We start from the raw sequence: 72,089 nt of genomic DNA, 5'->3' as shown, positions 1-72,089 counted from the left end.
GCAGTACCTGTCCTGTCTGCGGTCATAGCAAAATCACTCCACAATCTGGTCAGAAAACCCCTCTGTCCAACGCCACTTCTGATGTGTGCACCCCTAACACTCCTGGTCTGCTGCCCCCTGGAGCTCGTGTGAGAACGATCACGGGCGCTGTGTGCTGGGAATTCCTGAAGCAAACGGTCAACAAGAGTTGATTGTTTTGTTGCTAATATTAGTTCCAAGTTCTCATGTGGCATAATATTTTGCAATTTGCCTTTATAGCGAGGATCAAGGAGGCAGGCCAACCAGTAATCGTCATCGTTCATCATTTTAGTAATGCGTGTGTCCCTTTTGAGGATACGCAAGGCATAATCCGCCATGTGGGCCAAAGTTCCAGTTGTCAAATCTGCGGTTGTGCTTGGTTGAGGTGCAGTTGCAGGCAAATCTACATCACTTGTGTCCCTCAAAAAACCAGAACCCGGCCTTGCCACGCCACCAATTTCCAGTGCCCCCGGGAAAGCTTCCTCATTAAAAATATACTCATCCCCATCATCCTCCTCGTCCTCCACCTCCTCTTCGCCCGCTACCTCGTCCTGTACACTGCCCTGACCAGACAATGGCTGACTGTCATCAAGGCTTTCCTCTTCCTCTGGTGCAGACGCCTGATCCTTTATGTGCATCAAACTTTGCATCAGCAGACGCATTAGGGGGATGCTCATGCTTATTATGGCGTTGTCTGCACTAACCAGCCGTGTGCATTCCTCAAAACACTGAAGGACTTGTCTTGTATCTTCGACCACTGCACACCCGACAACTCCATGTCTGCCATCCTACTGCCTGCCCGTGTATGTGTATCCTCCCACAAAAACATAACAGGCCGCGTCTGTTCGCACAGTCTCTGAAGCATGTGCAGTGTTGAGTTCCACCTTGTTGCAACGTCTATGATTAGGCGATGCTGGGGAAGGTTCAAAGACCGCTGATAGGTCTGGATACGGCTGGAGTGTACAGGCGAACGGCGGATATGTGAGCAAAGTCCACGCACTTTGAGGAGCAGGTCGGAGAAACCAGGATAAGTTTTCAATAAGCACTGCACCACCAGCTTTAAGGTGTGAGCCAGGCAAGGAATGTGTTTCAGTTGGGAAAGGGAGATGGCAGCCATGAAATTCCTTCCATTATCACTCACTACCTTGCCTGCCTCAAGATTTACTGTGCCCAGCCACGACTGCGTTTCTTCCTGCAAGAACTCGGACAGAACTTCCGCGGTGTGTCTGTTGTCGCCCAAACACTTCATAGCCAATACAGCCTGCTGACGCTTGCCAGTAGCTGCCCCATAATGGGACAACTGGTGTGCAACAGTGACAGCTGACGATGGAGTGGTTTGGCGACTGCGGTCTGTGGAAGAGCTCTCGCTTCTGCAGGAGGACGAGGAGGAGGAGGGGGTGCGAACGCCTACAGCCAACTGTTTCCTAGACCGTGGGCTAGGCACAACTATCCCGAAATTGCTGTCCCCTGTGGACCCTGCATCCATCACATTCACCCAGTGTGCCGTGATGGACACGTAACGTCCCTGGCCATGCCTACTGGTCCATGCATCTGTAGTCAGGTGCACCTTTGTACTCACAGATTGCCTGAGTGCATGGACGATGCGCTGTTTAACATGCTGGTGCAGGGCTGGGATGGCTTTTCTGGAAAAAAAGTGTCGACTGGGTAGCTCGTAGCGTGGTTCAGCGTACTCCATCAGGGCTTTGAAAGCTTCGCTTTCAACTAACCGGTAGGGCATCATCTCTAACGAGATTAGTCTAGCTATGTGGGCGTTCAAACCCTGTGTACACGGATGCGAGGATAAGTTCTTCCTTTTTCTAACCAGAGTCTCATGTAGGGTGAGCTGGACTGGAGAGCTGGAGATCGTGGAAGTAGCGGGAGTGCCGGTGGCCATGGCAGACTGAGAGACTGTTGGAGACGGTATTGTTTCCGCCGGTGCCCTAGATGCAGTATTTCCTCCTACAAAACTGGTGATTCCCTGACTGCTTTGGGCTGGCAAAGAAACCTGCACAGATACTGCCGGTGGTGCGGAAAATGGTGGCCTTACAGTGACGGAAGGGATGTTGCGTTGCTGACTAGCTTCATTGGCCGAGGGTGCTACAACCTTAAGGGATGTTTGGTAGTTAGTCCAGGCTTGCAAATGCATGGTGGTTAAATGTCTATGCATGCAACTTGTATTGAGACTTTTCAGATTCTGACCTCTGCTTAAGCTAGTTGAACATTTTTGACAGATGACTTTGCGCTGATCAATTGGATGTTGTTTAAAAAAATGCCAGACTGCACTCTTCCTAGCATCGGATCCCTTTTCAGGAATTGCAGACTGAGCTTTAACCGGATGGACACGCTGTCCTCCAACAGTTTTTTGCTTTGCCACGCGTTTTGGGCCAGATACGGGCCCGGCAGATGGAACCTGTTGCGATGTTGATGCCTGCTGCGGCCCCTCCTCCTCCGCTTCAGAACTACTGCCACCTGCACCCTGTTCCCCCAATGGCTGCTAATCGGGGTCAACAACAGGGTCATCTATTACCTCCTCTTCTACCTCGTGTGCAACTTCGTCTGTGTCACCGTGTCGGTCGGTGGTATAGCGTTCGTGATGGGGCAACATAGTCTCATCAGGGTCTGATTGTGGATCAGTACCCTGAGAGGGCAATGTTGTGGTCTGAGTCAAAGGACCAGCATAGTATTCTGGCTGTGGCTGTGCATCAGTGCACTCCATGTCAGAATCTACTTGTAATGGGCATGGCCTGTTAACTGTTTCACTTTCTAAGCCAGGGACGGTATGTGTAAAGAGCTCCATGGAGTAACCCGTTGTGTTGCCTGCTGCATCCTTCTCTCTTGTTGTTGTTTTTGCTGAAGAGGACAAGGAAGCGACTTGTCCCTGACCGTGAACATCCACAAACGACGCGCTGCTTTTACATTTACCAGTTTCAGAAGAGGAGGCAAAAGAGCTAGAGGCTGAGTCTGCAAGGTAAGCCAAAACTTGCTGTTGCTGCTCCGGCTTTAAAAGCGGTTTTCCTATTCCCAGAAAAGAGAGCGTTCGAGGCCTTGTGTAGCCAGACGACGAACCTGGCTCCACAGCTCCAGACTTAGGTGGAATATTTTTTTTCCCACGACCACCTGATGCTCCACTACCACTACCATCATTACCAGCTGACAATGAACGCCCACGGCCACGACTTCTTGCACCAGACTTCCTCATTGTTTTATAAACTTAACCAAAGTAACTTTATTTGTTGCTGTCAAACAACTTACACGGTGAGCTATAACTTCTGTTTGATTTCAATATCCCTTTACAGGTTGGTGATACCACAAGGAAAATCAGGCACAATGTTACACACTCTGTTTTCTGTGGCACCAAATCACAGAGATGCCACACACGCAGGACTGTCACTCAAGCACAAATGTCAATATAAATCTCCCAATTTTTTTTTTTTTTTTTCAGGGAGACTTTATAAACAAAATAAAATAAAATGATTTTTTCAGGAATAATTTAGAAACCAAATAAAATAAAATGATTTTTTCAATGACAATTTAGATCAATGACAATTTAGAAACCAAAAAAAAAAAAAAAAAAGGCTTTCTATGCCCCACTGAGTGACAGATGGCACACACAGGAGTCAGGAGTGGCCCACAAGCCCAGAGGGCAATATTTTTCTCCCACTGATTGATGTAGTGATTTTTTCAGGTAGATTTTAGAACCAAAATCAAGCAAAAAAATTAATAGGCTTTCTATGGCCCACAATTTGAGAGAGAGAGAGAGAGATGGCACACCCAGGAGTCAAGACTGGCACACAAGCAGAAAGGGCAATATTAATCTCCCACCTATTTTTTTTTTCAGGGAGACTTTATAAATAAAATAAAATAAAATGATTTTTTCAGGAATAATTTAGAAACCAAATAAAATAAAATGATTTTTTCAATGACAATTTAGAAACCAAATGAAAAAAAAAAAAAAAGGCTTTCTATGCCCCACTGAGTGACAGATGGCACACACAGGAGTCAGGAGTGGCACACAAGCCCTGAGGCCAATATTTTTCTCCCACTGATTGATGTAGTGATTTTTTCAGGTAGATTTTAGAACCCAAATCAAGCAAAAAAATTAATAGGCTTTCTATGGCCCACAATTTGAGAGAGAGAGAGAGAGAGAGATGGCAGACCCAGGAGTCAAGACTGGCACACAAGCAGAAAGGGCAATATTAATCTCCCACCTATTTTTTTTTTTTTTTCAGGGAGACTTTATAAACAAAATAAAATAAAATGATTTTTTCAGGAATAATTTAGAAACCAAATAAAATAAAATGATTTTTTCAATGACAATTTAGAAACCAAATAAAAAAAAAAAAACAAGGCTTTCTATGCCCCACTGAGTGACAGATGGCACACACAGGAGTCAGGAGTGGCACACAAGCCCTGAGGCCAATATTTTTCTCCTACTGATTGATGTAGTGATTTTTTCAGGTACATTTTATAACCCAAATCAAGCAAAAAAATAAATAGGCTTTCTATGGCCCACTGACTGAGAGATGGCACACACAGGAGTCAGGAGTGGCACACAAGCCCTGAGGCCAATATTTTTCTCCCACTGATTGATGTAGTGATTTTTTCAGGTAGATTTTAGAACCCAAATCAAGCAAAAAAATTAATAGGCTTTCTATGGCCCACTGACTGAGAGATGGCACACACAGGAGTCAGGAGTGGCACACAAGCCCTGAGGCCAATATTTTTCTCCCACTGATTGATGTAGTGATTTTTTCAGGTAGATTTTAGAACCCAAATCAAGCAAAAAAAATTAATAGGCTTTCTATGGCCCACTGACTGAGAGATGGCACACACAGGGATGGCACTCTAGCATAAATGCCAATCTTAATCTCCCACAAAAACAAAAAAAAAACAGGGACTGTCCTACAATTACTATCTCCCTGCAGTAATCTCAGCCAGGTATGGCAGGCAGCAATAAGGAGTGGACTGATGCACAAATTAAATAAAAAGTGTGGACAAACAAAAAAGATAGCTGTGCAGAAAGGAAGGAACAAGAGGATTTGTGCTTTGAAAAAAGCAGTTGGTTTGCACAGCGGCGTACACACAGCAATTCAACTATCAGGGAGCCTTCTAGGGCAGCCCAATGAGCTACAGCGCTGAGGAAAAAAAAAATGTAGCTTCCACTGTCCCTGCACACCGAAGGTGGTGTTGGGCAGTGGAAATCGCTACAGCACAAGCGGTTTGGTGGTTAATGGACCCTGCCTAACGCTATCCCTGCTTCTGACGAAGCGGCAGCAACCTCTCCCTAAGCTCAGATCAGCAGCAGTAAGATGGCGGTCGGCGGGAACGCCTCTTTATAGCCCCTGTGACGCCGCAGACAGCAAGCCAATCACTGCAATGCCCTTCTCTAAGATGGTGGGGACCAGGACCTATGTCATTACACTGCCCACACTCTGCATTCACCTTCATTGGCTGAGAAATGGCGCTTTTCGCATCATTGAAACGCGACTTTGGCGCGAAAGTCGCGTACCGCATGGCTGACAACGCACAGGGGTCGGATCGGGTTTCATGAAACTCGACTTCGCCAAAAGTCGGCGACTTTTGAAAATGTTCGACCCGTTTCGCTCAACCCTACTATAGACCATGCCCTCATCATCTTCCGCCTTGACTACAGCAACAGCCTCCCCTCTAACACTCTTGCACCTCTTCAATCTAGTCTAAACTCTGCTGCCTGACTAATCCACTTATACCCCCACTGTTCCTTGGCCTCTCCCCTCTGTTAATCCCTTCACTGGCTCCCCATTACCCAGAGACTCACGTACAAAACCCTAACCATGGCATACAAAATCATCCGCAACCTGTCTCCTCCATACATCTGTGACCTCGTCTCCTGATACTTACCAGCACGCAACCTCTGATCCTCACAAGATCTCCTTCTTTACTCACCTCTTTTCTTCTCTTCTCACAATCGCATACAAGATTTCTCTGACTCATTCCCGGTACTCATTCCCCCAACATACTGTATCAGACTCTCACCTACCATGGAAACCTTCAAAAGGAACCTGAAGACCAACCTCTTTCGACAAGCCTACAACCTGCAGTAACCATCAAACTGCTACATGACCAGCTCTACCCTCACCTACTGTATCCTCACCCACCCTTTGTAGATTGTGAGCCCTCAAAGGCAGGGATCTCTCTCCTTCTGTACCAATCATGACTTGTAATGTTTAAGATTATTGAACTTGTTTTTTATTATGTATACCCGTTTTCACATGTAAAGCACCATGGATAAATGGTGTTGTAATAATAAATAGTAATTAGCTGTCTTGTTGAAAAAGTATATAGTGCAAAGCCACCAGTCAAACTGTAAATGGATATATTGATTACACTCGTACACATGTTAAAAATCACCTTCAATAAAACCATCCTAGGTAACCACCTTGTGACAACACAGATCAGTATTTCAGTTTAAATCTCAGTTTATATGTGATTCTTTCTCAAAAAGGCAGGTGGTTTGGTGTCAATTGTGTTGAATTTGAACTTATGGAATCCAATTTCCACACAAAGAAATTACTGGATGCATGTTTCTTGAAAACACAAAAGTCTAAAAGACCACGGAGGACAGCTTGAGCCTTGCCCATCTTGCTGGTCAGTTTGCTTTCCAAAATTAAAACCAATGCCACAGAAAAAAGAATTAAAATTGCCAAAAAAAATTCAAGAACTAATGACGCAGAAAAAGGCAACAGAATTTATCAGCCCAGTTCTCAGAAATTAATGCTTTATAAGGATGCAGCAAAGTCATTCAAAAAAGATGGAGGCAACAAGGGTAAAAAAAATACTGATGAGGAAACCACTCATAAACTACCAATTCATGGAGGGGATGATTGCTTAATATAAAAATTACACACAAAAGTGGCTTGTATATGGCGCTGGTTGCCCACAGGTAGTGCACAGTGTCTGGCTCACTGGCCTTTTGGCTCTTCTGGCCTTTTTTCAGAGAATATTAATGATAATAGCAAAACCTTTTCTCCACTCATGGTTAGTGGTTGGGTGAAGCCATTTATTATCAAATTACTGTGTTTTCTCTTTTTTAAATCATAATGATGACTCACAACACCCAACTGAACCTGGTCAAAAGTTCACATACCCCATTTCTTAATACCGTGTATTGCTCCCTCTAACATCCATGACAGCTTGAAGTCTTTTGTGATGGTTGTGGAAGAGGTTCTTTATTTTCACAGATGGTAAAGCTGCCCACTCTTCTTGGCAAAAAGCCTCCAGTTCCTGTAAATTCCTGGGCTGTATAGCATGAACTGCGTGCTTGAGATCTCCCTGAGTGGCTCATTGATATTGAGGTCAGGAGACTGAGGTGGCGACTCCAGAACCTTCACTTTGTTCTGCTGTAACCAATGACAGGTCGACTTGGCCTTGTGTTTTGGATTGTTGTCATGTTGGAATGTCCAAGTACGTCCCATGTGCAGCTTCTGGGCTGATGAGTGCAAATTTGCCTCCAGCATTTGCTGATAACATGCTGCATTCATCTTTCCTTCAACTTTGACCAAGTTTCCTGTGCCTTTGTAGCTCACACATTCCCAAAACATCAGCGATCCACCTCTGTGCTTTATAGTAGCAATGGTGTTCCTTTCATCATAGACCTTGTTGACCGCTCTCCAAATGTAATGCTTATGGTTGTGGCCAAAACATTCAATTTTGGTCTCATCACTCCAAATTACCTTGTTCCAGAAGTTTTGAGGTATGTCTCAGTGCTGTTTTGTGTATTGTAGGCGATATACTTTGTGGCATTTGCACAGTAATGGCTTTCTTCACTTTCAAATGCCTTCTTATTGTGCATCTTTGAAACAGCGACACCACTAGAATTCAGAGAGTCCTGTATTTCAGCTGATGTTATTTGTGGGTTTTTCCTTGCATCCCGAAAAATTTTCCTGGCAGTTGTGGACAACATTTTTGTTGGTATACCTGATCGTGGTTTTATTTTTACAGAGCCCCTGATTTTCCTTTTTTTAATCACAGTTTGAATGCTGCTGACTGGTATTAGCAATTCCTTCGATATTTTTTTGTATCCCTTTCCTGTTTTATACAGTTCAACTACCTTTTCCCTTAGATCTATTGACAATTCTTTTGCTTTTCCCATGACTCACAATCCAGAAACGTCAGTGGCTGGATGAAGGATGCAAGAGTCTGTGTGGATCCCCGAACCTCACTCAGCTTTTTTGCACACACACACTGATTACAAGCAAACAGGTCACAGGTGAGGATGTTACCTTTAGTAGCCATTCAAACCCATTATTAACTTCTGTGCATGTTATCAGGCCTAAATCACCAGGGTATGTGAACTTTTGTTCAGAGTCATTTGGATGTTTTGAGTTGTCATGATGATTTTAAAATAGAAAACACAGTAGTTTGACAATAAATGGCTTCACCCAACCACTAACCATGAGAGGAGAAAAAGTTTTGATGTTATCATTCAAATTCGCTGACAAAAGGCAAAGAAAGCAAAAATTCGGCTGGGGTACGTAAACTTTTGAGCACAACTGTACACTGTAATCACCCCCTCCATAAATTTCTAGGTTGGGAGTGGTTGTCTCATCAGTATTTTGCACCTGTGTTGCCTCCATCTTTACTAAGTGGTTTTGCTGCATCCTGAATGTGCATTAGTTTCTGAGACCTGGATAGATAATACGGTTGCCCTGTTTTGCTGTGTTAATTCAATTTTCTTTCCCCACTTGAGCAGGTGATGTCAGTTCGTGTAATGACAGAGTGACACCTCTACTAGTCAATGTGAGAGCATCATCACAACTTTCAGGCACTGTTGAGCCTCCTCCATCAATAGCACATATAGCCTCACCATATCTAGAGCTGACCGCAGATCAAACAGATTTGGCACCAAAGGAAAGTTTTGTGGTGCGTCATCTGCTCTGTGTATTGCCGAGGTCAATATCCTTAGCACCACTGTCTGCTTCCCTGGTCTTGGCCATTAGAAAGTCATCATCATCATCCTTGATTAGACTGATAAATGCCTCTATGTGGAAAATTGCAGCAATGCATTACAACCCTATTCCATTCTCCGACACGATTCTCAATTCAAGATTTGCCCTGGCACAAAATGCTACTTCCACTGACAATGTCGCCTGCAGCACAAGCAGTGCAGTTTGGCATTACAATTGTGTCCTCCATCTCCTCCGGCAGCTTGTTTTTCCAAATGCAAAAACTCAAAGCTTATCTCCTTCAAAAAAAATTAACTGTAATTTGGTGCAGAATCTTCCTTAGTACCCAGGATCCAGAAGGTTAGCAGATTATGGGGCAGAACAGAAATATGTATCAATGATGAAATGGAAATAATGCTATTTACAACATTAAGTGCTATGGCAGCAGAGGAAGTGTAACTGAGTAGAAAACTGATTCAAGCTGATGGTGTCACTGTCAGAGCCTACATCATACTGCAGTGACTGACATGAGTTATATCATATATATTCCATTAACCCATTACTTGCCAAATTAAAATTTTTACAAGTATGGATATTTCAGAAAAGGGCGTCCCAATATTCAATTAAAAATGACAATGACATGATTTCCTATTTTGAAAACATTCATTTTACAAACAACACAAAAAATTGGACCTAATTATAAAAAATATAAAATCTTAGTTGCTATAAGCAGAAGATTAGGAGTCCCAAAAAAAGGACATTGGTAGATAATGGGTTAAAACTTCTAATTCCCCTCCCACTGATACATTGCCAGAGGCAAAGTAGACAGATGTAACCTGTGTTTGGTTCTACTACTGCCAGAACTATTGCTGCCAGCAGTGCTAAAGGTGCTTTTGCTCCTAGCAGCTCACAAAACATTGCCATTGTATGAATATTTTTTCCTTTTATGCTAGCACATTCGATGACACCCTATTAAGTTTAAAACATACTTTAGACACAAATATAATGTCATGTGCAAAACTTTTTAGCACACTTAACCAACCGAGTAAAAATATCAAAACAACCAGAAATGCTATATAGGTTTCACATGACAGTATATTTGACTATTGGCCTGTCTGTGATATTGGTGCAATATGTATGTGTCTCCTATTTGACAATTTACCCAGGTCTGCCAAATTAGACCTGCAAGCCTAAATGTCTCAGCTTGATATAATACTTTGCAGATTTTGGGAAAAGACAGATTAATTCCCTGTACTAAAAAACACATAGCAACAAGTTCCAGGAGGTAGGAACACAGCCTAAATATGCTGCAACAGCCCAACAGCTCTCTGTCAATCCCTGCACTGGCTCCCCATTACCAAAAGACTTCAGTTCAAAACCCTAACCATGGCATACAAAACCATCCACAACCTGTGTCTTCCATACATCTGTGACCTCGTCTCTCGGTACTTACCTACACACAACCTCCGATCCTCACAAGATCTCCTTCACTAATCTCCTATCTCCTATTTCCATAATCGCATTCAAGATTTATCCCTCACATCACCCCTACTCTGGAACTCTCTACCACAACATATCAGACTGTTGCCTACCATGTAAACCTTCAAAAAGAACCTGAAGACCTACCTCTTCCGACAAGCCTATAACCTGCAGTAACCACTGACACATCAAGCCGCTGCATGACCAGCTCTGCCCTCGCCTACTGTATCCTGACCCATCCTTTGTACATTGTGAGCCCTCGCGGACAGGTTCCTGTCTCCTCCTGTACCAGTTGTAACTTGCATTGTTTAAGATTACTGTACTTGTTTTTATTACAGTATGTACTAGCTGAAGTGTCCAGAATTGCCCGGGCATAGTAACTAATTGTGGGTAGTTATAACAAATTATGGTTATATGATTATATATTGCACATAAAAACATTTCACATCAAATATTCAACACTACAGATTTGCAACACACATTAACTAAATGATTACCCAAGTATTGACAGTATTTTATTTTTAACTCATTCAAGAGCCTTTTGATAAACAACATTTTTGTTTTCCCTTCCTGTGCAAAGATGAACAGATTTTTGGCAGTTTCAACTCTTGAAAAGGCCACGCAAAGTTGACCATGAGAAAAGCATGGAGATTGCAAATCGATCCCTACTACTTTCTAGGAGTCCCTAAGCCTTGTTAACGGACATTGCAAATGCCAGTTAAACTGGAAACTGGAGGCGTTTAAAATCAAAAGGCAAATCAGATGGAATGAGTGGAATTCTTGGAATGAAAATGTCCTCTCCTTTGGCACATCCTGTCAAAATGGTTGCTTCAATTGCAAGTGTATGTAGGAAGCCGCCTCCCAGCACAAGATCAAGTTTTCTTCTCTGAGTACCTCGGTGCTGCTTCTCTGTGTCATCTGGGATCTCCCGTCAGTCACGAGAGTGTATTCCCTACAGACGGCTCCACAATTAAAGAGTCACAGTCCAGCTTCAGTTTAACTTCAACTTCTTTACTTAACACAGCATTATCCAGTGCACAGTCAATCATAACAATTGGCAACGCTTTCCTTTTGCCTCTCCTCTCTGCCGCTTAGCCTTTCCCTGGGACGTTTTGTTTCCTCCGGTCCCACAGTGTCCTCAATGCCCAGAATTCCTGTTTATCATGGGGTATTCTCTACCGTTTCATCCTGGTCCTTAGAATAGCAGCCCACGCAAAAATCTGCCACATCTTGGATACCTTAATCCCATTCTGCTTAGCCTTCCTCCCGTTGCACTGCAGTCCCACTTATACTGCACCGCTATATCTGGTGTCGCTGTGCTTCGTTCTGTACTCTTGCCCCCTGGATACTGACTGCTGGGCCCAATCTTCTGGCAAACATTGCGGGGCACGGTGTTGCCCTGGGCTAGCCAGCCCTGTGTTCCACTTGGGCGCCCAGGCCCCAACTAACTAAAATCTGGAAGCCTACACTTAATTATCCTACCATGCTCCTCCAACAGTTAACTATGTGTTTGCACTATCTACACTATCTCTATAATGCCCCCATCTAGTGGCCAACTTGGGGTACTACTCCCCTAACATTAAACCTAATGACCGGCCCGTGGTACTTACTTTCCCTATCAAAACAGTAAATGTGCAAATAATCAGACATGTACATATACAGAGTAATACACTCTAGGTGTAGCAGAACTCATATACAGGGGTGATGATACACTGACTAGTGTAGCAGTATCACATATTGCCACATTCCCCTCATGTAAACAGATTGTTAATCAAGAGTCTTCTTCCATATCACAGCTTTGGTGGATCTAAATTTCTCAATAGCAGAATAGGTGCTCCAGGTTTTAGAAAGAGGTTATGTGGAGGAAGTCCTTGTGGTTCCAAGGAGTTGAGGAACTCTATTGGATAGAATAATTCTTGATCAGGGTCTGTTACTGTATCCACTGTCTTGTAGGTCATGCACATACCTGGAAGGAGACTTAAAATTTGAAGTTTGATCTTGTTGACACTATTTTTTTTTGTAGCTAGTATAACCCTTTCACACAGCCAGCCAGACTTGTGAATGTGGCCTCATACTGCAGGAGCACCTTACTTCTCTCATTTGCCCCTCGTGCACACACTCCACTATTTGCCCCTGACACACACACTCCACTATTTGCCCCTCGAGCACACACTCCACTATTTGCTCCTTGCAAATACACTCCACTATTTGCCCCTTGCACACACACTGCACTATTTGCCCCTCGCACGCACTCCACTATTTGCCCCTCACTCCTCTCATTTTCCCCTCACTCCTCTCTTCCCCTCACAAGTGCACATCAACTTCCTGTTATGAGCACAGCGGTCTAATCCATGAGGCTCCTCACTTTCCCTTGAAGTCATGCCTCAAAGGATCAACCAAGGGTGCTCAGCCAATGAGCGGTGCCGCGCGTCTTTGGCGGGGGATTTGAATCCCTAGCCTCAGCCAATGAGCGGCGCAGGATTCATATTCCCTGCCAAAGCTGCGCGGCTCCACTCATTGGCTGAGCAGCCAGCTGGCTGAGGTTTGGCGGTGGATTCAAATCCCATGGGTGTGTAGGTGTCTGCGGGGGCTGTCTGTGTGTGTGCCTGTGTGTGTGCAGGCATCATCTGATGGGACTACAAGTCCAATCCGGCTATGCCTGGTATAGTGATTGACACATTAGCCAATGATGGGACAGTAGTAGTCCCATCATCCGGCTAATGTGTTGAATCTAAAAAAAAGACATACACATACAGTATACAGTGCATACACATAGACATACAGTACATACAGCATACAGTACATACAACATACATTACATACAGTACATACAGTGCATTCAACATACAGTACATACAGTATATACAGTACATACAACACATACAGCATACAGTACATACAACATACAGTACATACAGTACACACAATGTACAGTACATACAACATACAACATACAGTACATACAACATACAGTACATACAGTACATACAACATGCAGTACATGCAGTACATACAACATACAGTTCATACAGTACATACAACATACAGTACATACAGCATACAGTACACACAACATACAGTACATACAACATACAGTACATACAAAATACAGTACATATAGAACATGCAGTACATATAGTACATACAGTACATACAACATACAGTACGTACAGCATACAGTACATACAGTTCATACAGTACATTCAACATGCATCACACAGTACATACAGTACATGGAGTACATACAACATACAACATACAGTACATAAAACATACAGTACATACAACATACAGTACATACAGTACATACAACATACAGTACAGAAAGTACATACAGTACATACAACATACAGTGCATACAACATACAGTACATACAACATACAGCACATACAGTACATACAATATACAGTACAGACAGAACATACAGTACAGATACACAACACATACATTACATACAACATAGAGTACATACTCACCAATCACCTTGATCCCAAAGCCATTGATCACCTGTAAAAAATATTAAAATAATAATCAATATACTCCCTGATCCACAGAAATTAATACGAGTGTCCCACGACGATCTCCCGTGGAGATGATGTGACCGCTTTCCATGAGCTCTGGCAATACAATGACGGAAGGTATCCTTCCTGACTGTATCCCTCTGCCGCTGTGAGTATAGTTCATACTCTCACTTACGGCACTGCTGTGTGGGAAAAAGTGAGAGCCTGAACTCAGGTAACCTCTTCAGTGATGCACTGCAGGAGCCATTGTTTCCTGTCAGTTCATCACTGGGAGGCCCTATAGAGCAGTGACATCACCCGATGTCACTGTTCTATAAGGGAGATCATCATGGGACATTCGTTATTAATTGGATTACAGCAGAAAGGGAGTATACGGTTGGTTTATTTTTAATTTTTTTTCAGGCGATCGAGAGCGTCGCAGGAGTTAGGCATGTTTGTAAGTATGGTAAAATTAAGAATATTAAAATACTTTTTTCTGGCTGTATCTTTTTTTTAACTCTTTCACTACTATAGGATTAGTAATGGATAGGCGTCTTATTGATGTCTCTCCATTATTAAATGGCTTAAAGTCACCTTACAATACAAAGGCAACATTAACCCCTTATTACCCCATATCCCACCTTTACATGGGAGTGGGAAGAGAGGGGCTAAGTGCCGGAATTGGCGCACCTTACAAATGCGCCATTTCTAGGGCAGCTGCAGGCTGGTATTTGTAGCCGGGGGGCAAATATCCATGGACAATCTCTAGGCTATGAATATCAGCCCGCAGCTGTCTGCATGACCTTTCTGGTTATAAAATATAAGGGACCCCACATCAGTTTTTTGGGGATCCCCCTATTTTTATAGCTAGTAAAGGCTATGCAGACAGCTGCGGGGTGATATTAATAGCCTGGGAAGGGGCCATAGGTATTACCACCTTCCCAGGCTACAAATATTGGCCCCCAGCCATTGGCTTTCCCCCTCTTGCAAAGAAAATTGCACGGGAGCCCATGACAATTTTTCCCTTTTTTTTCAATACTCTAATATATAATTGCCAATCTGCTCTACCTGGCAATTGCTTCGCTATTGCACAATCCACCATGGCTGGAAGCTGTGACAAAAATGGCACCGCTATTCTGTCAGGAGATCAGAGGTGCTAGCCAGCAGCCCTGCCCGCAGGGAGGTCAGCGGCGAAGCAGCCGGGAGATGAGCGGCGCCCGCATCGGAACTACGCTGACAGCCATATTGGAACAACCAAGTTATGGGTATTCCGATATGGAGGCTGGGATTTATATCCTCTGCCAAGCCACGGGGCACCGCTCATTGGCTGAGCACCCCTGGTGCTCAGCAAATGAGCAGAATGGGATTCAAATCCCCCGCCTCACTGGCTGAGCCAATAAGCGTTGCCACAAGGAATTTGAATCCTCCACAAAGCTGCGGGGCACCGCTCATTGGCTGAGCTGCCCCTGTCTGCACGGCTTTGGCAGGGGATTCAAATCTCACATGGCACCGCTCATTGGCTCAGCCGGTGGGGGATTTGAATTCTGCACCGTTCAATGAGCGGTGCGCACAGCTTTGGCAGGGGATTTTAATCCCGCGCCACTCAAAGCCGCGCAGCACCACTCATTGGCTCAGCTGCCGCCGGCTGAGTGGCGTGGGATTCAAATCCTCCACCAAAGCCGCGTTTTACCGCTCATTGGCTCAGCCGGTGGGGTGGAGAATTTGAATCCCATGCCAATCATTGGCTGAGTGCCAGGGGGATGTTGATTTCACCACACTCCCAATGCAATAGCATCGGGCCTATTTCTAGTAAATAATAATAATAGTATAGTTGTTGGGCATGTACTGTCACCAGATATTAAATACTTGTAGATATATCTGATTCCGCGCTATGGGGATGCAGGATAAGGAAAATTGAGAAATGAAAATTTATGCCAGTGGAGGCACAATGCACATGGGGCCCCTGGAGGAATACTACAGTGAGAAATGTGCCCGGTGTGATCAGGGAAGTAAGTTAAGCACAAACCGAAAGCAGCAAATATCGCCCCCAAAAAACTCTTATGCTATTGCAGACGTAGTCCCCATCTAGCTTATGCGCAGGCAATATAGCCAGTGGGTTTGATGGGACTGCAAAATATGACGCTGTGTACATTGTGGGCTACCCTGCAGGATACAAGCTATCGTGTTCCCTGATTGCTCAGGGAAATGGGGCGAGCATATACCAGTAAAAACAGTAATAACAGTTAGTGTCCCAACGAGCCGAGACTCACCAAGCTAGGTGAACCACTGAGATGAGAAGTGGGGCGAACATATCACAGTAAAAACAGTAATAACAGTTAGTGCCCCAACGGGCCAAGACTCACCAAACTAGGTGAACCGCTGAGATGAACAGGGTGCAGATCGTTCTGATTAAGGTGGGAGAACAGCATGGTGTGCCGAAAGGAAGGCCGTTCTGATGATGCGGTGAGAGGTTAGGCGTGCAGGAGTGAGCAGGCAAAGGCAATCAACCGCAGCACAGCAGCACAGAAGGGAAGCTGCGCAGAGCCAGGGAAAGCCCCAGCCAGTGGCGTCCCTGGATACGAGCAAAAAAAACAAGTTGCTGGCACAAGGCACAACCCTGATTTAGAAGGACGCACCTCCTTCGAAACGAGCCGGTTTCCTTTCAGGTCTCTGTGCCGCCCTGTACAAGGTGTGACGTCACACGCTATGCCTTGCGCCAGCAACTTGTTTTTTTTGCTCGTATCCAGGGACGCCACCGGCCGGGGCTTACCCTGGCTCTGCACAGCTTCCCTTCTGTGCCGCTGTGCTGCCGTTGATTGCCTTTGCCTGCTCACTCCAGCACGCCGAACCTCTCACCGCATCATCAGAACGGCCTTCCTTTCGGCACACCACGCTGTTCTCCCACCTTAATCAGGACGGTCTGCACCCTGTTGATCTCAGCGGTTCACCTAGCTTGGTGAGTCTTGGCCCGTTGGGGCACTAACTGTTATTACTGTTTTTACTGTTATATGTTCGCCCCATTTCCCTGAGCAATCAGGGAACACGATAGCTTGTATCCTGCAGGGTAGCCCACAACGTACACAGCGTTATATTTTGCAGTCCCATCAAACCCACTGGCTATATTGCCTGTGCATAAGCTAGATGGGGACTACGTCTGCAATAGCATAAGAGTTTTTGGGGGCGATATTTGCTGCTTTCAGTTTGTGCTTACCTTACTTCCCTGATCATACTGGGCACATTTCTCACTGTAGTATTCCTCCAGGGGCCCCATGTGCATTGTGCCTGCACTGGCATAAATTTTCATTTCTCAATTTTCCTTATCCTGCATCCCCATAGCGCGCAATCAGATGTATCTACATTTATTGGTTTTTACTATTGACAGTGGGGGCACCTACCTGTCTTGTTTCCTGCTGCTTAGGGTCTTTTTTGTCCTCTGTGAGGTAGCGCGAGTGTCCCTATATACATTTTAGATATTAAATACTGTCGCCAAAGTACTGTCTCCAAATACTAAAAGAGGTTTGCAAAAAGGAAAAGGTGTTTATAACATCAAATTTAAAGTTTAAATAAAAATGTTACTATCCCCCTGGAAAAACACAGAAACCAGAATTCTACAATGGTTGGTAGGTACAGTCATGGCCAGTAGTTTAGTCTGATGTTGCAAATGAAGTACAGTTATAAGAATTTCTAATCTTTTATTGACAAATACATCACATCTGTGTAAAGACTCAATATATACCATGTTGACTTTTATTTTTCAAGACTTCTGTAATTCACCCTTTCATGCTGAATATCAGCTCTGTAATTTTGTTTGTCTACCTGTTTTGAGGAATGACCACAGGTTCTAAATGGGATTGAGAACTCGAAAGTCTGCTGATCATAGAACCAATATGACAATGTTTTGTTAACCAAGCCATTTCATTATCACCTTTTGCCTTGTAACAGTGCCCATCATGCTGGAAAAAGCATTGTTCATCAACAAACTTGTTACTTGATCCTTGCAAAAAGTTGCTCTCAGAAGTTTACATACAATCCTTTATTCATGGCAGTGTTCGTATGCAAAATTGTAAGTGAGCCCACTGCCTTAGATGAAAAGCAACCTTAAACAAAAATGGTCTCCAGATACTTTACTGCTAGCTAGTGTTGAGCGATACCTTCCGATATCGGAAAGTATCGGTATCGGATTGGATCGGCCGATATTCAAAAAATATCGGATATCGCCGATACCGATATCCGATCCCAATGCAAGTCAATGGGACCAAAATATCGGAATTAAAATAAACCCTTTCTTTCCTTGTAGGTTCATTCTACATGAAGGAAAACAACTAAGAATAATGCAGGATGTATTTGGGGAGGTGGTGGAGACATTAAAGTCATAGAGGTTTAGCCCAATCAAATAGAATAGCATGTTTTTTTTTTTTTTTAAAGACGTTCGGAGTGACAAAGATATTGACTATGTAAATTTTTTTTTTATTTTGTCAGATATTGATGTTTCACTATTCCACGCCCTTCCCCTTTTTTTTTTTTTTTTTAAATTTTCCCACACTTTCATCTTCGTCATCATCAGCATCTTTGACATCAACTTCTTCACCTTATTCATCTTCTTCTAAATTTTTTTTTTTTTTTATTACATTCTTCATATTCATTTTATCCAACTATTATTATTCTTCCTATTCTACTTTTACATCATATTCACATTTGTGACAGGCATTCCCGTAGTAGTTGTTATCTATAAAAGTTTGAAGATTACACCTTCCGTTCTGCCAGTCACAAAAGTTACATTTGTCCGCGTTCAGTTTGGCCTGCAGCATCAGGCTTTATCCAGGGGCACCACGAGGAGGAACGGACTCACCCCCATACACTGCTTAGTCTTCTTCTGCATAGAATTTACATATCTTTTGCGCTGATATTAAGTGTTATGCTTAATGTTCTTCTGCTCTTTGTTCTGCAGCCTCTTGTTCTTCTGCTTCTCGGTCTTCCATGTCGTCGTCTCCAGGGTCGTCGTCTCCGCCGTCGTCGTCTCCGCCGTCGTCATCTCCGCCGTCGTTGTCTCCGCCGTCGTCGTCATCGGGGTGGTCTTCAGGGTCGTCATCTCCAGGGTCGTCGTCGTCATCTTAGGGGTGGTCTTCCGTGATGTCGTCTTTAGGGTCTTCAACTTGAAAACGTAGCAGAAGGTACAAGAAGGCTGAGAAAATGCCGAGAACCAGCTGATGGAACTGGAACTCGGCTGGCTACCCGAAGGTCCAAGAGCCAATGGAACTACTGAGGACCAGCTGACGTTACTGGAACCCAGTTACTAAGCAGGAGGTACCCGTGCTAAAAAGCACTACCAAGGACCGCCTGACGTTGGCGGAACTTGGATACCCAGAAGGAGGCACCTAAGCCAAAGGCTCTGCCCGGAACCAGCTGACGTAACTGGAACCAGGATGGGGAGCAGAAGGTACAAGAGCAAAAGACACTGCCGAGAACCAGCTGACGGTACTGGAACCCGGATGGGTAGCCGAAGGTCCAAGAGCCAATGGAACTACCGAGGTCCAGCTGACGATACTGGAACCCAGTTACTAAGCAGGAGGTACCCGTGCCTGAAAGCACTACCAAGGACCACCTGACGTTGGTGGAACTCGGATACCCAGAAGGAGGCACCTAAGCCAAAGGCTCTGCCCGGAACCAGCTGACGGTACTGGAACCAGGATGGGGAGCAGAAGGTACAAGAGCAAAAGACACTGCCAAGAACCAGCTGACGGTGCTGGAACCAGGTGGTGGACCCGAAGGTCCACAGGAGAGAACAGCTAGGCCGCGAGGCAGCCGCAGTTACCGAACCCCAACAGTCCTACAGGGAGAGCTTGGCCTACTGGCACTGCAGAACCAGCCTTGACTGCCAATTCACGCAGCCCACATAGGAAGCTCCTAAACTGGAGGCACCCTGGAGTTGGCTAACCCGACCGCAACACGACGGGGCAATGCATACGTGTCTCAGTGAGTTTGACAGTACCCGGAAACAGCTGACGGTGCTGGAACCAGGCTGGGCACGAGGGAGTACCCGTGACAAAAACACTGCCGGGAACCAGCTGGCGGTGCTGGAACCCAGATGCGTTGCCCCAGTGTGCAAGAGCCAATGGCACGACCGAGGACCAGCTGACGGTGCTGGAACCCGGTTACTAAGCTGTAGGTGCCTGCGCTTAAAAGCACTACCAAGGACCGCCTGACGTTGGCGGAACTCGGATACCCAGGAGGAGGCACCTAAGCCAAAGGCTCGGCCCGGAACCAGCTGACGGTGCTGGAACCAGGTGGTGGACCCCAAGGCCCAAAGGAGAGGAGAGAACAGCTAGGCCGCGAGGCAGCCGCAGTTACCGAACCCCAACAGTCCTACAGGGGGAGCTGGGCCTACTGGCACTACAGAACCAGCCTTTACTGCCAATTCACGCAGCCCACATAGGAAGCTCCTAAACTGGAGGCACCCTGGAGTTGGCTAACCCGACTGCAACACAACGGGGCAATGCATAGGTGTCTCGGTGAGTTTGACAGTACCCGGAAACAGCTGATGGTGCTGGAACCAGGCTGGGCACGAGGGAGTACCCGTGACAAAAACACTGCCGGGAACCAGCTGGCGGTGCTGGAACCCAGATGCGTTGCCCCAGTGTGCAAGAGCCAATGGCACGACCGAGGACCAGCTGACGGTGCTGGAACCCGGTTACTAAGCTGTAGGTGCCCGCGCTTAAAAGCACTACCAAGGACTGCCTGACATTGGCGGAACTCGGATACCCAGGAGGAGGCACCTAAGCCAAAGGCTCGGCCCGGAACCAGCTGACGGTGCTGGAACCAGGTGGTGGACCCAAGACCCACAGGAGAGGAGAGAACAGCTAGGCCGCGAGGCAGCCGCAGTTACCGAACCCCAACAGTCCTACAGGGGGAGCTGGGCCTACTGGCACTACAGAACCAGCCTTGACTACCAGTTCACGCAGCCCACATAGGAAGCTCCTAAACTGGAGGCACCCTGGAGTTGGCTAACCCGACCGCACCACGACGGGGCAAGCATAGGCGTCTCAGTGAGCTTGACACTACCCAGAAACAGCTGACGGTGCTGGAACCAGGTTTGGCACGAGGGAGTACCTGTGACAAAAACACTGCCGAGAACCAGCTGGCGGTGCTGGAACCCAGATGCGTTGCCCCAGTGTGCAAGAGCCAATGGCACGACCGAGGACCAGCTGACGGTGCTGGAACCCGGTTACTAAGCTGTAGGTGCCCGCGCTTAAAAGCACTACCAAGGACCGCCTGGCGATGGCGGAACTCGGATACCCAGGAGGAGGCACCTAAGCCAAAGGCTCGGCCCGGAACCAGCTGACGGTGCTGGAACCAGGTGGTGGACCCGAAGGCCCACAGGAGAGGAGAGAACAGCTAGGCCGCGAGGCAGCCGCAGTTACCGAACCCCAACAGTCCTACAGGGGGAGCTGGGCCTACTGGCACTACAGAACCAGCCTTGACTACCAGTTCACGCAGCCCACATAGGAAGCTCCTAAACTGGAGGCACCCTGGAGTTGGCTAACCCGACCGCACCACGACGGGGCAAGCATAGGCGTCTCAGTGAGCTTGACACTACCCGGAAACAGCTGACGGTGCTGGAACCAGGTTTGGCACGAGGGAGTACCTGTGACAAAAACACTGCCGAGAACCAGCTGGCGGTGCTGGAACCCGGATGCGTTGCCCCAGTGTGCAAGAGCCAATGGCACGACCGAGGACCAGCTGACGGTGCTGGAACCCGGTTACTAAGCTGTAGGTGCCCGCGCTTAAAAGCACTACCAAGGACCGCCTGGCGATGGCAGAGCTCGGATACCCAGGAGGAGGCACCTAAGCCAAAGGCTCGGCCCGGAACCAGCTGACGGTGCTGGAACCAGGTGGTGGACCCGAAGGCCCACAGGAGAGGAGAGAACAGCTAGGCCGCGAGGCAGCCGCAGTTACCGAACCCCAACAGTCCTACAGGGGGAGCTGGGCCTACTGGCACTACAGAACCAGCCTTGACTACCAGTTCACGCAGCCCACATAGGAAGCTCCTAAACTGGAGGCACCCTGGAGTTGGCTAACCCGACCGCAACACGACGGGGCAACGCATAGGTGTGTGAGTGAGTGTGTAGGTGTGTGAGGTCAGTGAGTTTGACAGTACCCGGAAACAGCTGACGGTGCTGGAACCAGGCTGGGCACGAGGGAGTACCCGTGACAAAAACACTGGCGAGAACCAGCTGACGGTGCTGGAACCCGGATGCGTTGCCTATTCAAGATTGTCTTCCTAAAGCCACAACTAGCGGTGTTGGCGCAAAGGGTAAGCAGGGGGAGCAGAGTGTAGGCCGAAGCCTGCACTGGAGGCAGCTTTGTGTCTGCGTTGCGTTTGCAGGACACGATGCTGGCTACACAGCGGGGGAACAGCTGGCGTAGCTGAACCCCACTGACACATTGGCTGGTGTTTTTCTCTGTGCAGCTAGCACGTCCGGGCCCCAACTGGCGGTGTTAGAGCCCAGGGTCAGCAGGAGGAGGAGAGGAGCAGAGTGTAGGCCGCAGCCTAATTGAACCAATTTCAAATGTCACCTTTAACCCACCCTCAGGTGTTTAAATTTAGAAGAGCCACATCTTGTGCAACAGTAATGCTACACAAGTGAAAGGTTGCTCTTTACATTTTGCTCATTGCACACGCAGAATGAAAGACGTACACTATTTTGCCCATTGTACAGTAGAACTGTATTGTAGGCGTGACTTGTCTTTTTAATGACACGCAGCACAGGTGTCGAAAAATAATGCCTTTGTGCTGGGCGCTGCTTCCTGAGTGTTGTTATTTGCTGTACAGGAGTCTGCGCTCTTGTGTTATCCCTTGGCAACGCCCTGTGACTGTGAGCGCTGTCAATCTTCTGACCTCATTTCATGTTGGCCGGTGCGGTTAGCGATGGCCATGAATCCCACACCCACAGTGTGATTTCTAAAATTCACACTGCGGGTCTGGAATTCCTGGCCTTGTGCAGTAAATATGTTCGCCGCTCACTCATATCCTTACACCTGCCTCAGACTGTGCGGCCTCAGCTGATCCCTTATCGCATGCCGCGGCCATGAGGCCGCACAGTCTGAAGAAGGCGGAAGGAGATGAGTTAAGACAGGCGAACATATGCAGTGCACATGCCCATCAATCACACCCTCGCTGTCAAAATAAATGAGACAATGAGGGGCGTTATGTTGGGCAGGGCGGACGTACAGGCACAGGCAGCCAACCAATGATGTCAGAAGATGGGCAGCGCTACCAAGGGGGGTGCTGCGTGTCATTAAAAAGGAAAGTCACACCTCAGGGACAATGTAATGGACTCTACTGAGACACATTTTGTACGTGTTGAGTTCCACGTGGGCAAGGAGAAAAAGTCAGCCACCTTGTACAAATGCAGCATTACTGCTGTACAAGGTGGCTGTTATACATAAAAACACCTGGGGGTGGGGGCCAGGGTCCCTTAAATTTCAGTTCAGGTGCCTGCGTGGCGTTTGCAGGTCACGTTGCCGGCTACACAGCAGGGGAACAGCTGGCGTTGCTGAACCCCACTAACACATTGGCTGGTGTTTTTCTCTGTGCAGCTAGCATGTCCGGGCAAAAACTGGCGGTGTTAGAGCCCAGGGTCAGCAGGAGGAGGAGAGGAGATGAGTGTAGGCCGAAGCCTGCACTGGTGGCAGCTTTTGGTCTGTTGTGCCAGCGTGACTTGTGCTGGACACGATGCCGGCTACACAGCAGGGGAACAGCTGACGCTGCTGAACCCCACTAACACATTGGCTGGTGTTTTTCTCTGTGCAGCTAGCATGTCCGGGCTCAAACTGGCGGTGTTAGAGCCCAGGGTCAGCAGGAGGAGCAGAGTGAAGGCCGAAGCCTAGTAGAACCAATTTCAAAGGTCACCTTTACCCCCCCCTCAGTTGTTACAAAGTACAAGAGCCACACCTTGTACAGCATTAATGCTGCACAAGTCAATGGTTGCTCTATTAATTTTTCTCATTGCACACGCTGAATAAAACACGTACACAATTTAGCCCAGTATACAGTGGAACTGTAGTGGAGGCGTGACTTGTCTTTTTAATGACACGCAGCACAGGTGTCGAAAAATACCGCCTTTGTGCTGGGCGCTGCTTCCTGAGCATTGTTATTTGCTGTACAGGAGTCTGCGCTCTTGTGTTATCCCTTGGCAATGCCCTGTGAGCGCTGCCCGTCTTCTGACCTCATTTCATGTTGGGCGGTGCGGTTAGCGATGGCCATGAATCCCACACCCACAGTGTGATTTCTAAAATTCACACTGCGGGTCTGGAATTCCTGGCCTTGTGCAGTAAATATGTTCGCCGCTCACTCATGTCCTTACACCTGCTTCAGACTGTGCGGCCTCAGCTGATCCCTTATCGCATGCCGCGGCCATGAGGCCGCACAGTCTGAAGAAGGCGGAAGGAGGGGAGTGAAGACAGGCGAATATATGCACTGCTTGTGCCCATCAAGCACACCCTCGCTGTCAAAATAAATGAGACAACGAGGGGCGTTGTGTTGGGCAGGGCGGATGCACAGGCACAGCCAGCCAACCAATGATGTCAGAAGACGGGCAGCGCTACCAAGGGGGGTGCTGCGTGTCATTGAAAAGGAAAGTCACACCTCAGGGACAATGTAATGGTCTCTACTGAGACACATTTTGTACGTGTTGAGTTCCACGTGGGCAAGGAGAAAAAGTCAGCCACCTTGTACAAATGCAGCATTACTGCTGTACAAGGTGGCTGTTATACATAGAAACACCTGGGGGTGGGGGGCAGGCTTCCTTCAATTTCAGTTCATGTGCCTGCTTGGCGTTTGCAGGTCATGTTGCCGGCTACACAGCAGGGGAACAGCTGGCGTTGCTGAACCCCACTAACACATTGGCTGGTGTTTTTCTCTGTGCAGCTAGCATGTCCGGGCAAAAACTGGCGGTGTTAGAGCCCAGGGTCAGCAGGAGGAGGAGAGGAGCAGAGTGTAGGCCGAAGCCTGCACTGGTGGCAGCTTTTGGTCTGTTGTGCCAGCGTGGCTTGTGCTGGACACGATGCCGGCTACACAACAGGGGAACAGCTGACGCTGCTGAACCCCACTAACACATTGGCTGGTGTTTTTCTCTGTGCAGCTAGCATGTCCGGGCAAAAACTGGCGGTGTTAGAGCCCAGGGTCAGCAGCAGGAGGAGAGGAGCAGAGTGTAGGCCGAAGCCTTCACTGATGGCAGCTTTTGGTCTGTTGTGCCAGCGTGACTTGTGCTGGACACGATGCCGGCTACACAGCAGGGGAACAGCTGACGCTGCTGAACCCCACTAACACATTGGCTGGTGTTTTTCTCTGTGCAGCTAGCATGTCCGGGCTCAAACTGGCGGTGTTAGAGCCCAGGGTCAGCAGGAGGAGCAGAGTGAAGGCCGAAGCCTAGTAGAACCAATTTCAAAGGTCACCTTTACCCCCCCCTCAGGTGTTACAAAGTACAAGAGCCACACCTTGTACAGCATTAATGCTGCACAAGTCAATGGTTGCTCTATGAATTTTTCTCATTGTACACGCTGAATAAAACATGTACACAATTTAGCCCTGTGTACAGTAGAACTGTAGTGGAGGCGTGACTTGTCTTTTTAATGACACGCAGCACAGGTGTCGAAAAATAACGCCTTTGTGCTGGGCGCTGCTTCCTGAGCGTTGTTATTTGCTGTACAGGAGTCTGCGCTCTTGTGTTATCCCTTGGCAATGCCCTGTGAGCGCTGCCCGTCTTCTGACCTCATTTCATGTTGGGCGGTGCGGTTAGCGATGGCCATGAATCCCACACCCACAGTGTGATTTCTAAAATTCACACTGCGGGTCTGGAATTCCTGGCCTTGTGCAGTAAATATGTTCGCCGCTCACTCATGTCCTTACACCTGCTTCAGACTGTGCGGCCTCAGCTGATCCCTTATCGCATGCCACGGCCATGAGGCCGCATAGTCTGAAGAAGGCGGAAGGAGGGGAGTGAAGACAGGCGAATATATGCACTGCTTGTGCCCATCAAGCACACCCTCGCTGTCAAAGTAAATGAGACAACGAGGGGCGTTGTGTTGGCCAGGGCGGATGCACAGGCACAGCCAGCCAACCAATGATGTCAGAAGACGGGCAGTGCTACCAAGGGGGGTGCTGCGTGTCATTGAAAAGGAAAGTCACACCTCAGGGTCAATGTAATGGTCTCTACTGAGACACATTTTGTACGTGTTGAGTTCCACGTGGGCAAGGAGAAAAAGTCAGCCACCTTGTACAAATGCAGCATTACTGCTGTACAAGGTGGCTGTTATACATAGAAACACCTGGGGGTGGGGGGCAGGCTTCCTTCAATTTCAGTTCATGTGCCTGCGTGGCGTTTGCAGGTCACGTTGCCGGCTACACAGCAGGGGAACAGCTGGCGGTGCTGAACCCCACTGACACATTGGCGGGTGTTTTTCTCTGTGCAGCTAGCACTTCCAGGCTACAACTGGCGGTGTTATAGCCCAGGGTCAGCAGCAGGAGGAGAGGAGCAGAGTGTAGGCCGAAGCCTGCACTGGTGGCAGCTTTTGGTCTGTTGTTCCAGCGTGGCTTGTGCTGGACACGTTGCCGACTACACAGCAGGGGAACAGCTGGCGGTGCTGAACCCCACTGACACATCAGCTAGTGTTTTTTTCTGTGTAAACAACACTTCCAGGTGGCAACTGACAGTGTTGAAACCCAGGGAATCAAAGAGGAGCAGAGTGTAGGCCGAAGCCTGCAGTGGAGCAAGTTGAAAGGGAACCTTTAACCCCCCCCCCCAGGCATTTGTTGCTGAAAGAGCCATCTTGTACAGCAGTAATACTGCACATGGAAAATGGTGGCTCCTAAAATTATGCTCCTTGCAAACGCTGAAGTACACACTCATATAATGTGTCCCCTCATACTGTCAAACCGTCCCGGAAGTGGGACTTTCCTTTGTAATGTGACACAGCACAGCCGTCATTCCAACCCCCTTGGTGCCGTGCGCCACCTCCTCAACGTTGTTTGGTTCTGTCACGGAGCCCGCGCTGTAATGTTATCCCTTGGCCATGCACAGTTAGCGGTGCCCGTCTTCTGACATCATTTAGGTGTCAGGCTGGCAGTGCCTGTGCGTCCAAGCTGCCCGAGATCCAACCTTGCAGTGTCATCCAATGCACCTCCTTCCTGCTTCTTCAGACTGTGCGGCGTCACGGCCGTGGCATGCTATAAGGGATCAGCTGACGCCACCTAGTCTGAAGAAGCGTGAAGAAGGGGAGTGAGAGGCTAGTATATGCACTGCGCATGGCCATGGATACCAGGCCCACTGTGGGATCACATTAGACAACACTGCGAGGTGGGATTTCGGGCAGCGTGGACGCACAGGCGCAGCCAGGACGACAACAAATGATGTCAGAGGACGGGCAGCGCAAACTGTGCATGGCCAAGGGATAACATAACAGCGCAGGGTCCATGACGGAATCAAACAACGCTAAGGAGCCAGCGCACGGTGCCAAGGGGGTAGCAATGATGGCTGTGCTGCGTCACATTACAAAGGAAAGTCCCACCTCCAGGACGGTTGGACGGTGTGAGGGGACACATTACATGAGTGTGTACTTCAGCGTTTGCAAGGAGCATACTTTCAAGAGCAACCTTTTCCTTGTGCAGTATTAGTGCTGCACAAGGTGGCTCTTTCAGTAACAAACGCCTGGGGGGGGGGGGACAGGTCCCCTTACATTTTAGTTGTGCCAGCGTGGCGGTCGCATGACACGTTGCCGGATACACAGCTGGGGATCAGCTGACGTTACTGAACCCCAATAACAGAGGAGCGACTGTTGACTGTGCAGACAGCACTTCCAGGCACCAACTGGCAGTGTTAGAGCCCAGGGAGAGCAGGAGGAGCAGATTGGAGGTATTGCCGCACACACAGCTGGGGATCAGCTGACGTTACTGAACCCCAATAACAGAGGAGGGACTGTTGACTGTGCAGACAGCACTTCCAGGCACCAACTGGCGGTGTTAGAGCCCAGGGAGAGCAGGAGGAGCAGATTGGAGGAATTGCCGCACACACAGCTGGGGATCAGCTGACGTTACTGAACCCCAATAACAGAGGAGGGACTGTTGACTGTGCAGACAGCACTTCCAGGCACCAACTGGCGGTGTTAGAGCCCAGGGACAGCAGGAGGAGCAGATTGGAGGTATTGCCGCACACACAGCTGGGGATCAGCTGACGTTACTGAACCCCAATAACAGAGGAGCGACTGTTGACTGTGCAGACAGCACTTCCAGGCACCAACTGGCGGTGTTAGAGCCCAGGGACAGCAGGAGGAGCAGAGGAACAGAGTGTAGGCCGAAGCCTGATTGGAGCAAGTTGAAAGGGAACCTTTAACCCCCCCCCCAAGACGTTTGTAGCTGAAAGAGCCATCTTGTGCAGCAAGATGCAAAAGGAAAAGGTTGCTCTTTTAATTATGCTCCTTGCAAACACAGAAGTAAACACTAAAAATGTGTCCCCTTATACCGTTAAACCGTCCCGGAGGTGGGAATTTCCTTCGTAATGGGACGCAGCACAGCTGTCATTCCTATCCCCTTGGTGCCGTGCGCTGCCTCCTCAGCGTTGTTTTAAGCTGTCACGGAGCCTGCGCTGTTCTGTTATCCCTTGGACATGCCCAATTAGCGCTGCCTGTCTTCTGACATAATTTGGTGTCACTAGTATTGAAAGATAGGAGACAAAAAAAAAAGCGCAAATAGGGTCTTATCCCCAGGATTGTTCTTAATCAATTGTGAGAGAACTGCTCACCTGGTAGTACACAGTACAAGCGTGTAGTTGTCAGCTGCTGCAGATCCACAGGTCGGCGTTGCGAAAGATATCTTTGTGTGGAAACTTCCTGAAGAAGAAGCCTTTGAGCTTCGAAACGCGTTGAATAAACCACCCGAACACCCTAACAGTATATCTGGATTTATTATTTGTCGCAGCAGCGCAGATGTAATCCACATTTCATTTATTATAACGATAATATGGTGTCAGGCTGTCAGTGCCTGTGCGTCCACGCTGCTCCAGATCCCACCTCGCAGTGTCATCTAACGTAATCCCACTGCGGGCCTTGGATCCATGGGCATGCACAGTGCATATCCTCGACTCTCACTCCCCTCTTTCCCTCTTCTTCAGACTGTGCGGTGTCACGGCCGTGGCATGCTATTAGGGAGCAGCTGACGGCGCACAGTCTAAAGAAGGCGGAGGGAGATGAGCGAGAGCCCGAGGGGAAGATATGCACTGCGCATGCCCATGGATCCCAGGCCCGCAGTGTGATTCAATCAGAAGACACTGCGAGGCGGGATCTCGGGCAGCGCGGCCGCACAGGTGCAGCCAGCCTGACACCAAATTATGTCAGAAGACAGGCAGCGCAAATAGGGCATGGCCAAGGGATAACAGAACAGCGCAGGCTCCGTGACAGCTTAAAACAACGCTGAGGAGGCAGCGCATGGCAGCAAGGGGGTAGGAATGACGGCTGTGCTGCGTCACATTACGAAGGAAAGTCCCAGCTCCGGGACAGTATAACGGTATCAGTGAACACATTTTATAAGTGTTAAGTTCTGCGTGTGCAAGGAGCTAAACTAAAAGAGCTACCTTTTCCTTGTGCAGCATTACTGCTGCACAAGGTGGCTCTTTCAGTAACAAGCGACGGGGGGGGGGGACAGGTTCCCTTCCATTTAGGATGTTGTGCCAGCGTGGCGGTCGCAGGACACATTGCCGGCTACACAGCTGGGGATCAGCTGACGTTACTGAAACCCAATAACACTGGGTCGTATGTTTTTACTGTGCAGCCTGCACTTCTGAGCCGCAACTGGCGGTGTTGGAGCCCAGGAATAGCAGTTCAGGTGGTAGAAAGATGAACACAGCAGGAGACCTGGATGACACCCAATTACTTAATCAGGCAGAGGAGTGGCAAATTCCTGCGAGATCCAGGCCTGGTTCATTTTCAGGAAAGTAAGCCGGTCAACGTTATCGGAGGATAGTCGCATGCGACGGTCTGTTAGTACACCACCTGCGGCACTAAAGACACGTTCCGATAAGACACTAGCCGCAGGGCAAGCCAGCACCTCCAATGCATACTGGCTTAGCTCTGGCCATGTATCCAGCTTAGAGACCCAAAACTTGAACGGGGAAGAGCCGTCTGGGAGTACAGTAAGAGGGCAAGCCATGTAGTCTGTCACCATCTGACGGAACCGTTGCCCCGTTGCCTCCTGCTGACTGGAGCCGCCGGTGATGGTGTAGACATTTGGGGCGGGCACACAAAAGTTTGCCACAGTTGTGCCATACTGGGCTTGCCTTGGGCAGAGGCACTGCTTCTGCTCCCTCTTTGGGCAGAGCCTCCCCCACTGCCTCGACGCACTGAGCTGCTTTGTAAAGCACTAGCAGCACTCCTCTCAGTTGGACTGGAGAAGATGATGGAATTCACCAGTGTGTCGTGGTACTCTCGCATTTTACGCTCCCGGGTCAACGCTGGGATGAGGTTTTGGACGTTGTCCCGGTAGCGAGGATCGAGGAGGGTGAACACCCAATAATCAGGCATGTTGAGAATGTGGTCGATGCGGCGGTCGTTTCTCAGGCACTGCAGCATGAAATCCACCATGTGCTGCAGACTGCCAACTGGCCCAAAAATGCTGTCCCCTGCTTGAGACATGATCTCTGCCCGCTCGTCATCACCCCACCCTCGCTGTACACACTGACCACTGGACAATTGTGTCGCTCCCTCCTCTGGACGGAGCTCTTCCTCCTCCATTGACTCCTCCTCATCCTCCTCACAAAGTGGCCCCTGCGTACCCCTTTGTGAGGAACCACGTGGCGCTGACTCTCCAGAAGCTGATGGAAAAGGTGACTCCTCATCCTCCACCTCTTCCACAACATCATCCCTTAACCCTTGCAAAGTTTGCTGAAGCAGGCAGATAAGGGGGACAGTCATGCTGACTAGTGCATCATCTGCACTTGCCATCCGCGTGGAATAATCAAAAGGACGCAAAACCAGGCAGACGTCCTTCATAGTGGCCCACTCTGTGGTTGTGAAGTCTGATCGGCGCTGACTGCGACTTCTTTGCGCCTGATGCAGCTGGTACTCCATAACTGCTTGCTGCTGCTCACACAACCGCTCCAACATATGTAACGTGGAATTCCACCTGGTAGGTAGGTCACATATGATGCGGTGTTCCGGAAGGTGGAATCGGCGCTGCAGAGCAGCAATGCGGGATCTTGCCAAGCTGGAACGCCGCAAGTGAGCACACTCTAGGCGGACCTTGTGCAGCAGTGCATCAAGATCCGGATAGTCCCTCAGAAAACTCTGCACAACCAAATTGAGCACATGTGCCAGACATGGGATGTGAGTGAGGTTGCCAAGGGCCAAAGCTGCCACCAGATTTCGGCCATTGTCACACACTACCATGCCTGGCTGGAGATTCGCTGGCAGTAACCACACATCGCTCTCCTGCTTGATGGCATTCCAGAGCTCCTGCGCTGTGTGGCTTCGATTCCCCAATGAAACTAGTTTCAAGACGGCCTGCTGACGTTTGGCCACGGCTGTGCTCATGTCGGTCATAGGTAAACGTTCACGGGAGGTGGACTGTGACGGCTCCTGCAGAGATGATTCTGAGGAACTTGTGTATGAGGAGGAGTCAATGCGTACAGACTGGATTCCTGCAATCCTTGGAGTGGGCAGGACACGTCCTGCGCCACTCGCACGATCTGTACCTGGCTCAACAACATTAACCCAATGGGCAGTGAGGGAAACGTATCACCCCTGTCCATGCTGACTGGTCCACGCATCGGTGGTGAGGTGGACCTTGCTACTGACGGCGTTCAGTAGCGCATGTTTTATGTTTCCCTCAACATGCCTGTGCAGGGCAGGGACAGCTTGCCTGCTGAAGTAAAAGCGGCTGGGCACCTTGTACTGTGGGACTGCCAATGCCATCAAGTCACGGAAGCTGTCAGTCTCCACCAGCCTGAATGAGAGCATTTCCAGGGACAACAGTTTGGCAATGCCTGCATTCAGAGCCTGTGCTCGGGGGTGGTTGGCCGAGAATGCCTGCCTTTTCTCCCATGCCTGTACTACCGATGGCTGTAGAGTAGATTGGGAGTGTGAGGATGACTGGGAAGGTGGTGCTGTGGGTGGAATTACACTAGGTCTCTGGACAACAGTGGAGGAAGAGGCAACACGAGATGAAGAGGTGGTAGCTGCCGCTGTTGGTTGGCCTACGTCTTCACTGTGTTTCTGTAACTCCACCGCGTGCCTGGTCCGCACATGTTTCCACATATTTGTGGTATTGAGGTTGCTGACATTTTTCCCTCTTTTTACTTTCTGATGACACAGCTTGCATTTGACAAAACAAATGTCATCTGCAACTGTGTCAAAAAAGGACCAGGCACTGCAAGTCTTGGGAGCGCCCTTTTTGGCTTTGGAAAGAGACAGGCTCCTAACGGGTGCCAAAGTGGAGGCTACAGGCTCCGCAGTCTTCCCCCTCCCTCTCCCTCTTTGGCCCGTAAGGGGAATCTCTTCCTCTGAGCTGCTCCCACCACCTTCCTGTTCCTCACGCCACGATGGGTCAAGGACCTCATCATCTCCACTACCCTCTGCCACCAACTGCTCCTCCTGGGTAGTCTCGGCAGCACAGTACGCACCAGAAAGCGGCACCTGAGTTTCATCATCAGATGCGTACTGCGCTGTGGTCACCGCAGGCACTGGCCCACCAGCCTCTTCAGAGTCAGAGAGACAAAGCTGTTGGGCATCACTGCACACTGCCTCTTCTTCCATTTCTCCAATGCTGCTTGGCTGGCCCCCTGTTTCCAAGCCAAGAGATTCAGAGAACAGAAGTTGAGACGGCTCCTGTCCTGGGCTCTCTGACTGACTGGCCAATTTGGCAGGTGGTGAAGAGACAGATGGCTGCTCTCCAGTGCTCTGTGCCTGAGAGGATGTGGCAGTAACTGAAGTCGATGCCGAGGCGTTAGCTGCCATCCACCCGACAACGGCTTCAATTTGATCTTCACGCAGCAGCGGTGCACGGCGCTCTCCGACAAAGCTGCGCATGAAGGACTGTTCCCTGCTGAAACTGAGTGACGACGAGTCACCGGTGGCCGCAGCAGGCACAGAATCACCACGTCCTCTCCCTGCTCCGCGCCCACGCCCACGCCCACGTGCCTTACTCCCTGCCCTCTTCATCTTGGTTGACAGATAAAGATAAGCAGAAAAGTACTAAGGCCTTAGTGTGCTTATTCCTGAAATGCTCCTCCTAACAGGTGTAAGAAACACTAATGTTGTAAAGTGTGGACTAAACTTTTTTATTATTCAAATGTGGCCTACACAAGTGTTAAGTGGTGTTTGGTGAACTTTACTTTTTTTTTTTTCTGCAAATCGGACTACAGAGCAAGTTTAACTCACACGGGGACCGTGCAGACAGCCGTAAACGGCGCTGCAAGGCCTAAAAACCCTCCTCTAGGTTATCCTATGTAGTGGTTTTCCACTATTTAGCTGGAGACGGGTGGAAAAACACTAATAGGAAAATTTTTTTAAAATTTTAAACAGGCTGCTCTATTTGAAAAAAAGGAAAAATTTTTTCAAGATATGAGGCAGTAACGAACCCTGAGCTGAATCCAACCGGCTATGGCTGCACACAGACTACAAGGCGAGCTGCGCTCACACCGAGACCGTGCAGACAGCCGTAAACGGCGCTGCAAGGCCCAAAAACCCTCCTCTAGGTTATCCTATGTAGTGTTTTTCCACTATTTAGCTGGAGATGGGTGGAAAAACACTAATAGGAATTTTTTTTTTAAATTTTAAACAGGCTGCTCTATTTGAAAAAAAGGAAAATTTTTTTCAAGATATGAGGCAGTAACGAACCCTGAGCGGAATCCAACCGGCTATGGCTGCACACAGACTACAGGGCGAGCTGCGCTCACACCGAGACCGTGCAGACAGCCGTAAACGGCGCTGCAAGGCCCAAAAACCCTCCTCTAGGTTATCCTATGTAGTGTTTTTCCACTATTTAGCTGGAGACGGGTGGTAAAACACTAATAGGAATTTTTTTTTTAAATTTTAAACAGGCTGCTCTATTTGAAAAAAAGGAAAATTTTTTTCAAGGTATGAGGCAGTAACGAACCCTGAGCTGAATCCAACCGGCTATGGCTGCACACAGACTACAGGGCGAGCTGCGCTCACACCGAGACCGTGCAGACAGCCGTAAACGGCGCTGCAAGGCCCAAAAACCCTCCTCTAGGTTATCCTATGTAGTGTTTTTCCACTATTTAGCTGGAGACGGGTGGAAAAACACTAATAGGAAATTTTTTATTAAATTTTAAACAGGCTGCTCTATTTGAAAAAAAGGAAAATTTTTTTCAAGGTATGAGGCAGTAGCGAACCCTGAGCTGAATCCAAACGGCTATGGCTGCACACAGACTACAGGGCGAGCTGCGCTCACACCGAGACCGTGCAGACAGCCGTAAACGGCGCTGCAAGGCCCAAAAACCCTCCTCTAGGTTATCCTATGTAGTGTTTTTCCACTATTTAGCTGGAGACGGGTGGAAAAACACTAATAGGAAATTTTTTATTAAATTTTAAACAGGCTGCTCTATTTGAAAAAAAGGAAAATTTTTTTCAAGGTATGAGGCAGTAACGAACCCTGAGCTGAATCCAACCGGCTATGGCTGCACACAGACTAGAGGGCGAGCTGCGCTCACACCGAGACCGTGCAGACAGCCGTAAACGGCGCTGCAAGGCCCAAAAACCCCCCTCTAGGTTATCCTATGTAGTGTTTTTCCACTATTTAGCTGGAGACTGGTGGAAAAACACTAATAGGAAATTTTTTTTTAAATTTTAAACAGGCTGCTCTATTTGAAAAAAAGGAAAATTTTTTTCAAAGTATGAGGCAGTAACGAACCCTGAGCTGAATCCAACCGGCTATGGCTGCACACAGACTACAGGGCGAGCTGCGCTCACACCGAGACCGTGCAGACAGCCGTAAACGGCGCTGCAAGGCCCAAAAACCCTCCTCTAGGTTATCCTATGTAGTGTTTTTCCACTATTTAGCTGGAGACGGGTGGAAAAACACTAATAGGAAATTTTTTATTAAATTTTAAACAGGCTGCTCTATTTGAAAAAAAGGAAAATTTTTTTCAAGGTATGAGGCAGTAACGAACCCTGAGCTGAATCCAACCGGCTATGGCTGCACACAGACTAGAGGGCGAGCTGCGCTCACACCGAGACCGTGCAGACAGCCGTAAACGGCGCTGCAAGGCCCAAAAACCCTCCTCTAGGTTATCCTATGTAGTGTTTTTCCACTATTTAGCTGGAGACGGGTGGAAAAACACTAATAGGAAATTTTTTATTAAATTTTAAACAGGCTGCTCTATTTGAAAAAAAGGAAAATTTTTTTCAAGGTATGAGGCAGTAACGAACCCTGAGCTGAATCCAACCGGCTATGGCTGCACACAGACTAGAGGGCGAGCTGCGCTCACACCGAGACCGTGCAGACAGCCGTAAACGGCGCTGCAAGGCCCAAAAACCCCCCTCTAGGTTATCCTATGTAGTGTTTTTCCACAATTTAGCTGGAGACGGGTGGAAAAACACTAATAGGAAATTTGAGAAAAAATGTGCAGCAGGCTGCACTATGAGCAAAAAAGGACATCTGTGTGAGGCAGTGTGAACCCCCTGAGCTGAATACAACCGGGTATATGGCTGCACACAGACTACAGAGTAAGCTGCACACACACACACACACAGAGACCTTGCAGAATGCTGTTAAAACAGCGCTGCAAGGCAAGAGCAAGGTGAACAGTGAAGAACACACAGCGTTTTGCTAAATTAGCCTTTGGAAAGGAAAATAAAGCAATCAGCTATCTCAACTGGCCCTCAGTTAGAACACAGCGTCCTGTCCCTAACTGAAATCACAGCAGAGTGAGCGCAAAATGGCGGCAGCATTTTTTTATAGTGCTGAGTGACATCATTTCAGCATCCAATCACAGCCTTGCCAGTAGTTACATGCCCACCATGCTAAACAGGATATGCCCACACTTCAATTCATTCCTCATTGGCTGCTGCGTGCTGTTTGAATTTCGGGAACTTCCGATTCCGGTATCCGATACGCGGGAAGTATCGGAATTCGGTATCGGAATTCTGATACCGCAAGTATCGGCCGATACCCGATACTTGCGGTATCGGAATGCTCAACACTACTGCTAGCATCACACAAGGTTCATGGTGCCATTTGTTTTATGCAAAATCATTCTTTCAGAAGTCCCAAACAGTCTGAAAGTGACTTCATAAAACTTCCTGCACAATGTCAGTCTGTACTTTATGTTTTAATTGGAGAGAAAGAGCTTATTTACATCCATTCTGTGAAAGTCAAAATTTGTGTCAAATTGATAACTTTTGCCCATGACTGTACATGCATCAAAAGTAACTTGTGGCTATGACAGCAGAAGTTTTGTGGCATGTACCATATATACTCGAGTATAAGCCGACCCGAGTATAAGTCGACCCCCCTAATTTTGCCACAAAAAACTGGGAAAACTTATTGACTCGAGTATAAGCCTAGGGTGGAAAATGCAGCAGCTACTCGTAAATTTCAAAAATAAAAATAGATGCTCCATACCGTTCATTATTGCCCCATAGATGCTCCATATACAACTGTGCTATATAGAATGCTCTATACCGTTCATTATGGCCCCATAGATGCTCCATATAAAGCTGTGCCACATATAATGCTCTGCACCATTCATTATGGCCTCATAGATGCTCCTTATAAAGCTGTGCCATATATATATTGCTCTGCACCATTGATTATGGCCCCATAGATGCTCCTTATAAAGCTGTGCCCCATATACTGTATATTGCTCTGCACTGTTCATTATTTCCCCATAGATGCTCCTTATAAAGCTGTGCCATATATAATGCTCTGCACCGTTCTTTATGGCCCCATAGATGCTCCATATAAAGCTGTGCCATATATAATGCTCTGCACCGTACTTTTTGGCCCCATAGATGCTCCTTATATAATGCTGTGCCATATATAATGCTCTGCACCGTTCTTTATGGCCCCATAGATGTGCCATATAATGCTGTGCCATACAGGTCCTTCTCAAAAAATTAGCATATAGTGTTAAATTTCATTATTTACCATAATGTAATGATTACAATTAAACTTTCATATATTATAGATTCATTATCCACCAACTGAAATTTGTCAGGTCTTTTATTGTTTTAATACTGATGATTTTGGCATACAACTCCTGATAACCCAAAAAACCTGTCTCAATAAATTAGCATATTTCACCCATCCAATCAAATAAAAGTGTTTTTTAATAACAAACAAAAAAACCAACAAATAATAATGTTCAGTTATGCACTCAATACTTGGTCGGGAATCCTTTGGCAGAAATGACTGCTTCAATGCGGCGTGGCATGGAGGCAATCAACCTGTGACACTGCTGAGATGTTATGGAGGCCCAGGATGCTTCAATAGCGGCCTTAAGCTCATCCAGAGTGTTGGGTCTTGCGTCTCTCAACTTTCTCTTCACAATATCCCACAGATTCTCTATGGGGTTCAGGTCAGGAGAGTTGGCAGGCCAATTGAGCACAGTAATACCATGGTCAGTAAACCATTTACCAGTGGTTTTGGCACTGTGAGCAGGTGCCAGGTCGTGCTGAAAAATGAAATCTTCATCTCCATAAAGCATTTCAGCCGATGGAAGCATGAAGTGCTCCAAAATCTCCTGATAGCTAGCTGCATTGACCCTGCCCTTGATGAAACACAGTGGACCAACACCAGCAGCTGACATGGCACCCCACACCATCACTGACTGTGGGTAATTGACACTGCACTTCAGGCATTTTGGCATTTCCTTCTCCCCAGTCTTCCTCCAGACTCTGGCACCTTGATTTCCGAATGACATGCAAAATTTGCTTTCATCAGAAAAAAGTACTTGGGACCACTTAGCAACAGTCCAGTGCTGCTTCTCTGTAGCTCAAAAGTGGCTTTACCTGGGGAATGCGGCACCTGTAGCCCATTTCCTGCACACGCCTGTGCACGGTGGCTCTGGATGTTTCCACACCAGACTCAGTCCACTGCTTCCTCAGGTTCCCCAAGGTCTGGAATCGGTCCTTCTCCACAATCTTCCTCAGGGTCCGGTCTCCTCTTCTCGTTGTACAGCGTTTTCTGCCACATTGTTTCCTTCCAACAGACTTACCATTGAGGTGCCTTGATACAGCACTCTGGGAACAGCCTATTTGTTGAGAAATTTCTTTCTGGGTCTTACCCTCTTGCTTGAGGGTGTCAATGATGGCCTTCTTGACATCTGTCAGGTCGCTAGTCTTACCCATGATGGGGGTTTTGAGTAATGAACCAGGCAGGGAGTTTATAAAAGCCTCAGGTATCTTTTGCATGTGTTTAGAGTTAATTAGTTGATTCAGAAGATTAGGGTAATAGGTCGTTTAGAGAACCTTTTCTTGATATGCTAATTTATTGAGACAGGTTTTTTGGGTTATCAGGAGTTGTATGCCAAAATCATCAGTATTAAAACAATAAAAGACCTGACAAATTTCAGTTGGTGGATAATGAATCTATAATATATGAAAGTTTAATTGTAATCATTACATTATGGTAAATAATGAAATTTAACACTATATGCTAATTTTTTGAGAAGGACCTGTATATAATGCTCTGCACCGTTCATTATGACCCCATAGATGCTCCTTATAAAGCTGTGCCATATATGCTCTGCACCGTTCATTATGGCCCCATAGATGCTCCTTATAAAGCTGTGCCCCATATATATATATGCTCTGCACCTTTGATTATGGCCCCATAGATGCTCCTTATAAAGCTGTGCCCCATATATATATATTGCTCTGCACCTTTGATTATGGCCCCATAGAAGCTCCTTATAAAGCTGTGCCCCATGTATATATATTGCTCTGCACCTTTGATTATGGCCCCATAGAAGCTCCTTATAAAGCTGTGCCCCATATATAGATATTGCTCTGCACCTTTGATTATGGCCCCATAGATGCTCCTTATAAAGCTGTGCCCCATATATATTGCTCTGCACCTTTGATTATGGCCCCATAGATGCTCCTTATAAAGCTGTGCCCCATATATATATATGCTCTGCACCGTTGATTATGGCCCCATAGATGCTCCTTGTAAAGCTGTGCCATATAGAATGCTGCTGGTGCTGCCATAAAAAAAAAATCACATACTCACCTCTCTTGCTCAGGACGCCGGCGCTTTCAATATTTACCTGCTCCTCGTGCGGCTCCGTCTCCAGCACTGACGCTCAGCAGAGGGCGCGCACTGACTACGTCACAGCGCCCTCTAACCTGAGAGTCACTGCTAAAGGACGCTGCAGACGGAGCAGCACCGGAGCGAGGAGCAGGTAAATATAATGCAGCGCTGCGCTCCCCTTACCTGCTCCTGGCGCGGTCCCTGCAGTCCCTGGCTTCCCCAGCACTGCAGCTTCTTCCTGTAATTGAGCGGTCACAGTTACCGATCATTTACAGCAATGAATATGCGGCTTCTCCCCTATGGGAGGTGGAGCCGCCTATTCATTTCTGTAATGAGCGGTGCCATGTGACCGCTCAGTACAGGGAGAATCTGCAGCGCCGGGGAAGCCAGGGACTGCAGGGACCGCGCCGCAGCAGGTAAGTATAACTACACAGCCCCCGCTCCCCCTCACCTGCCGACCCCCGGGTATATGACTCGAGTATAAGCCGAGAGGGGGACTTTCAGCCCAAAAAAGTGGGCTGAAAATCTCGGCTTATACTCGAGTATATACGGTATGTTTAAAGGGAACCTGTCACCCCGAAAATCGCGGGTGAGGTAAGCCCACCGGCATCAGGGGCTTATCTACAGCATTCTGTAATGCTGTAGATAAGCCCCCGATGTTACCTGAAAAAGGAGAAAAAGACGTTAGATTATACTCACGTCTCCGGTCCGCTGCGGCGCCTCCTATCTTCTTTCCATGACGTCCTCTTCTGATCTTCAGCCACGGCTCCGGCGCAGGCGTACTTTGCTCTGCCCTGTTGAGAGCAGACAAAGTACTGCAGTGCGCAGGCGCCGGGCCTCTGACCTTTCCGGCGCTTGCGCACTGCAGTACTATCCTCTGCCTTCAACAGGGCAGAGCAAAGTACGCCTGCGCCGGAGCCGTGGCTGAAGATCAGAAGAGGACGAAAGAAGATAGGAGGCGCCGCGCGTCTTTTTCTCCTTTTTCAGGTAACATCAGGGGCTTATCTACAGCATTACAGAATGCTGTAGATAAGCCCCTGATGCCGGTGGGCTTACCTCATCCGCAATTTTCGGGGTGACAGGTTCCCTTTAATTGTTAAATTGTACTAGTAAAACAGTAATGAATTTTGTTTCACTTTTTACATCCTGTATACATTTATTTTATATTCTACCCTTTTTAATAAAAATTCTAAACCATTATAAAAATGTTAATTTGCAGGCATATTTATTGGAAAAGTAAGTTGTAGCTAGAGATGGACATACCCAAACCCCAATAAATTAAATAGGAGGCAAAACCAATTGCATAGAAAACACCTTCAGGGGGGCTAAAAAGTTGCCAAAACAACTCAAATTAGGGGCAGACACCAGTAAAAGTGGCTTCAATTGACCCAAAGTAGAAATAGTGTAATTGCACAGCTTGGATGCATGGGACCGAGCTTGGAGCAGCTGAAACATTGATCAGTAATAGGTGGATGAGTGACAGGTGTAGGCCTGGTGCTCAGGGAGGCCTGCCAAATTCAGGCAACACACATGAAGGGGACTCAACTTTGAACCCAAACATTTTTAAAAATTAGGGGCAGACACCAGGAAAAGTGGCATCAATTGACCCACAGTATAAATATTATAATGTTACAGCAGCTGTCAGAGTTTGGGCCAGCATTTAGAGCTTTGAATTTAAGCTAGGAGCCCTTAAACCTGATGCAACAGCTCAAACTATTTTTTTGCTCAGCCACACTCAGATGGCACATATATCAGCTTTGTAGAGTAGACTATTAATGTTAGAAATACCTAAGGATAGTAACGCAGGTTGTTGACTAAATGTAAATGCAGACATTCTGGTCTGGTAGTGTAGTGGCTGGCGCTGTGTATGTAGAGCCAGTTGACACCGCCCCCTTTCTGTTTTGTCTCCGTGACGACGTGACTGATAGTTTGGACGTCTTGGCCCACAGTGCGCATGTCCACTTGCATCTGGATTGTGGGACATTGTGGGCGGTGCCGGGTAATGACGCGTGCGGTTCAGTGACGCCATTTCCGGCGGAACTGACCGCGGCGCCATTTTGGAGGCCGCCCGGATGTAATTCCCTGCCGGACGGGCGGTGACATGCGCCGCAACATGTGGGCTTAATGCTGATAATTAGAGCGACCTTTATAAGACACACTCTTGACATGTAGCAGCACTGCCCCCTGACGAAGCTGACGCGAAACGCGCATTGGGGCCACTGCGTGGAGCATCCTAACTGCCAGCATCTGGGTAAGGTTTATCTGGGCGCATTTGTATGTATGAATATATTCTTACTAGAGGCCCCCTGAGCCTTTGCGCATGGCTCAGCGTATTTGAAAAAACAATCGTTTTTCGGACACCTTATAGTGCCTTGATCCTAGCCCAGGTTTGATTTGCACTAAGCACTTTAGGAAAGGATTTTTTGGCATTGGGTATATCCACGCAGTGTCTTTCCATCTTTTTGCTACCACCATCCCTCTTACTGTTGTTTTATGTTTATATGTAGTGTTTAAACTTGATGTACCAATATTAGTATTTTGTGGTTGATAACTAATAAAAATTTGATAAATATTTATGGACATTAACTCCGATTCTTCATGGTTAGTTCTGGTCTGGTAGACCTACTGCTACAGGCAACACACATGAAGGAGACCCAACTTGGAGTCTCCACATTTCCAAAAATTCTCAAACACAACTAAAGTAGCATCAATTTCCACAGATTATAAATAGCATAATCGGGCTCTGACACTCCTTCCACTAAAGGTAGCCACCATATGGAGACCCATCTTGGAATCTTCACATTTCAAAAAATTATTTGTAACTAGAGATGAGCAAATATGTTGGGAAAATGATCGCCAAACATAAATTCAGCATCAATATAGCACATTTGGATTTCTGATTGGAAACACAACTAAATTTTCTTCATATCTGGAAAAATCGGCAACATTCGGTAAAAGAGCAGGAAAACATTTGCGTTGCCACTGAATTATTTTTAGCACTTAGCTAGGATAGAGAGATGGTGTATAATGAGAGGGGGGACATGTTGGATGAGGGGAGGAAGTGAGGAGAGCTCCAAGAAACTTATACATTTTTGTGTATGCACATTTCAGCTAGCCAATCAGGGTGTAGGAAACATCCACAATGTTCAGACACAAAGTCTTGTGCCATTGGTTGCTGAAATCACATGTCCCTCTCCATATGAAGAGCGAAAGTCTTGTTTTAGTGCCATTTTGTCAGTAAAACAGCGCAGAGAGGCTGCTCCTGACACTGCTCCTAGGTGCTGATAAATTTTAGCTAGTTAGCTAGGTGGTTGTTTATAAGTCAGAAAGTTTAGATAGCTAGTGTTCTGTGCGGCTGTGAAATTGACCTTCCAGGAGATTTTTTTTTCTTCTAGTAAGGTCCACAGACAGACAGCAGGGCACATGTCATAGAAGTATGTTGTGTACTGCTTCTATTGTGCTCCATGCACGAGTAGATCTTTTCAAAATTTATTTTTTTCAGTTACTAATGTGAATCAGCACGCCATATCCCACCTTGTCATTTATTGCTGACGTGATACAGTATGTCAGATCTGAGTTTGAAATTGCTTGAAGTATATATTTTATTGTATACAGGCCTCATCCACAGAAAAAAATACTTTTTTTCTGTTACTAACGTGATACAGAAGGGGAGATCTCACTTTGAAATTGTTTGGAGCATATATTCCATTATACAGGCCTCATCCACACTAAAAAATTACTTTCTTCTGTTACTAACATAATACAGCAGGCCAGATGTCAGTTTGAAATTTTTGGGTGCGAATATGGTTTTCCATACAGGGGTACACATGATAAAAAAAATATTTTTTTCTGTTACTACTGTCCTCCAAAAAGTTGGAGACTGTTTGTCTTTTAATAATAATAATCTTTATTTAATAATCTTTATTTTTATATTTTAATTACTTTGGCCTGTTATTGTGCTCCAGACAGGAGTCCAAATCTCACAATATAAATTCTTTATGCTAATAGCATGGTCCTGAAACCATGCCATAATTAAGCATTGGACAGGGCTTGGAGTAGTATGTCTAGCTTAACCCCTTAACCCCAGGAGCTTTTTTCGGTTTTGCGTTTTCGTTTTTTGCTTCCCTTCTTCCAAGAGCCATAACTTTTTTATTTTTCTATCAATATGGCCATGTGAGGGCTTGTTTTTTTGCGGGACGAGTTGTACTTTTGAACGTCACCATTGGTTTTACCATGCCATGTACTATAAAAACAGGAAAAAAAATTCAAGTGCAGTGAAATTGCAAAAAAATTGCAATCCCACACTTGGTTTTTGTTTGGCTTTTTTACTAGGTTAATTAAATGCTAAAACTGACCTGCCATTATGATTCTCCAGGTCATTGTGAGTTCATAGACACCAAACATGTTTAAGTTCTGTTTTATCTAAGTGGTGAAAAAAATTCCAAACTTTGTTAAAAAAAAACACTCCATTTTCTGATACCCGTAGTGTATCCATTTATCGTGGTCTCGGGTTAGGTGATGGCTTATTTTTTGCGGGCAGAGCTGATGTTGTAATAATACCATTTTGGTGCAGATACGATCGTTTGATCGCCCATTATTGCATTTGTTTCGGTGACCAAAAAAAGGAATTTTGGAGTTTTTACTTTTTCTCGCTATGCCATTTAGCGATCAGGTAAATCCCACTTTTTATTAATGGACCTCCTGATTCTGAATGCAGCGATATGAAATATGTATAGGTTTGATTTTATTTTTATTGTTTTGTATGAGGCAAAAGGGGGTGATTTGAACTTTTATATTTTTTTATATTTTTAAAAACATCTTTGTTAGGGTTAGCGGAACACACCAAATAATTAGAGAAAAGGAATAAGGTGCGTTCGCAGCCCAGGGTCCACCGTGCAGAGATGGAACCTGCTGCTAAGCAATGACGGACTATATGGCGGTACAATGAGAATACACACACGGGTTAGCTTCACCCTGTGTGAAAGAAGCGAACCCTGTTGCGTCACAGGGCCGCAGTACCGAACGTAACGGAAATAATAATAAAGTAATACGAGAGTGCATGCGGTGCCGCACTGACGGATGCCACTAACCATCCAGACTTGGGTTTGGAAAGCGCGGTGATAGTGCACGGCGCCGCACTGGCGGTCACAGCAATAGACGCTGTTTGTGAACTAATGTTGGTAAAGTTGGGCGCTCGATTACAATCATCCTCCTTACGTGAACATTCAAACACAAGGGAGGGGATGATTAAAGAGCGACTTTCACTCACAATCCACACACATACACTATGTTCAAATTATTATACAGATGACATTTTTCTCGGATTTTCCTAAATGGTCGGTGCAAATGACAGTCAGTCTAATAAAAGTCATCACCCATTTGATTATACATCGAATTTTATTGAAGAAACCTCCCAATGATAACAGTATAATCTCCAAAATGAATAAAAACTCAAAATGCACTGTTCCAAATTATTAGGCACAGTAGAATTTCTAAACATTTGATATGTTTTAAAGAACTAAAAATGCTCATTTGTGGAATTTGCAGCATTAGGAGGTCACATTCACTGAACAAAAAAGCTATTTAACTCCAAAACACCCTAACAGGCCAAGTTACATTACATAGGACCCCTTCTTTGATATCACCTTCACAGTTCTTGCATTCTTGAGTTTTTGGAGAGTTTCTGCTTGTACGTCTTTGCATGAAGTCAGAATAGCTTCCCAGAGCTGCTGTTTTGATGTGAACTGCCTCCCACCCTCATAGATCTTGTACTGGATGATACTCCAAAGGTTTTCTAGGGTTGAGGTCAGGGGAAGATGGTGGCCACTAGGGTTGAGCGAAACGGGTCGAACATTTTCAAAAGTCGCCGACTTTTGGCTAAGTCGGGGTTTCATGAAACCCGATCCGACCCCTGTGCGGGGTCGGCCATGCGGTACGCGACTTTCGCGCCAAAGTCGCGTTTCAATGACGCGAAAAGCGCCATTTCTCAGCCAATGAAGGTAAACGCAGAGTGTGGGCAGCGTGATGACATAGGTCCTGGTCCCCACCATCTTAGAGAAGGGCATTGCAGTGATTGGCTTGCTGTCTCCAACGTCACAGGGGCTATAAAGAGGCGTTCCCGCCGACCGCCATCTTACTGCTGCTGATCTGAGCTTAGGGAGAGGTTGCTGCCGCTTTGTCAGAAGCAGGGATAGCGTTAGGCAGGGTCCATTAACCACAAAACCGCTTGTGCTGCAGCGATTTGCACTGTCCAACACCACCCTCGGTGTGCAGGGACAGTGGAAGTTTTTTTTTTTTTTTTTCCCCTCAGCGCTGTAGCTCATTGGGCTGCCCTAGAAGGCTCCCTGATAGCTGCATTGCTGTGTGTACGCCGCTGTGCAAACCAACTGCTTTTTTCAAAGCACAAATCCTCTTGTTCCTTCCTTTCTGCACAGCTATCTTTTTTGTTTGTCCACACTTTTTATTTCATTTGTGCATCAGTCCACTCCTTATTGCTGCCTGCCATACCTGGCTGAGATTACTGCAGGCAGGGAGATAGTAGCTGCCTGCCATACCTGGCTGAGATTACTGCAGGCAGGGAGATAGTAATTGTAGGACATTCCCTGTTTTTTTTTTTTTTTTTTTTTTGGTGGGAGATTAAGATTGGCAATTTGGCATTTCTGCTAGAGTGCCATCCCTGTGTGTGCCATCTCTCTCACATAGTGGGCCATAGAAAGCCTTTTCATTTTTCTGTATTTTTTTTTGTGGGGTGTATAAATTCTCCCTGATAAAAATACAGTGGGAGATTAATATTGGCCTTTGGGCTTGTGTGCCAGTCCTGAGTGTGCCATCTCTCTCACAAATAGTGGGCCATAGAAAGCCTATTTTATTTTTTTTGGGGTTTTATAAATTCTCCCTGAAAAAAAGGGAGATTAATATTGGCCTCTGGGCTTGTGTGCCAGTCCTGAGCGTGCCATCTGTGCCAGCCCTGAGCGTGCCATCTCTCTCACAAATAGTGGGCCATAGAAAGCCTATTTAATTTTTTTTTTGGTTTTATAAATTCTCCCTGAAAAAAAGGGAGATTAATATTGGCCTCTGGGCTTGTGTGCCAGTTGTGAGCGTGCCATCTGTGCCAGTCCTGAGCGTGCCATCTCTCTCACAAATAGTGGGCCATAGAAAGCCTATTTAATTTTTTTTTTGGTTTTATAAATTTTCCCTGAAAAAAGGGAGATTAATATTGGCCTCTGGGCTTGTGTGCCAGTTGTGAGCGTGCCATCTGTGCCAGCCCTGAGCGTGCCATCTCTCTCACAAATAGTGGGCCATAGAAAGCCTATTTAATTTTTTTTTTTGGTTTTATAAATTCTCCCTGAAAAAAAGGGAGATTAATATTGGCCTCTGGGGTTGTGTGCCAGTTGTGAGCGTGCCATCTGTGCCAGTCCTGAGCGTGCCATCTCTCTCACAAATAGTGGGCCATAGAAAGCCTATTTAATTTTTTTTTTGGTTTTATAAATTTTCCCTGAAAAAAGGGAGATTAATATTGGCCTCTGGGCTTGTGTGCCAGTTGTGAGCGTGCCATCTGTGCCAGTCCTGAGCGTGCCATCTCTCTCACAAATAGTGGGCCATAGAAAGCCTATTTAATTTTTTTTTTGGTTTTATAAATTTTCCCTGAAAAAAGGGAGATTAATATTGGCCTCTGGGCTTGTGTGCCAGTTGTGAGCGTGCCATCTGTGCCAGTCCTGAGCGTGCCATCTCTCTCACAAATAGTGGGCCATAGAAAGCCTATTTAAATAATTTTTTGGTTTTATAAATTCTCCCAGAAAAAAAGGGAGATTAATATTGGCCTCTGGGCTTCTGTGCCAGTCCTGAGCGTGCCATCTGTGCCAGTCCTGAGCGTCCCATCTCTCTCACAAATAGTGGGCCATAGAAAGCCTATTTTTTTTTTTTTTGGGTTTTAGAAATTCTCCCTGAAAAAAAAGGGAGATTAATATTGCCCTTTGGGCTTGTGTGCCAGTACTAAGCGTGCCATCTCTCTCTCTCTCTCAGTCAGTGGGCCATAGAACGCCTATTTTTGGTTTTATTTGTTTTCTAAATTCTCCCTGAAAAAATCATTTTATTTTATTTGGTTTCTAAATTCTTCCTGATAAAATCATATTTTTTTTATTATTTTTTTTTTCTAAAGTCTCCCTGAAAAAAAAAAAAAAAAAAAAAAAACAGTGGGAGATTAATATTGGCCTTTCTGCTTGTGTGCCAGTCTTGACTCCTGGGTGCGTCATCTCTCAGTCAGTGGGCCATAGAACGCCTATTTTTGGTTTTATTTGTTTTATAAATTCTCCCTGAAAAAAATCATTTTATTTTATTTGGTTTCTAAATTCTTCCTGATAAAATCATATTTTTTTTATTATTTTTTTTTCTAAAGTCTCCCTGAAAAAAAAAAAAAAAAAACAACCAAAAAAAACAGTGGGAGATTAATATTGGCCTTTCTGCTTGTGTGCCAGTCTTGACTCCTGGGTGTGCCATCTCTCTCTCTCTCTCTCTCCAATTGTGGTCCATAGAAAGCCTATATTTTTTTTCCTTGATTTGGGTTCCAAAATCTACCAGAGAAAATAACTACATCAATCATTGGAAGAAAAATATTGGCCTCTGGGCTTGTGTGCCACTCCTGACTCCTGTGTGCGTCATCTCTCAGTCAGTGGGCCATAGAACGCCTATTTTTGTTTTTATTTGTTTTATAAATTCTCCCTGAAAAAATCATTTTATTTTATTTGGTTTCTAAATTCTTCCTGATAAAATCATATTTTTTTTATTATTTTTTTTTCTAAAGTCTCCCTGAAAAAAAAAAAAAAAAAACAACCAAAAAAAACAGTGGGAGATTAATATTGGCCTTTCTGCTTGTGTGCCAGTCTTGACTCCTGGGTGTGCCATCTCTCTCTCTCTCTCTCTCTCTCCAATTGTGGTCCATAGAAAGCCTATATTTTTTTTCCTTGATTTGGGTTCCAAAATCTACCAGAGAAAATAACTCCATCAATCATTGGTAGAAAAATATTGGCCTCTGGGCTTGTGTGCCACTCCTGATTCCTGTGTGCGTCATCTCTCACTCAGTGGCCCATAGAAAGCATATAGTTTGTTACATTTGTTTTCTAAATTCTCCCTGCAAAAATCTATTTTTTTTTTTGGGGGGGGTTTCTAAAGTGTTCCTGAAAAAAATAAAAATAAAAAAAAAATAATAGTGTGACATTAATATTAACATTTGTGCTTCAGTGACAGTCCTGCGTGTGGGGCATCTCTCTAATTTGCAGCCACCAAAAAAAGAGTGTGTAACATTGGGCCTGATTTTCGCTGTGGTCTCACCAACCTGTAAAGGGGTAGCTAAATCATACTGAAGTTATAGCTCACCGTGTAAGTTGTGTGACTGCAACAAATAACGTTAGTTTGGTTACGTTTTTAAAACAATGAGGAAGTCTAGTGGAAGAGGTCGTGGCCGGGGGCGTTCATTGTCAGCTGGTAATGAGGGTAGTGGTAGTGGTGGAGCATCAGGTGGAGCCAGGTTCGTCGTCCGGCTACACAAGGCCTCGAACGCTCCCTTTTCTGGGATTAGGAAAACCGCTTTTAAAGCCGGAGCAGCAAGAGCAAGTTTTGGCTTATCTTGCTGACTCAGCCTCTAGCTCTTTTGCCTCCTCTCGTGAAACTGGTAAAAGTAAAAGCAGCGCGTCGTTAGTGGATGTTCACGGTCAGGGACAAGTCACTTCCTTGTCCTCTTCAGCAAAAACAACAACAGAGAAGAATGCAGCAGGCGACACAACGGGTTACTCCATGGAGCTCTTTACACATACCGTCCCTGGCTTAGAAAGTGAAGCAGTTAACAGTCCATGCCCATTACAAGTTGAATCTGACATGGAGTGCACTGACGCACAGCCACAGCCAGACTACTATGCTGGTCCTTTGACTCAGACCACAACATTGCCCTCGCAGGGTGCTGATCAAGAATCAGACCCTGATGAGACTATGTTGCCCCATCACGAACGCTATACCACCGAACGACACGGTGACACAGACGAAGTTGCGCAGGAGGTACAAGAAGAGTTATTAGATGACCCAGTTCTTGACCCCGATTGGCAGCCATTGGGGGAACAGGGTGCAGGCGGCAGCAGTTCTGAAGCAGAGGAGGAGGAGGGGCCGCAGCAGGCATCAACATCGCCACAGGTTCCATCTGCCGGGCCCGTATCTTGCCCAAAACGCGTGGCAAAGCCAAAACCTGGTGGAGGACAGCGTGGCCATCCGGTTAAAGCTCAGTCTGCAATGCCTGAAAAGGTATCCGATGCTAGAAAGAGTGCAGTCTGGCATTTTTTTAAACAACATCCAATTGATCAGCGCAAAGTCATCTGTCAAAAATGTTCTACTTCCTTAAGCAGAGGTCAGAATCTGAAAAGTCTCAATACTAGTTGCATGCATAGACATTTAACCACCATGCATTTGAAAGCTTGGACTAACTACCAAACGTCCCTTAAGGTTGTTGCACCCTCGGCCAATGAAGCTAGTCATCAACGCAACATCCCTTCCGGCAGTGTAGGACCACCATTTAGCGCACCACCTGCTGTATCTGTGCAGGTATCTTTGCCAGGCCAAAGCAGTCAGGGTCAGGGAATCACCAGTTTCGTAGTAGGAAACACTGCATCTAGGGCACCGGCGGCAACAATACCATCTCCCACCGTCTCTCAGTCTGCCATGTCCACCGGCACCCCCGCTAGTTCCACGATCTCCAGCTCTCCAGTCCAGCTCACCCTACATGAGACTATGGTTAGAAAAAGGAAATACTTAGCCTCGCATCCGCGTACACAGGGTTTGAACGCCCACATAGCTAGACTAATCTCGTTAGAGATGATGCCCTACCGGTTAGTTGAAAGCGAAGCTTTCAAAGACCTGATGGACTACGCTGTACCACGCTACGAGCTACCCAGTCGACACTTTTTTTCCAGAAAAGCCATCCCAGCCCTCCACCAGCATGTTAAAGAGCGCATCGTCCATGCACTCAGGCAATCCGTGAGCACAAAGGTGCACCTGACAACAGATGCATGGACCAGTAGGCATGGCCAGGGACGTTACGTGTCCATCACGGCACACTGGGTAAATGTGGTGGATTCAGGGTCCACAGGGGACAGCAAGTTTGGGATAGTTCTGCCTAGCCCACGGTCTAGTAAACAGTTGTCTGTAGCCGTTCGCACCCCCTCCTCCTCCTCCTCCTCCTCGTCCTCCTCCTCGTCCTCCTCGTCCTCCTCGGCCTCCCGGGGGCACGGGAAATTGGTGGCGTGGCAAGGCCGGGTTCTGGTTTTTTGAGGGACACAAGTGACGTAGATTTGCCTGCAACTGCCCCTCAACCAAGCACAACCGCAGATTTGACAACGGGAACTTTGGCCCACATGGCGGATTATGCCTTGCGTATCCTCAAAAGGGACACACGCATTACAAAAATGATGAACGATGACGATTACTGGTTGGCCTGCCTCCTTGATCCTCGCTATAAAGGCAAATTGCAAAATATTATGCCACATGAGAACTTGGAACTAATATTAGCAACAAAACAATCAACTCTTGTTGACCGTTTGCTTCTGGCATTCCCTGCACACAGCGCCCGTGATCGTTCTCACACGAGCTCCAGGGGCCAGCAGACCAGAGGTGTTAGAGGGGCAGAAATCAGAAGTGGCGTTGGCCAGAGGGGTTTTCTGACCAGGTTGTGGAGTGATTTTTCTATGACCGCAGACAGGACAGGTACTGCAGCATCAATTCAAAGTGACAGGAGACAACATTTGTCCAGTATGGTTACAAACTATTTTTCATCCCTTATCGACGTTCTCCCTCAACCGTCATTCCCATTTGATTACTGGGCATCCAAATTAGACACCTGGCCAGAATTGGCAGAATATGCATTGCAGGAGCTTGCTTGCCCGGCAGCTAGTGTCCTATCAGAAAGAGTATTCAGTGCTGCAGGTTCAATACTAACAGAAAAAAGGACTCGTCTGGCTACCCAAAATGTAGATGATCTAACCTTCATTAAAATGAACCACAACTGGATTTCAAAATCTTTTGCCCCACCCTGCCCGGCTGACACCTAGCTTTCCTATGAAAAGGTCTTGCCTGTGGACTATTCTGAATGACTTTTCCAATCTCGTAATTTTCTTCACCTGATTGTCCAGCATACGACATGTTTCCACCTCACGAAATGGCCAAACTCCCCACACGGGGCCGTGCTATCGCCACTTTGCGCTTGGACCCTTGAGAGTGCTGTTTGTCTGAAGAGGTGGGTGTGGCCGCTTTTGGTCGACGGCACTGCCACTGGGTCCCTCATAGTACAATAAAGTGTCTCTGGCGGTGGTGGTGCGCACCCAACGTCAGACACACCGTTGTAATATGAGGGGCCCTGTGCCTGTACCGCCGGCCACAAGACAGTTCCCCCCCCCAGCTCAAACAGTGCTCTACCACTAGCAAAATTATCTCTCACAGCTTCACCAATGTGTAGTCTAGGCGCTGACATCCTTCAATGCCTGGCACTGACAATACCATTGTTTTGACATTTTTGTTATGTTAGGCCTTCGAAGCCTGTCTGCGGTCCCTTCTTTCTACAACTACTACACTGACCAGGCCACTGCTGGCCGTGTTACCCTGGAACCAATTTAAAAGTGCCTACAGTCAGCCCAATTTTGTTATGTTAGGCCTTCGAAGACTGTCTGCCGTCACTCCTTCCACTAGACTTCCACTGACCATACACTGCTGCCCATGTACCCCTGGAACCAATTTAAAAGTGCCTACAGCCAGCCCAATTTTGTTATGTTAGGCCTTCGAAGCCTGTCTGCGGTCACTCCTTCCACTAGACTTCCACTGACCAGACCACTGCTGCCCGTGTACCCCTGCAACCAATTTAAAAGTGCCTACAGCCAGCCCAAGTTTGTTATGTTAGGCCTTTGAAGCCTGTCTGCGGTCACTCCTTCCACTAGACTTCCACTGACCAGACCACTGCTGCCCGTGTACCCCTGGAACCAATTTAAATGTGCCTACAGCCAGCCCAAGTTTATTATGTTAGGCCTTCGAAGCCTGTCTGCGGTCACTCCTTCCACTAGACTTCCACAGACCAGACCACTGCTGCCCGTGTACCCCTGGAACCAATTTAAAAGTGCCTACAGCCAGCCCAAGTTTGTTATGTTAGGCCTTGGAAGCCTGTCTGCGGTCACTCCTTCCACTAGACTTCCACTGACCAGACCACTGCTGCCCGTGTACCCCTGGAACCAATTTAAAAGTGCCTACAGCCAGCCCAAGTTTGTTATGTTAGGCCTTCGAAGCCTGTCTGCGGTCACTCCTTCCACTAGACTTCCACAGACCAGACCACTGCTGCCCGTGTACCCCTGGAACCAATTTAAAAGTGCCTACAGCCAGCCCAAGTTTGTAATGTTAGGCCTTGGAAGCCTGTCTGCGGTCACTCCTTCCACTAGACTTCCACTGACCAGACCACTGCTGCCCGTGTACCCCTGGAACCAATTTAAAAGTGCCTACAGCCAGCCCAAGTTTGTTATGTTAGGCCTTCGAAGCCTGTCTGCGGTCACTCCTTCCACTAGACTTCCACAGACCAGACCACTGCTGCCCGTGTACCCCTGGAACCAATTTAAAAGTGCCTACTGCCAGCCCAAGTTTGTAATGTTAGGCATTGGAAGCCTGTCTGCGGTCACTCCTTCCACTAGACTTCCACTGACCAGACCACTGCTGCCCGTGTACCCCTGGAACCAATTTAAAAGTGCCTACAGCCAGCCCAAGTTTGTTATGTTAGGCCTTCGAAGCCTGTCTGCGGTCACTCCTTCCACTAGACTTCCACAGACCAGACCACTGCTGCCCGTGTACCCCTGGAACCAATTTAAAAGTGCCTACAGCCAGCCCAAGTTTGTTATGTTAGGCCTTCGAAGCCTGTCTGCGGTCACTCCTTCCACTAGACTTCCACAGACCAGACCACTGCTGCCCGTGTACCCCTGGAACCAATTTAAAAGTGCCTACAGCCAGCCCAAGTTTGTTATGTTAGGCCTTCGAAGCCTGTCTGCGGTCACTCCTTCCACTAGACTTCCACAGACCAGACCACTGCTGCCCGTGTACCCCTGGAACCAATTTAAAAGTGCCTACAGCCAGCCCAAGTTTGTTATGTTAGGCCTTCGAAGCCTGTCTGCGGTCACTCCTTCCACTAGACTTCCACAGACCAGACCACTGCTGCCCGTGTACCCCTGGAACCAATTTAAAAGTGCCTACAGCCAGCCCAAGTTTGTTATGTTAGGCCTTGGAAGCCTGTCTGCGGTCACTCCTTCCACTAGACTTCCACTGACCAGACCACTGCTGCCCGTGTACCCCTGGAACCAATTTAAAAGTGCCTACAGCCAGCCCAAGTTTGTTATGTTAGGCCTTGGAAGCCTGTCTGCGGTCACTCCTTCCACTAAACTTCCACTGACCAGACCACTGCTGCCCGTGTACCCCTGGAACCAATTTAAAAGTGCCTACAGCCAGCCCAAGTTTGTTATGTTAGGCCTTCGAAGCCTGTCTGCGGTCACTCCTTCCACTAGACTTCCACAGACCAGACCACTGCTGCCCGTGTACCCCTGGAACCAATTTAAAAGTGCCTACAGCCAGCCCAAGTTTGTTATGTTAGGCCTTGGAAGCCTGTCTGCGGTCACTCCTTCCACTAGACTTCCACTGACCAGACCACTGCTGCCCGTGTACCCATGGAACCAATTTAAAAGTGCCTACAGCCAGCCCAAGTTTGTTATGTTAGGCCTTGGAAGCCTGTCTGCGGTCACTCCTTCCACTAGACTTCCACTGACCAGACCACTGCTGCCCATGTACCCCTGGAACAAATTTAAAAGTGCCTACAGCCAGCCCAAGTTTGTTATGTTAGGCCTTCGAAGCCTGTCTGCGTCCCGTTCTTTCAACTACAACTACACTGACCAGGCCACTGATGGCCGTGTTCCCCTGGAACCAATTTTAACTTGCCTACAGCCAGCCCTATGTTATTATGTTAGGCCTTCGAAGCCTGTCTGCGTCCCGTTCTTTCAACTACAACTACACTGACCAGGCCACTGATGGCCGTGTTCCCCTGGAACCAATTTTAACTTGCCTACAGCCAGCCCAATGTTAGGCCTTTGATGCCTGTCTGCCGTCACTCCTTCCACTAGGCCTCCACTGACCTGTCTATTGCTGCCCGTGTACCCCTTGAACCAACATCATTAAATATAAAAAAAATTAATTTGATTATAAAAAATAAGATCGTGTTGAGATCTCAAATGCAGACATTTTAACAATCAAAACAAACACACAACAAATATCTGGAACTGTACTACAAAGGTCCAACAGCTACAATTTCTTTCTCCTGCAAGAAGTTAACTGAAAGTTTTTTGGAGTTGTTAACACAGATATGGCATCCACCGAGTGTTGTCCTGTCGCGTCTCCTTTAAATTATTTCCAATAAGATGTTAAACTATTAATTTAATAAAATCAATAATGAAAAAAATAATTGAGTAAGTCAAAAGCACATTGCAAATAAACATTAATTACAAATCAAGAAGCATGGCGCGTCCGAGGGTGAGTAGATACCGAATAAGAATATAATCACCCTCGGACGCGCAATGCTTATTTAAAACAGCCTTCCTTCCTAAGAATCAGCCCTTCCGTGGTGTAGAGAGAGGTTGTGTTACACTCCAAGGTGTTCCCCAGGTTGCCTTTCCTGAGCTTCGATCTTCCGGCTCTCATTTAGTAGCTGTTGGAAACTACGCTGCATTAGGCCTACTAATTGTGTATGGGTGAAACAGTGGCGCATCTGCGGTCCCTCCTTCCACTAGGCCTCCACTGACCTGTCTACTGCGGCCCGTGTACCCCTTGAACCAACCTAATAAAATATTTAAAAAATTAATTTGATTATAAAAAATAAGATCGTGTTGAGATCTCAAATGCAGACATTTTAACAATCAAAACAAACACACAACAAATATCTGGAACTGTACTACAAAGGTCCAACAGCTACAATTTCTTTCTCCTGCAAGAAGTTAACTGAAAGTTTTTTGGAGTTGTTAACACAGATATGGCATCCACCGAGTGTTGTCCTGTCGCGTCTCCTTTAAATTATTTCCAATAAGATGTTAAACTATTAATTTAATAAAATCAATAATTAAAAAAATAATTGAGTAAGTCAAAAGCACATTGCAAATAAACATTAATTACAAATCAAGAAGCATGGCGCGTCCGAGGGTGAGTAGATACCGAATAAGAATATAATCACCCTCGGACGCGCAATGCTTATTTACAACAGCCTTCCTTCCTAAGAATCAGCCCTTTCGTGGTGTAGAGAGAGGTTGTGTTACACTCCAAGGTGTTCCCCGGGTTGCCTTTCATGAGCTTCGATCTTCCGGCTCTCGTTTAGTAGTTGGTGGAAACTACGCTGCATTAGGCCTACAAATTTGGTATGGGGTGTAGAGACAGGTTGTGTTACACTCCAAGGTTTTCACCAGGTTGCCTTTCCTGAGCTTCGATCTTCATGCTCTCGTTTAGTAGTTGTAGAAAAGTACGCTGCATTAGGCCTACAAAATGGGTATGGGGTGGAGAGAGATGGTGTGTTACACTCCAAGGTGTTCCCCAGGTTGCCTTTCCTGAGCTTCGATCTTCATGCTCTCGTTTAGTAGGTGTCGGAAAGTAGGCTGCATTAGGCCTAAAAAATGGGGAATGGGGTGGAGAGAGATGGTGTGTTACACTCCAAGGTGTTCCCCAGGTTTCCTTGCCATTGCTTCGGTCTTCCGACTCTCGTTTAGTAGTTGTAGAAAAGTACACTGCATTAGGCCTAAAAAATGGGTATGGGGTGGAGAGAGATGGTGTGTTACACTCCAAGGTGTTCCCCAGGTTGCCTTTCCTGAGCTTCGATCTTCATGCTCTCGTTTAGTAGGTGTCGGAAAGTAGGCTGCATTAGGCCTACAAATTGGGTATGGGGTGGAGAGAGATGGTGTGTTACACTCCAAGGTGTTCCCCAGGTTGCCTTTCCTGAGCTTCGATCTTCATGCTCTCGTTTAGTAGGTGTCGGAAAGTAGGCTGCATTAGGCCTACAAATTGGGTATGGGGTGGAGAGAGATGGTGTGTTACACTCCAAGGTGTTCCCCAGGTTTCCTTGCCATTGCTTCGGTCTTCCGACTCTCGTTTAGTAGTTGTAGAAAAGTACACAGCATTAGGCCTACAAAATGGGTATGGGGTGGAGAGAGATGGTGTGTTACACTCCAAGGTGTTCCCCAGGTTGCCTTTCCTGAGCTTCGATCTTCATGCTCTCGTTTAGTAGGTGTCGGAAAGTAGGCTGCATTAGGCCTAAAAAATGGGGAATGGGGTGGAGAGAGATGGTGTGTTACACTCCAAGGTGTTCCCCAGGTTTCCTTGCCATTGCTTCGGTCTTCCGACTCTCGTTTAGTAGTTGTAGAAAAGTACACTGCATTAGGCCTAAAAAATGGGTATGGGGTGGAGAGAGATGGTGTGTTACACTCCAAGGTGTTCCCCAGGTTGCCTTTCCTGAACTTCGATCTTCATGCTCTCGTTTAGTAGGTGTCGGAAAGTAGGCTGCATTAGGCCTACAAATTGGATATGGGGTGGAGAGAGATGGTGTGTTACACTCCAAGGTGTTCCCCAGGTTTCCTTGCCATTGCTTCGGTCTTCCGACTCTCGTTTAGTAGTTGTAGAAAAGTACACAGCATTAGGCCTACAAAATGGGTATGGGGTGGAGAGAGATGGTGTGTTACACTCCAAGGTGTTCCCCAGGTTGCCTTTCCTGAGCTTCTATCTTCAGGCTCTCATTAAATTGTGGTTAAATGGAACAACTGCATTTGGCGTACTAGTTGGTTTGGGGCCTACTATCGGTGTCTGCCACTCCTTGCTGTTCTCCTGGTTTCCTGTCCTGAAATTCCATTTTCAGCCTCTCGTTAAGTAGTTGTTAATGTTAGACTGCATTTGGCCTACTAGTTGGGTTGGGGCCTACTATCGGTGTCTGCCACTCCTTGCTGTTCTCCTCCACTGAACAAAGCTGTGCCGCCTGTTTACTACGGTTGCCAATTTTGAACTGCATTTCGACTACTTACTGATTTGGCCCTACTCTCTGTGTCAGCCTCTCATTCCAGTTGTCCTCCACTGCAATGCCCCCTGGTTATTCCTGTGTTACCAATTTTGAACTGCATTTAGCCCACTTTCTTCTTTGGGCCTATATCTGTGTTTCCACTTCATCGTGCCCATTGCCCAGCCAGTGATAGATGAGTCTGCTGGTACATTGACCCATAACGCAACATTCCCCGTGCACGCTACACAACAACATTGTGACCCTGCTGAAAGTCAGGTTGCTCTTCCCGCATACCATACCACCTTACACGGGGACAAAGAGGAAGGTGCAGATGAAAGTGCAGGTTCCTTCATCAGGTGGGGGGAGGAACACTAGTTGGCGATGTCACTGGCACAGGGCCTCTCATAGTACGCAAAAGTGTTGCTGCCGGTGGGAGGCGCCCCCGCCGTGCAAACACACCGCTGTACTTTGAGGGGCCCTGTGCCAGTGCCAATGCCAACGAGTGGGCCCCCCCTGCTTGCTCAGGTTCACAGCACTTGCAAAGTTGAAATACTTACCTCTCCCTGCTCCACTGCCGTGACGTGGTCCAGATTTCCTGGGCCCACTAATTACTTGAACCAGCCCTACCCCCCACAACTTTAGCCAAATGACCCCCAATTTCAAATGCCTTCCAATTATTATAAGGTAAATTACGCTTGACAAGCTTCATTAAGAAGAATGGATGGTTTTGACATTAAAATGGGTACTCTAGGTGTTTTCCTGGCCCCCACTCACTGCCGACTATGCTGCCCCATTGACTTGCATTGGGTTTCGTGTTTCGGTCGATCCCGACTTTACGTCATAATCGGCCGATTTCACTCGACCCGACTTTGGACATAGTCGGGTTTCGCAAAACCCGGCTCGACTCTAAAAAGGTCAAGGTCGCTCAACTCTAGTGGCCACACCATGAGTTTATCTCCTTTTATGCCCATAGCAGCCAATGACTCAGAGGTATTATTTGCAGCATGAGATGGGGCATTGTCATGCATGAAGATGATTTTGCTCCTGAAGGCACGCTTCTGCTTTTAGACCATGGAAGAAAGTTGTCATTCAGAAACGCTATTTACTTTACAGAGGTCATTTTCACATCTTCAGGAACCTTAATGGGCCCCACCAGCTGTTTCCCCATGATTCCGGCCAAAACATGATTTCTCCACCTCCTTGCTGACGTCGCAGCCTTGTTGGGACATGGTGGCCATCCACCAACCATCAACTACTCCATCCATCTGGATCATCCTGGGTTGCTCGACACTCATCAGTAAACAAGACTGTTTGAAAATTAGTACTCATGTATGTCTGGACCCACTGCAACTGTTTCTGCTCATGAACACTGTTTAGGGGTGGTCAAATAGCAGGTTTATGCACTACAGCAAGCCTTTGAAGGATCATACACCTTGAGGTTCGAGGGACTCCAGAGGCACCAGCAGCTTCAAATAACTGTTTGCTGCTTTGTAATGGTATTTTGGCAGCTGCTCTCTTAATCCAATGAATTTGTCTGGAAGAAACCTTCCTCATTATGCCTTTATCTGCATGAACCCTGAATCACCTGTTCATAACAGTACTGGAGGCCCAAAGTACTAATGCTTCTCAATAGAGGGAAAAGAGAAGTTCTGAGACCATTTTTTTTTCTCTGTACTGTGTTTTGTCTTTCTTTTCCCCTAGACATTTGGGTGGTTCTGGACACAGGTGTAGTGATGGACATTAAAGATCTGTCTTCTTGTGTGGATCATCTCACTGCAAGAGTACAAAATATTCAAGACTTTGTGGTTCAGAATTCTATGTTAGAACCAAGAATTCCTATTCCTGATTTGTTTTCTGGAGATAGAGCTAAGTTTCTGAGCTTTAAGAATAATTGTAAACTGTTTCTGGCTTTGAAACCCCGCTCCTCTGGTGACCCAGTTCAACAAGTTAAGATCATTATTTCTTTATTACGTGGCGACCCTCAAGACTGGGCATTTTCCCTTGCGCCAGGAGATCCTGCATTATGTAATATTGATGCGTTTTTTCTGGCGCTCGGATTGCTGTATGATGAACCTAATTCAGTGGATCAGGCAGAGAAAAATTTGCTGGCTCTGTGTCAGGGTCAGGAGGAGGTAGAGATATATTGTCAGAAGTTTAGGAAGTGGTCTGTGCTCACTCAATGGAATGAATGTGCGCTGGCAGCAATTTTCAGAAAAGGTCTCTCTGAAGCCCGTAAGGATGTCATGGTGGGATTTCCTATGCCTGCTGGTCTGAATGAGTCTATGTCTTTGGCCATTCAGATCGGTCGACGCTTGCGTGAGCGTAAAACTGTGCACCATTTGGCGGTATTATCTGAGCATGGACCTGAGCCTATGCAGTGCGATAGGACTTTGACCAGAGCTGAACGGCAAGAACACAGACGTCAGAATGGGCTGTGTTTTTACTGTGGTGATTCCACTCATGCTATCTCCGATTGTCCTAAGCGCACTAAGCGGTTCGCTAGGTCTGCCACCATTGGTACGGTACAGTTGAAATTTCTTTTGTCCGTTACTTTGATCTGCTCTTTGTCATCCTATTCTGTCATGGCATTTGTGGATTCAGGCGCTGCCCTGAATTTGATGGACTTGGAGTATGCTAGGCGCTGTGGGTTTTTCTTGGAGCCCTTGCAGTATCCTATTCCATTGAGAGGAATTGATGCTACGCCTTTGGCCAAGAATAAGCCTCAGTACTGGACCCAGCTGACCATGTGCATGGCTCCTGCGCATCAGGAGGATATTCGCTTTTTGGTGTTGCATAATCTGCATGATGTGGTCGTGTTGGGGTTGCCATGGCTACAAGTCCATAACCCAGTATTGGATTGGAAATCAATGTCTGTGTCCAGCTGGGGTTGTCAGGGGGTACATGGTGATGTTCCATTTCTGTCTATTTCATCATCCACCCCTTCTGAGGTCCCAGAGTTCTTGTCGGATTACCGGGATGTATTTGATGAGCCCAAGTCCAGTGCCCTACCTCCGCATAGGGATTGTGATTGTGCTATCGATTTGATTCCTGGTAGTAAGTTTCCTAAAGGTCGACTGTTTAATTTGTCTATGCCTGAGCACGCCGCTATGCGGAGTTACGTAAAGGAATCCTTGGAGAAGGGTCATATTCGCCCGTCGTCGTCGCCATTGGGAGCAGGGTTCTTTTTTGTGGCCAAGAAGGATGGTTCGCTGAGACCTTGTATTGATTACCGCCTTCTAAATAAAATCACGGTCAAATTTCAGTACCCCTTGCCGCTGCTGTCTGATTTGTTTGCTCCGGTTAAGGGGGCTAGTTGGTTCACCAAGATAGATCTTCGTGGTGCGTATAATCTTGTGCGTATTAAACAGGGCGATGAATGGAAAACAGCATTTAATACGCCCGAGGGCCATTTTGAGTACCTGGTTATGCCATTCGGGCTTTCTAATGCTCCATCAGTGTTTCAGTCCTTTATGCATGACATCTTCCGAGAGTACCTGGATAAATTCCTGATTGTATACTTGGATGATATTTTGGTCTTCTCGGATGATTGGGAGTCTCACGTGAAGCAGGTCAGAATGGTGTTCCAGGTCCTGCGTGCGAATTCTTTGTTTGTGAAGGGGTCAAAGTGTCTCTTTGGTGTTCAGAAGGTTTCATTTTTGGGTTTCATTTTTTCCCCTTCTACTATCGAGATGGACCCTGTTAAAGTTCAGGCCATTTATGATTGGACTCAGCTGACATCTCTGAAGAGTCTGCAAAAGTTCCTGGGCTTTGCTAATTTTTATCGTCGCTTCATCAATAATTTTTCTAGTATTGCTAAACCGTTGACTGATTTAACCAAGAAGGGTGCTGATGTGGTCAATTGGTCTTCTGCTGCTGTGGAAGCTTTTCAAGAGTTGAAGCGTCGTTTTTCTTCTGCCCCTGTGTTGTGCCAACCAGATGTTTCGCTCCCGTTCCAGGCCGAGGTTGATGCTTCTGAGATTGGAGCAGGGGCTGTTTTGTCGCAAAGAAGTTCTGATGGCTCGGTGATGAAACCATGCGCCTTCTTTTCCAGGAAGTTTTCGCCTGCTGAGCGTAATTATGATGTTGGCAATCGAGAGTTGCTGGCCATGAAGTGGGCATTCGAGGAGTGGCGTCATTGGCTTGAGGGAGCTAAGCATCGCGTGGTGGTCTTGACTGATCACAAGAACTTGACTTATCTCGAGTCTGCCAAACGGTTGAATCCTAGACAGGCTCGTTGGTCGCTGTTTTTCTCCCATTTTGACTTTGTGGTTTCGTACCTTCCGGGCTCTAAAAATGTGAAGGTGGATGCCCTGTCTAGGAGTTTTGTGCCCGACTCTCCGGGTTTGTCTGAGCCGGCGGGTATTCTCAAAGAGGGTGTAATTTTTTCTGCCATCTCCCCTGATTTGCAAAAATTTCAGGCTAATAGACCTGACCGTTGCCCAGCGGAGAAACTGTTTGTCCCTGATAAATGGACGAGAAGAGTTATCTCTGAGGTTCATTGTTCGGTGTTGGCTGGTCATCCTGGAATCTTTTGTACCAGAGATTTGGTGGCTAGATCCTTTTGGTGGCCGTCTCTGTCACGGGATGTGCGTTCGTTTGTGCAGTCCTGTGGGATTTGTGCTCGGGCTAAGCCCTGCTGTTCTCGTGCCAGTGGGTTGCTTTTGCCCTTGCCAGTCCCGAAGAGGCCATGGACACATATCTCTATGGATTTTATTTCGGATCTCCCCTTCTCTCAAAAAATGTCGGTCATTTGGGTTGTTTGTGATAGATTCTCTAAGATGGTCCATTTGGTACCCTTGTCTAAATTGCCTTCCTCCTCTGATTTGGTGCCATTGTTCTTCCAGCATGTGGTTCGTTTACATGGCATTCCGGAGAACATAGTTTCTGACAGAGGTTCCCAGTTTGTTTCGAGGTTTTGGCGAACCTTTTGTGCTAGGATGGGCATTGATTTGTATTTTTCCTCGGCTTTCCATCCTCAGACAAATGGTCAGACTGAACGAACCAATCAGACCTTGGAAACATATCTGAGATGTTTTGTTTCTGCCGATCAGGATGATTGGGTGTCCTTTTTGCCTTTGGCTGAGTTCGCCCTTAATAATCGGGCCAGCTCGGCTACTTTGGTTTCGCCGTTTTTCTGCAATTCTGGTTTCCATCCTCGTTTCTCTTCAGGGCAGGTTGAGTCTTCTGACTGTCCTGGTGTGGATACTGTGGTGGATAGGTTGCAGCAGATTTGGACTCATGTGGTGGACAATTTGACATTGTCTCAGGAGAAGGCTCAACGTTTCGCTAACCGCAGGCGCTGTGTGGGTCCCCGACTTCGTGTTGGGGATTTGGTTTGGTTGTCATCTCGTTATATTCCTATGAAAGTTTCCTCTCCTAAGTTTAAGCCTCGTTTCATTGGTCCGTATAGGATTTCTGAGGTTCTTAATCCTGTGTCTTTTCGTTTGACCCTTCCAGCTTCTTTTTCCATCCATAACGTATTCCATAGGTCATGGTTGCGGAGATACTTGGCACCTGTGGTTCCATCCGTTGATCCTCCTGCCTTGGTTTTGGTTGAGGGGGAGTTGAAGTATATAGTGGAGAAGATTTTGGATTCTCGTATTTCGAGACGGAAACTCCAGTACCTGGTTAAGTGGAAGGGTTATGGTCAGGAAGATAATTCCTGGGTCTTTGCCTCTGATGTTCATGCTGCCGATCTGGTTCGTGCCTTTCATTTGCCTCATCCTGGTCGGCCTGGGGGCTCTGGTGAGGGTTCGGTGACCCCTCCTCAAGGGGGGGGTACTGTTGTGAATTCTGTGGTCAAGCTCCCTCCTGTGGTCATGAGTGGTACTTTGGCTGGTTCTGTCTATGAGCTTCCTCTGGTGGATGTGAGTGGGGCTGCGGCTTCTGAGTTTCCTTCCTCAGGTGATGAGGTTAAGTCGTTAGGTGCTGCTCTATTTAACTCCACCTAGTTCTTTGTTCCTGGCCTCCAGTCAATGTTCCAGTATTGGTCTTGCTTTCTCCTGGATCGTTCTTGTGGCCTGTCTGCCCTGCTTAAGCTAAGTTTTGCTTGTGTTACTTTTGTTTGCTATATTTTCTGTCCAGCTTGCTATATTGGTTTTTCTTGCTTGCTGGAAGCTCTGAAACGCAGAGGGAGCACCTCCGTACCGTTAGTCGGTGCGTAGGGTCTTTTTGCCCCCTCTGCGTGGTTGTTTGTAGGTTTTTGTGCTGACCGCAAAGCTATCTTTCCTATCCTCGGTCTGTTCAGTAAGTCGGGCCTCACTTTGCTGAAATCTATTTCATCTCTGTGTTTGTATTTTCATCTTAACTCACAGTCATTATATGTGGGGGGCTGCCTTTTCCTTTGGGAAATTTCTCTGAGGCAAGGTAGGCTTATTTTTCTATCTTCAGGGCTAGCTAGTTTCTCAGGCTGTGCCGAGTTGCATAGGGAGCGTTAGGCGCAATCCACGGCTACCTCTCGTGTGGTATGATAGGATTAGGGATTGCGGTCAGCAGAGTTCCCACGTCTCAGAGCTCGTCCTATGTTAGTAACTATCAGGTCACTTTGTGTGCTCTTAACCACTAGGTCCATTGTGGTTCTGAATCACCTGTTCATAACAGAACCCTGTCTGTGCTCTATTTCAGTCACAAATCTCTTCACAGTATGATGAACACAAAGTTTTTGTGAAGTATCTAATTTTTTCATACCTTGTCCAAGGCATTGCACTATTTAATGCTTTTCAGCAGCAGAGAGATCCTTTTTATTTCTTATATTGCTTGACACTTTTGGCCTGCTTAATAATGTGGAACATCATTTTTAAGTGGTTTTCCTTTAATTAGAATCACCTGGAAAACTAATTATCACATTTGTTTAAGATTGATTTCAGTTATCTATTGAGCCCTGAGACACAATACCATCCACAAGTTTATTTGAAAAACAAAAAAATTAAATCTTTATGACACTTAAATCCAATTTGCATAATAATTTGGAACACAGTGTAAACAAGTGTATACTAGCACATGGCCGTGCGGCCATGCAAACTTTTATAGCTGCAGCAAGTTCAGGACCTTCCTAGAGAACCAATGAGAACTGCTACAGTAACTGAGCAACTTCAGGACCTTTCTGGAGGACCAATAGGAGCTACTGCAGTACCTGAGGATGTGACCCCAGACCTCCAGAGAGGTCTTCCTTTGGGCATGCTCAGAAGGGGAAAAGCAGGACTTAGTCCCAGAGACATCTGCTTGCTGCTGATCAGTACAGGCTACAATGGCAGAGCCTGGAAAGGCAGCAGTAACCCTTTGCACAGAACCAGACTGAGCAACACGCTGGGACTGACGTCTCCACTGAGTACGCTCCACTGTGGCTGATGCAGAATGAGAGACCGCAGCAGACAAGGTTCGAGATTCCCCCTGTGCAGCTGCGGGAACTCAACTCCTAACATTACCCCCCCTCCTAGGGCCCCCCTCCTTGGTCCTCGCTACGCTCAATGGCTGCAATTAAAAGCGGAGCCCGAATGTGCTCTACAGGTTCCCCGGTTCTGTCCTCAGGACCGTGGCCCTTCCAGACCTCCAAATAGTATTTTTTGCCATGTACTACCTTGCTGTTGTGAATTCTGTTTTCGAACTCCCTCCTGTGGTCATGAATGGTACTTCGGCGAGTTCTGTCCATGGACTCCCTCTGGTGGCTGTGAGTGGAGCTGCTGCTTCTGAGGTTCCTTCCAAAGGTGACGTAGTTTATTCTTTGGCTGGCTGTTCTATTTAACTCCACTCAGATCGTTACTCCATGCCAGCTGTCAATGTTTTTGTACTGGTTCAGTTTGCTCTTGGATCTTTCTGGTGACCTGTCTACTCCAGCAGAAGCTAAGTCCCTGCTAGTTAATTATTTGTTCATTGTTTCCTGGTCCAGTTGGCTATCATGAGTTTGCCTTGCTAGCTGTAAGCTCTGGGATGCAGAGTGGCACCTCCGCACCGTGAGTCGGTGCGGAGGTCTTTTTGCACACTCTTCGTGGTCTTTTGTAGATTTTTGTGCTGACCACAAAGATACCTTTCCTATCCTCAGTCTGTTTAGTAAGTCTGGCCTCCCTTTGCTGAAACCTGTTTCATTTCTGTGTTTGTGACTTTCATCTTAACTCACAGTCAATATATGTGGGGGGCTGCCTTTTCCTTTGGGGAATTTCTCTGAGTCAAGGTAGGCTTTATTTTCGATCTTTAGGGCTAGTTAGCTCTTAGGCTGTGAAGAGGCGTCTAGGTCGTGTTAGGTACGCTCCACGGCTATTTCTAGTTGTGTGATAGGATTAGGGGTTGCGGTCAGCAGAGCTCCCACTTTCCAGAGCTTGTCCTGTGTGAGTTTAACCATCAGGTCGTTCCGGGTTCTCCTAACCAACAGGTCCATAACACCTTGCATCCCAAGATAGCTTTCACCTGATACTCATCCGTGGACGAATCCGATGTCCCAGCAGATGACTCAGAAAACCGGGACATATAGATGGGCTTTAAGATGGAGACGAGGAAGGCGTCGGTGATACCAACGCGCGGAGGAATAGCCAAACGATAGACCACAGGGTTAACCTGTTCCAGAACCTTGAAAAAAAATAATGTAGCGAGGTGCAAACTTAGTGGACTCAACTCGCAGCCTGATGTTACGGGCGGAGAGCCACACTAAGTCGCCAGGAGTGAAGGTTGGAGCGGGGCGCCAGTGAGCATAGGCAGAAACCCTCATTCTCTTCTTGGAAGCCCGAATAGCATTCCGTGTGCAGTCCCAAATGTCATGTGCCTCCACTGCCCAGTCTGCCACCCTGGAATCAGTGGATGACACGGGCATGGGCACAGGGACACGTGGATGCTGGCCGTAATTAAGGAGAAAAGGAGTCTGCCCAGTGGAAACGGCTACGGAGTTTTTCAGAGCAAATTCCACCCAAGGTAGCAAAGATGCCCAGTCATCCTGCCTAGCAGAGACAAAATGTCACAAATATGTCACCAGAGACTAGTTGGCCCTCTCTACCAACCCATTTGTTTCAGGATGATATGCAGAGCAGAGATATAGTTCTATGCTGAGTAAACAACAGAGCTCTCTCCAAAACCAAGATGCGAACTGGGGATCCTGGTCACTGATAATTTTATCAGGCATGCCATGTAAACAGAAAATATGTTTAATGAACAACGCCGCCAAGGCCCGTGCAGAAGGTAACTGTGGAAGCGGCACCAAGTGCACAATCTTAGAGAAACGATCAGTGACAACCCAGATAATGGTGCAGTTACGAGACTTGGGTAAACCCACCACGAAGTCCATCCCAACCATCTGTGAGGGCCTGTCTGCAGGGGGTAAAGTTGGCCAGCATGCTGTTGCCGAGGAGACTGATTCTTGGCGCAGGAGACACACGCTCGAATATAGTTCCCGATGTCATGGGCCATATGCAGCCACCAGTACTTCCTCGCCAAAGCTCAGATGTCCTCTTGGTCCCAAAATGTCCACCCACCCTGGACGAGTGAGCCCAAAAGACAACCTCCGGTCGCAAATTAGATGGAACAAAAGTCTTGCTTGGGGTCACAGACTCTAGTGAAACCTGAGCCACAGTTCTCAGGCTCTCAGAAGGGACAATAAGCCGAGTCTCCTCCTCCTCCTCAGATGACACTACGGAGTGAGAGAGAGCGTTAGCACAAATGTTCTTCTCCCCGTAGAGAAAATGGAGAGTAAAATGGAACCTGGACCATCTATCCTGGTGAGAATTCAGTCGCTGGGCTGTCTGTAAGTACACCAAGTTCTTGTGGTCTGTGAAGACATGGAAGGGAAAGCGAGCTTCCTCCAAGAGTTGTCTCCACTCTGAGAAAGCCAACTTCATGGCTAGCAACTCCCTGTCCCCGATGGAATAATTCCTCTCCACTGGTGAAAAGGTCTTGGAGAAGAAGCAAGGATACTTCTGACCTTGAGCATCCTTTTGGAAGAGGACTGCTTCAGCACCAACGGATGAGGCATCCACCTCCATAATAAATGGCTTATCTACTTCGGGGCAATGCAGGATGGGAGTGCTAGCGAAGTGTGACTTAATTGAGAGAAAGGCCTTGGAGACCTCCTCTGACCACAACTTGGGATTTGCTCCCTACTTGGTAAGGGCAACCAAGGGAGCTACCAAAATTGAGAAGTGTGGAATGAACTGGTGATAGTAATTAATGAACCCCATAAAGTGCTGCACAGCTTTAAGAGAATGGGATTCTTGCCAGTCCATCACAGCCTGTAACTTGGCAAGATCCATAGCCAATCCCTGGGCAGAGATGATATAGTCAAGGAAAGGCAAAGACTCCTACTCAAACACACACTTCTCCAATTTGGCGTAGAGGAATTTTGCCCGTAAGAGGTCGAAGACTTTGCAAACATCTCTCCGATGGGAGTTGATATCTGGAGAGTAGATGAGAATATCATCCAGATAGACTATGACCGAGGTGGTGCGCATCTCCCGGAAGATGTCGTTCACAAAGTCTTTGAAAATGGCTGGGGCATTACAGAGCCCGAAAAGCATCACCAGATATTCATAGTGCCCATCCTTGGTGCTAAAAGCCGTCTTCCATTTGTCTCCCTCACGGATGCGAATCAGGTTGTAAGCACCCCGCAGACCTAACTTAGTAAATACCCTTGCTCCCCGTAGCCTATCAAAAAGCTCAGATATCAGGGGTAGTGGGTATTTATTCTTAACGGTAATGGCGCTAAGACCCCTGTAGTCTATGCATGGATGTAGTTCTCCATTCTTCTTCTACATGAAGAAGAAGCCTGCCCCTGCAGTTGACACTGACTTCCTAATGAATCCTCTTGCCAGATTCTCTTGAATGTACTGGGACATTGCCTCCATCTCTGGGAGAGTTGACGGATAGACTCGACCCTGGGGAGGCTCTGCACCAGGCAAGAGGTTAATAGGAGAGTCATAGGGGCAGTGAGGCGGAAGGGTCTCCGCAGCCCTTTTGGAGAAAACGTCCGCATAGGACCAATAGTGCTTGGGGAGAGAGGAAAGATCTGCGGGTACCTCTGTAGAAGCAACCTGAATGCACTCCCTCTGACATCTACCATCACATGATTTACTCCATTGCAAAACTTTCCCTGAGGACCACTCTATATGAGGAGAATGATAGCGAAGCCATGGTATCCGCAACAGGACCTCATCAATTCCCTCAGGAATGACTAATAGGGAGATAATCTCCTGATGTGATGGAAACATAGAAAGTGTGAATGGAATGGTCTAATGTGTAATCTGTGAGGGAAGTGTTGACCCATTTACCACTCGAACGGTCACAGGTTTGGCGAGCATCACCAGGGGTATTGCGTGACGTTGGGCAAAAGCAGATGACATAAAATTGTCTTCCGCCCTGGAGTCCAGGCAAAGCTCTACCATAAGAGTGGATGGGCCTATGGTAATTGTCCCCTTGAAGGACAATATAGAGGAAAACATCTCTGTGTCTAGTGTACCTCCTCCAAATACCACTAGACGCCAACGTTCCCCCGACCGCTGATGACACTTGGAGGCATGATGTCCTGACTGCCGGTAAACATGACAAACCTTAAGTGCACGAGTGGACCGGGACTTAGATCCCGTGGGCAATGCCTCTATGGCCTCGTGTGACTCGGACGCCTGGACCGGAGATTCCTGAGGTTTGGCGAAGGTGGGAGCCAGCTGAAACCTATGCCTACACTGGGCTCGCTCCAACTTTCACTCTTGAAAACAAAAGTCGATGTGGGTTGACATAGCTATGAGCTCCTCCAGTGTGGCGGGAACTTCCCTAGTGGCCAAAGCGTCCTTCAAATGGTCAGCCAGCCCTCTCCAAAATACCAGAATAAGAGCTTTATCCGACCATTCCAGCTCAGACCCTAATATCCGGAATGGACTGTAAAATGGCTAACCATGGACGATCCCTGAGTCAATGCCAGCAGTTGGAGCGCCGTATCAAGGGTGACTTGGGATCCTAAAATGACCTGTTTCAGAGTGCTCAAAAACCGAGGAGCACTCTGCACCACATGATCTTCGCACTCCCACAGCGACGTAACCCACTGCAATGCCCTGTCCGACAGCAGAGAAATTATGAACCCCACCTTTGCCCGTTCTGTGGGAAAACGTGCAGCCAGGAGCTCGAGATGTATACCGCCCTGGCTCATGAAATCCCTACAGGATTTACTGTCTCCAGAGTATTTCTCTGGCAGCGGGAGGTGAGATAACGTCGGAACAGAGATGGCAGTGGGTATAGCTGCCGCAGCCACGCTAGCAGCCTGAACAGCTTTTGCGGTAACATCCACCGCTGAGGTTGCATGCTCGAGAGCTGCCAACCTGCCCTCCTGCAGCTGGATGTACCCCTGCAATTGCAATATGACAGGGGATGCAGGGGATGTACCCCTGCAATTGCTGTTCGTCCAATATTACTTAGCCAGACCCTGGCGTTAGCATAATGTTAGGGCTAGTGGAATGCACCAAATAATTAGAGAAAAGGAATAAGGTGCGTTCGCAACCCGGGGTCCTCTGTGCAGAGTTGGAACCTGCTGCTAAGCAGTGACAGACTATATGGTGGTACAATGAGGATACAAACACGGGTTAGCTTCACCCTGTGTGAAAAAAGCAAACCCTGTTGCATCACAGGACCGCAGTACCGCACATAACAGAAATAATAATATAGTAGCATGAGAGGGCATGTGGTACCGCACTGGCGGACACCGTTAACCACCCAAACTTGGGTTTGGAAAGTGCAGTGATAGCGCACAGCGCCGCACTGGCGTTTACAGCAATAGACTCTGTTTGTGTACTTGTGTTGGTAACAAGTCGGGTGCTAGATTACAATCACCCTCCTTATGCGAGCATTCAAACACAAAGGAGGGGATGATTAAAGAGCGACTTTCACTCACAACAAACACACGTACACAAAGTGTATACTGGCGCATGGCCGTGCGGCCATGCGAACTTTTATAGCTGCAGCAAGTTCAGGACCTTCCTAGAGGACCAATGAGAACTGCTACAGTAACTGAGCAACTTCAGGACCTTCCTAGATGACCAATAAGAGCTACTGCAGTACCTGAGCATGTGACCCCAGTCCTCCACTGAGAGGTCTTCCTTTGGGCATGCTCAGAAGGGGAAAAGCAGGACTTAGTCCCAGAGACGTCTGCTCGCCGCTGATTAGTACAGGCTACAGTGGCAGAGCCTGGAAAGGCAGCAGTAACTCTTTGCACAGACTCAGACTGAGCAAGACGCTGGGACCGATGTCTCCGCTGAGCAGGCTCCATTGCGGCTGATGCAGAATGAGAGACAGCAGCTGACATTGTGCAGCAGCGGGAACTCGACTCCCAACAGAGAGTTCCAGAGTATTGGGGAAGCACGGGAGCAGTCTTGTATGTGGTTGTGAGAAGAAGAGATAAGAGGGGAGCAAAGAAGGAGATCTTGAGAGGATCGAAGGATGCGTGTAGGTAAGTACCAGGAGACTTTGTCACGGATGTATGGAGGAGACAAGTTGTGTATGGCTTTGTATGTCATAGCAAGGGTTTTGAACTGGAGTCTCTGGATGATAGGAAGCCAGTGAAGGGCTTTGCATAGGGGAGAGGCTGGGGAATAGCGGGGAGACAGGTAGATTAGTCGGGCAGCAGAGTGTAGGATATATTGGAGTGGTACCAGAGTGCTAGAGGGGAGGCAAGAGAGTAGGAGGTTGCAGTAGTCGAGGCGGGAGATAAGGTCATGCACTAGTGTTTTTGTGGTGTCTTGGTCAATTAATGCGCAGATCTGGGAAATAATTTTGAGTTTGAGTCGGCAGGAGGAGGCAAGTCCTTGGATATGTGGCTTGAAAGAGAGGGCAGAGTCAAAGATCACCCCGAGGTACTGAGTGGGACTGGGCAATAGTATAAATAGAAATAGTATAATAGGGACAGACAGGGCTTTCACTACACCCAATCCAGCAGATGGACACCCAACCAGGAGTGTTCACATTTTAAAAAATGAGGGCCTGATACCACCTAAGTGGAATAACTGTCACGAGAATAAAAATTGTATAATTGGGACCGAGACATCTTCCACTTGTTCATCTTGATGAAAGTTAGGTGGTCTATACTTTCAGGGGACAGGCGGCTGCACTTATCCATCAGGACACCACCAGTAGAGTTGAAAACACTTTCTGAGAAAACGCTGGCTGCTGGGCACGATAAAACCTCCAAAGCGTGTGAGGTGTCCTCAGGCTACTCATCCATTTTGTAAGACCAAAATGTGAAAGAGTCCAAACCCTCTCTGATGGTATTGATATTTAGTTCTAGATACTCATGCCCCATCCTCTACATTCGTTCACCACGTGTAAGACTTGGAATCAGTGGTGCTGGTGAATGAGCTGGTCTAAAAAAGTGTCAAAGGAGTATCAGAAATTGCTTCTTACACTACTGCTGCTGCTGCTGCTACTGCTAATGTTCTGGAATGGACAAATTGATGTGCCGGAGGTTGGAAGTCTGGAGCTGCGATGCAAACTGTGTGCTTCACTGCTGTCTTGGGGAAAAGCTCTTTTAAGTTTGTATAAAAGCATGTTTTGATACACCAGCATTCGTGGATCCCTTTCCTGGGCAGAAAGCATCTGGAACAATTTGGTTTTATAAAGTGGATCTAACAGAGTGGCATATTGCCGATATTGCAGCAAGAAGACACTCATATGTTGAGCTATTCCATGAGGTCCAAGCCCATGCTGTGTTGGCGGCTGGGTAACAATCAGGCTTGTTTCCTCTGTACCCTCCCACCAATCACAAACAACAGAGAGGGGAGGATTATCCTCTTTACCTGACAGTTGCTCACCCATCACCTCTTCCATTTGTTCCTTGGATCTTGCACCTTAACAGATAACAGTTTGTTTGTTATCA

The sequence above is a fragment of the Ranitomeya imitator genome, chromosome 1 (assembly GCF_032444005.1).
Source record: "Ranitomeya imitator isolate aRanImi1 chromosome 1, aRanImi1.pri, whole genome shotgun sequence".
Taxonomy (NCBI): domain Eukaryota; kingdom Metazoa; phylum Chordata; class Amphibia; order Anura; family Dendrobatidae; genus Ranitomeya; species Ranitomeya imitator.
Note: the sequence above shows the minus strand (reverse complement) of the source record.